Genomic DNA, 72,089 nt, shown 5'->3' with positions numbered 1-72,089 from the left:
GTCGGCTGTTATAAAAGACTACATTACCTGCCTAAAAACTCTGATATTTCAAAATTTATCTCTGGCTATACATCACAGCAAAACCTACCATCATCATCGCTGCATTCATTATCATATCAAAAAAAGAGAACTGGAATAAGTTTTGTACTGTATATTCATTACCAGCGTTATGTTGGTAAAACATTATAGTCTAGCATCACTAACTGACATCATGATAACAGTGATAAATTTGTTCGAGTTATACGCCAATACAACAATAACTCTCATTCCACATCAGTAAAATTTAACGTTAACATTATTGCTATAATTATTTTTACACAATCATCATTAGTCTTTAATACCTTTCTCTAAATACTGTAGCTTCCCCATGACACCGAATTGGAACTACTGGAAATATAGTATGGGCTCGCCTGTTCTACCTTGTGTGTTCATTCGTGTGTAAACAATAGCGAAACATTGTCCAAGGAAATTTAAAAAAAAGAAAAAAAGGCTCTAACTTACCTCCGACCAGCGCGGGATTAAAATTACAGCAGAGAAGTATACAGCTGCTTCAAGATATTCCTTCACCCGCTGCGTAGAGCTGGTTTACCGTACTGTACATATGGCAGCGTCTTAGTACTAAAATGAAATGTGAACGAATTGCTGTAGTCACGTTGTCGGTAAAACGTCCATCTACCATGTATTTATGTCATGTGAAGATTAATTTGTGCAGGATAAGTATTGTAATTTTGCGAAAGGACAAGGGAATAACGTGTTATGATTAATGAGCGCCACTGGATTCTTTGGTTTTAATAGCAATAAACATGTCAATATGAGCAGCGAGCCTCACCAATTCATACCTGACACGAAGATATCGTAATAGGACTTGTCAGGCAAGATCGTCGATTCTCAGACAGACAGTGAAATGATGTGGCCGCATGCAATACATACTCAGTATCACCAGTTAAAAATAAGAATAATAATTATAAGAAGATTATGTAAATGATTTTTGAACTTCAGTAATGTGTTATCATATATGCAGTCAATGAAAATAAATCAGTGTACACAGTGAGTGAAACAATCCAACATGATGCACGATGGCTACTGGAATACCCAATGATTTTTCCCCATATTGGCAACCTGCATTTATATCATATATCGCTAGGTTGTGATAGTTTCCAGTCGATATTGTTATCAAAGGCATATTCAGATAATAAATAAAATAATAATAATCTTTTCGGGACATCACAAGCTATATTTATAATTTTGTACATCATTGTATACCACCTGAGCGATCCTTTTTTTTTTTTTTTTTAACTAATTGTACATTGATATGAAACACAAACGACACCGTTAACGCCATGTTTATCTGGGTTAATGATATTTGGTGATTATAATAGCACGACATCCATCACCCGTGAGATAGCGAACACGCCAATGTGTGGGGATGAGGATAAGGTTACGCAAAGTCCTCTCTACGTTCACTTATTCACCTATCATCCATGTGTTCTTTTAATTTATATTATTCCTCTTACACCTTAGCAACGAAGAAGTCTCTTTTATTTCAATCTGGCTGTCACCTGCATCTCATCTGCATATATATCTCTGTAGCTGTCCATAAGAGGTTCACCGCAGAGCCGGACGTCATCTCATTAGTTCCCAGGGATCCAGTGTGTGCGATTTCGCTGGAAAAATTCATAGCGCACCGCCCTCCGCCTATCAGTTCATGGATGTAAAGTTCATAAGTCCCTATCCGGGGGTTTCCCCTTGTATTGGCTTTTGAAAATTCGTCAGTCAGTCCTTTTTAAAGGACCATGGGCACCAATAGCTGCTTTAAAATGAAGTGTGCATGTGAAAACGAAATGCACTGAAGAATAACAACAACAGTAGCAAAACTTATGATACTGAAACGGTTAACTTGTAATTCTTATTACTGTAATACGTATCATACACAAATCAACTACCACGTATCATCTGACTGTTGTGGGTTATGAAACGACCTTTTGGGGGGAGAGAGAGAGAGAGAGAGAGAGAGCAGCTCAGTGAAATATGCAACATACAATCCCAATTTCAATATATTCTAACGAATTTGGTTTCTTGCCCTCCATGCCAGCTGCAGTGCGCTTCAGTGACACTGGTGGCAAAAAGAAATTCCATCGTGCCATTCTTCAAGTCATGGTAAATTTAGCAACCTCAGTTTTGTCTCTGGAGTTGGTGGCGAAGAGAGAGACAGACAGACAGACAGACAGAGGGTTTGATTATTATAGGACAATATCCCAGGCTGAAGCAGGAAACATTTAGGGCTCTGGATTTGATTACAGCAGTCTTAATTAATCTTCCACAGAACCCACCAATATGTCATGAAATTACCGCTGCCAATACCATCACGCCGGCCCCGAGTAATGCAAACGTAGCATATATCCAGCATAAACGGTGGGTATTAACGCTCCCGTGGTTACATACGAAGGTGTGTGTGCGCCTTCTATTATGCACTGAAGGGCTGATGGGCTTCAGAAACTCGGAGTCATATTTAATAATATATATAATAGAAAAAGAGAAAAAGAAAAAATATGGGTAACTATGCTCAGATCATGTCAATGTAAATTCCCCTTTTCATAGACCTACAATTCGATTTATTATAAATCTATATTATCTGTTTACCATTGATTCCCTAGCACTCTGGGGAACGTTGTCGTTGAAGGCCATACAGGAATGGGTACAAGAAAGTAAATATGGAAGATATTTGCAAATACAAAATAAAAACAAAATTGCTGACATAACATAGCACTGAAACATATTCTCACCACGAAAACAGTCAGACATGAAAAATATCTGAGTTATACGAGTACCTACAAGGAAGAGGGTCCGGCACCACGATTTATGCCTGTCGCTGGTGGACCCAAAGTCACTTCCTGGGAGGCATTACTGAGGCATGAGAAGTACTGCGGCGGAGCTGAGTATACACAGCTTTGGGACTGTGTAACACCTTCCATGAAAAGTAGCCTTTGATATTCTACTGCACTCAGACTAGACTTCACGATTCCAGAATTATGTGTCACTTTTAGTGTGCGTGCTTAATAGAAATGAATAAAGAAAGTAAAATATGAAAAAAATCACTTAGTCGAGTCTCACTCAGAATCATTGTACCGTAATTAGATTACTGTGATAAGAAATCGGTATCCAAGTATCTGCAAAATACTGCGAATCATCACAACCAGTTAGCTGATTGCAATAGATGTATATAAGGACGATTTTTGACGAGGGTTCCTATGATGATGATGATGATGAAGATTTTCCCAATTCCAGCACTGCCGGCTTAGGGCAGTGATCCTATTTTACTCTTAACTGATGCGGATCAACTTGTGAGAAACGCAGGCGACACATAGACACTGATAATATTGTAAAATCAAGGCAGAAAAATGTACACTATAGTTGTACTTAAGCACTGTCATAAGGTTCACTTCAAAATGACAAAATGATGTTGTTCAGTTGTACAATCCTAAGTCAGTAGCCTAAAAACTGTTGTTTAGGTCTCTGCACTGAAATAAATGTTTTCCTCGGCGTCCCATCCCTCGGGGGTTGTCTCCCAGTCCCTCGTGCTGGGTCGGATCCACAAATAAATGAAGTTTTGTTTGCATGTATTGGGAGTGGAAGTAACACAGCTCGAATAAATGATATTCGCAATGAACTCTAAAACCAGAGTTTGCAACCTATAAAATCCAGTAAGAAAACTTTGAAAGAACCACTAGCGGTAACAGGGTGATGCTACACGAACACTTAAGGCTTCACCAAACTCAGGTAGGAATCAGTCAGCGTCGTATTCTTGGTGGCACAGAAGGCTTCTTAGCATGTACTCATCAGCGATTTATTCTACACAATATATTGTACCTCAGTATCCTCTCGTATGTTACTCGCGGAAACTGTCGATATTAAAACAATATGAATAACATACAAGAAAATGACAATGGTAGCTAATATACAAAATGAATCTCACGAAGAGATGCACGAAACCTGCAAAGCCATTAAGAATACGGCTTATATTCTAATGCTAATTTTCGGATCGTGTAGGTCGCGGCAGAAGTTGGAAGGAGAACACCCTATTAACTGAGGCCAGGATCTATGCATTCCGTTTTTCACTGTTCCACCCATTATGTGTGGCACTGATAATCGGAATGCCTAGAACGTGGCCCAGTGGAAAGGGGTGTTCTTCCAACTTTTTCCCTAACCTATACGATCGGACAGCGAGTCAAAATATGGACCGTATTCTACTTAGCACTAGGTTTCTTAGCACATCTTCCTTGGCGATCTGTTTTGCATATTGTACCTCAACATCTTTTGTCTGTTACATGTAAAGTATTGAAATCGGTATATAGTTTGCATTAGTAACATACAAGAGGATACTGACATGTGGCCAGAATGAATTGCTTACGAAGAGGAGTTACGAAATCTCCTAAGCAACTTATAAAACCAACCTATATCCGATTCCAACTTCATCGTAATGAGGTACTTAGTAAACATGAGCAATGGAGGAGAGTTAGTGCAGACGATTACAACATTCTTTAGAATCTTTGTCCTGCAACGCTGTTAGTTTAGAAAGTTCATGTTTATGCTTGTGGGTGGACACATGCAGGTGCTAATGTGTGTGTGTGTGTGTGTGTGTGTGTGTGTGTGTGTGTGTGTGTGTGTGTGTGTGTGTAATTCAGGCACTGTTAACATGGTGCTGGAGAGGGACGCCTTCACGTGGTGGTTGCAAAAACATTATCGACTTCGTAGAAGAGGTTGAGGAAGAAAACTTAGAATTCATGCATATTAACTACACTAGGGACATTAAGGCAGACAATAAATTTTCAGCAAATCACAATCTTCCCCAACAATACGACACGCAACAGTCGAATTTACATCAAGGTCCCTAATATACTACTGGATAAACGGAATAATAGTGGTAATAAAATCTGATACAGGCCTTGGAATCGAACACGAGTTTTGCCAGTTACGGGGTGAATGTGCTAACCACTACACCCCTGGGTCTATTATAGAAGGGGTTGGGAACATATCAGTCAGGGGTGGGAGGCGGTGTTGTGCGTGACGTCACTGAGGCCCACACGACATGACTAATACACTACTGAGCATGGAATCAATACCTCCTGGGAGACTCCACACTGTAGTATCAAGTTTATTTGATTGCCTCGCGGGATGGGCCCTGGTGCTGTGGCAGATACTTTCCGTCTGACCTTGACGTTTGTATTGATTGGGAACGTGGCTCGTGTTTTAAGTTGACGTCGCAGATTTCGTAATGCCTTTTCTTCGGTGATTTATTTCGCACATACTCGTTGGTAATTCTTTTGTATGTTACTGATGTGTTCATATCACACACAAAAATTCCAATATAAAGGAGAAAGTAAGGTGTAGGATGGAAATATAAATCGCCACGAAGACTCCTGCGACACGTAGATACGTGACACAGGAGGTTTCGTAGTACCTCTTACGTTGCAACTTCCGGGTATTTTACCCATTACATATCATTAATGTTTTGTTATATATATATATATATATATATATATATATGGTTTTTTTTATCTGCAAGTAAATAGCAAAGGTAACGGTAGCAGTCAATCCCATATTATCCCAGGCATGAGCTTGGCTATCGCCGTCATATATATATATATATATATATATATATATATATATATATATATATATATATATATATATATATATATATATATACTGTGTGTGTGTGTGTGTGTGTGTGTGTGTGTGTGTAGACAGCCGGAATAAAACAAAATTAAATCCTCGTCCAAAATGTATCCTGCCATCACATGCATCAGAAATTATAAAAAAGTGGGGCTTGTTCACACTTTCGCGGTCCTACTTTTAATATGAACCTCAGCACGATGATCCCGTGGTCAGTCCTGCAGTGGAACCCGAATTTCTCAGTTACAAGTCGAATATGTTACCGACAAAACCACCGCCACAGCCACTACCAGTTGTACCACCGCCACCCCCTTAATAATTACACCATCACCACCACCCTCCGCAACTATTACACCACCAGGCGCCTTAAACAATGATGGAAGATAAGAACCTGCACTTACGCTTTCTTCCTCAAGACACACACACACACACACACACACACACACGCGATATGTAACAACTTCCGAAGTAAAAACAAACAATTCTTAACAACTTTCAGAGTAAAATGCTTATTCTTTCAACATACCTCAGAAAGAATCATTTCACGAATTGCAAAAACAGAACAACTACAGGGGTTAAACGTAAGGGACGAAGTAAACCCCAGACTACTTTAATCCCAGTATAACCTTCATAGATCATTAAAGCACGTATGTTAATTCTGCTTCATATTCTGGAGTTTGGCTGAATAAAATAGTCATCGGTACCAGTAATATAGAAATGCTTGTGAAGATAGTAGCGTCATTCAGAGCAAGTGAATTAGGTTTAAATGCTGACCATCACGAAATTTTCTTTGAAGTTATCAGTAGTTTTTATTTATCTATTTATCTATTTACTTAACGAGATTGACAAAGAAGCATAACCCAGGATGAGCACAATCTCACAGCCTTCGAGGATGGAGATAATTGTACTGTATGCTCTTTAAACAGCAACAAATAATCGTCCTTCAGTACAATGTCTGTTTTATTGTTTTCCTTATGCTCGAATTCACTAGTCTATCGTTGAAAAAAAGAAATAAAAAAAAAAAACATCTACGCCTACATAGGAGTATTCGCTTCTCGAAAATTCCAGAATTTACAATGGGAATATTTGGTTTAGGAAAGGTTTGACGGCAAATAGACAGGCTACGTGACAAACAACGCCAGCTAACACAAGGAGATCAAAGGTGAAAGAGGTGATGGCCGGTGTGTGTGTGTGTGTGTGTGTGTGTGTTCTCGACGTGCACACTTTTATAGAGAACGCCTACACACACACACACACTGGTCTTTTCACGTCACACTACTCATACTGTAAACAAGAACCAATTAACCCTGTGAACTTAACTGATGCCAGAATAAGTACACACATTGACGCACCAGAGTCACGTACCCTACATAATGACAACACGCACGCTATTACATGGCCACAAAAAAACACATATATAATCTAAACATCCATAGACCTAAACACTAACACATACAAGACAAAATTAGTACATACACAAGGACAACCAAGAGTCGGGCAGAGAACGAAGGATACAAAACCCACCCCGTTCCGCCTTAGAAACTTATTGGCCTCTTCCAGTGCACTCCCATTAACCTTTTGAATCCGTAAATGTGTGTGTGTGTGTGTGTGTGTGTGTGTGTGTGTGTGTGTGTGTGTGTTCTCGCTACCTCCTGACAAATTATTCTATCAATGGAAATAACTATGATACACAAGGTTAACTAAGAAAATATCTAATCTCTCCAATTCGAAGTCTCTGAAGCTAAATATAACAGTTATGGATGAGCAAAATTAAATGAAGAAAAAAAGTCGTCGGATTCAAGGGATTTTTCGACAAATAGCGGGCCGGGATCGAAGGCTACATTCCACTGAAAGGAAATTCTGACACATGGAGGCTGCCATTAACACAAAATAGGAGGCCTTCCCATGCACTGAAGGCCCCTGCAATCATGGCTTTCCCTGGCCTTGAGAAAATTTTGGCTACATGCCTGCATATAAACACGTACACAAGCACAAACACACTGACATTTATATTTACACACACACACACACACACACACACACACACACACACACACACACACACACAAAAGGTCCAGTGACTGAAAACCTTCACAACTTGTTTCTTCCAAAGAAAAAGTCTGTGATACAAATAGACATATCTGTACGTGGACACACTCATACAAACACAAGCATTTATATATATATATAAAATCGATGAGTTAGTGAAGGTTTTTCAAAATTACGGACTTGATATTTGTGCTCTGACAGAAACTAGATTAACCGGAGTCGATAAGTTGGATTTGGAGGATGGTATACGTTTATTGATATCTGGCCGACAGGATGGAATGCATTATCAGGGAGTAGGATTGTTACTGGGTTGTAAGGCAAATAAGGCTTTATGTGAGTGGGATCCTATAGATGAGCGATTGTTATACGCATGGTTTAAATCAAATCATGGCAACATCAGTCTGTTTGTGTGTTATGCACCTACTAATGATGCACTCGATGAAAGGAAAGACACATTTTATGAAAAGTTGCAAGAAGGAGTAGGAAGGGTACCTAGACATGATGTTTTGATCTGCGTTGGAGACTTTAATGCAGTAATGGGCTGTTCAAATGAGGGATTTGAGGCATGTATGGGTAAGATGGGACTTGGTAGTAGGATGAGTGAAAACGGAGTGAGGTTTGGAAGCTTCTGTCTAGCAAATGACTTAGTCATCGGGGGCACACTCTTTCAGCATTGCAATATACACAAGACAACTTGGGTGTCGCCGTGTGGAAAATATAAAAAATCAGATTGATCACATCGCTATCAGTAGGAGGCATAGAAGTTCTCTGCTAGATGTTCATGTTAAACGGGGAGCGGATATTGGTAGTGACCATCAACTCAGCATTGCAAAAATAAGGTTTAAACTTAAAAATCAGAAGAAGGAAAAATCTGGTGTTGGTAGATACGATATTGTTAGGCTTAGAAGGGAAGGAGAAGAAAAGGAGGAATTCAGATTAGAATGCAGAAATAGGTTTTTGGTGTTGGAAACGTTGGAAGAGGGGGAGAGTAGTGTAGATGAGATGTGGGAGGATGTGAACAAAGTTTTGCATGAGACTGCTGAATGTACGATTGGAAGGAGACATAGATTCAGGAGAAAGAAATGGATATCAGAGGAAACGTAGGATATGATAAAAAAGAGAGGTGAGGCTAAATTGAGGAGTGAGATGCAATGCGTTGATGAACGAGAGATTGAATTAGCAAGAGCTGCGTACTGGAGTTTGAATTCAGAAGTAAGAAGGTTAGCTAGGAGAGATAAAAGAAGCTGTGTGGATGAAAAGGTTGCAGAGACTGAAATCTTAATAAACAAAAATGATGGACAGAGTCAAAGAATAGCATATGAATCGAATAGAGATCTGAGTGGTAATGCAGGTAAACGCAAGGAAATACCAGTTAGAGACAGGGAAGGAAATTTATTGACCAAAGATGGAGATATTAAAAATAGATGGAAAGAGCATTTTGAGACAGTTCTTAATAGACCAATACCACCAGAAGAGGATATACCGTCTGCTCAGGAAGATTTAAATATAGAAACAGGAGAGTTGAGGCATGCAGAAGTGGAGAAAGCAGTAAAACAGTTAAAGAATAATAAGGCACCAGGGGAGGATGGTTTATTTCCGGAAATGTTTGAAGTGGAGGGGGATAAATTAATAATGATCTTGACCAAGCTATTCAATAAGATATGGGTGACGGGGTTACTACCATCAGTTTGGATGAATGGTGTAATTGTTAAAGTTCCGAAGAAGGGAGACCTGAGTGAATGTGGTAATTGGAGGGGAATCTCTTTGTCACCGATAGCTTTGAAAGCTTTCAGTAGAGTGTTGTTAAATAGGTTGGAGCCGGTGGTTGAGGGTATTCTGAGGGATGAACAGGCTGGTTTTAGAAAGGGACGTGGTTGCAATGATCAGATCTTTATAGTTAGGCATTTGATGCAGCAAGTTAATGAAATGAGAGTACCGTTAAGTCTTTGTTTTGTTGATTTTGAAAAGGCTTTTGATAGTGTTTCGAGAGAGACTATGGGGAAGATCATGAGACATTATGGAATACCAGAGGAGTTTGTGAGGGTCATTATGAACATGCATGAGGACACATTTTGTAAAGTGATGGTTGATGGTTGTCTGAGTGATTCGTTTGAAGTCAAGTCCGGAGTAATTCAAGGTGGTGTTCTATCGCCTTTACTATTTATATTGGTCATTGATTACATTATGAAACGCGTTGGAACAGAAACCGGTGCAGGTATACTTTGGGGAGAGAACAGGAAACTTTTGGATTTAGATTATGCAGATAATATAGTTTTGATTTGTGATGGGCCAGAAGAGATGCAGAGAGTGTTGGACTGTTTGGTGAGTGAAGGTCGCAAGGTGGGTTTGGTTATTAATTGTGGAAAAACTGAAATAATCAATATGAATATGGAAAATGCGCAGGAATGTGTAATTGGAGGTATGGTTGTAAAGCAAGTTGATAGGTTTAAATATTTAGGTACTTATTTAGCCAAGGATGGTTCTTTGAACTTTGAATTCGAGGAAAGGTTAAAGAAGGCTAATCAGGCAATGGGAATGCTTAAAAATATTTGGAATAATAACAATTTTTCTGTGCATACAAAAATCAAACTTTATAAGGTAATGGTTAGGAGTATCTTAATTTATGGACACGAGTCTTGGTACAGCACAGTGACTATGGAAAATAAATCTTGGTGTTTGAAAACAAAGCACTTAGCAGAATATTAGGAGTTAAGTGGTGGGAAAGGATACCAAATAGTAGAATTAGAGAAATAACGGGAGTGCAGCCGGCCGATGAATATGTTAGGTTCTCACGATGGAAGTGGCTAGGCCATGTGTATAGGAGACAGGGAATAGTACGAGGTACACCAGGGTGGGTGGCACTTGGTAGGAGAGGTAGAGGAAGACCAAAAGAGACGTGGGTGAGGACAATGAGACGGGAAGCTGGAGATGAGTGTTGGGGAGATCTTAAGGAGTTAGCACAAGATAGGATGTGGTGGTGTGAGTTCATCGAGGCCCTATGCATCCCCGAGGGTGCCACAGGAAATAATATACTTCGTGTATATATATATATATATATATATATATATATATATATATATATATATATATATATATATATATATATATTGTACACACAAACAAACATTCAAACATGCATACAAGCACCCACGCACTCTACACGGTAGAGTTCAAAAGGTACAAATATACATACATACATACAAACAGACAGAAACACACAGATACACATGCAAACACAGACAAACAAACAGCCCTGTAAATAAATACATACAAGTTGACAGTTAAACAGACAGATGGAGACACATGCACATTCATAAACACACACACACATGGACATCTACACACACATTTTCGAGAAATAACACATGTATAATATTATAATACCATGTGACTCCCCCTCCCCACACATATCATCATCATCATCATCATCCCGATCGTAATTCCCATCAAGCATTAGGATGAGGAATAGTTATTAGTCCCTTCAGTGCGATTATCTCATTTTCAAATTATTCATGCCATCTCCTGACGATTTTATTCAGTTCAAGAGAGTTTTCGAACTAAGGGGTGGGGGTTAGTTTTAGCTTTCATTACTCACCATCAGAGTGCTTTCTTAAGTTGAATAAAATTGTCTGATACCAGCAAAAGTATGGAAGATTTTTTTTTTTTTTTATTCGATTTGCTTTTCCTTCCTCTGTTCATCTTCTGACAAAACTCACAGGCTCAAGGAATTAACCCTTCAATGTGATTTGTTTAAAAATTTTGTTCTTGCTTCCACTAGACGATTTTGTTCGGCTTTGGAAGGAGTTTTTGAGCTGGAGAAATTTTGATGTAGTCTTCACTTCACTACAAGAAGTTTCCCCTAAACTGAGTATAATGTGGCAGTGGCAAGCAGAGAATCAAACATCAAGGGAGTACTGGGGTTATGAAGTACGAGTATGCAGCTAGGAATCGATAGGTAGCCTAACCGTGACCTTGAAAGGAACGACCACGCAAAACTGCCACTTCGGTCCACTAGACACATTTCTGACATTCTATATTCACACACACACACACACACACACACGCACGTAATGCCAGTAATACCTTTCACTGCACCACAAACCATTTTCAAGAACATCAAAATTTTGCCCACGAATCGTTACTAATATGACTACAAATTAACTTCATACGCGATACAGTACCTTACAGTATCATCCCCCACGCCATCCTCTCTCTCTCTCTCTCTCTCTCTCTCTCTGCTAATAGATTTTTTTATTACTCTTGAATTCTTAATTCTTATATATATATATATATATATATATATATATATATATATATATATATATATATATATATATATATATATATATATATATATATATTATCGAACATCTGTTTAGCCCTTCTCCACGATAATGTTTTTGTGTATTTTATTCTTGGTAGCTATCTCCAGACAATTTCATTCAACTTAGGAGGCACTTCTCTAGATGGAACAAGTAAGCTATAGCCTGCTTCAACCCTCTAAATACAAGAGGGCTTTATTAACTATTTTTAAAAATATCTTCCTTCGATAGTAAAAATAAAATGAAAGGACGCTCTCGGGTTGAAGAGGCTAAGTATTAAGGTCAATCATGGCTTCATATTGACACTTTCAGAAGATGTATTTTCATTAGTTTGGATTCGAGCTAACGTTACCAACTTCTAACCTATATGAACTTCACAATGATGACGTGCATTGTTATGGTTTATTCCTGCTACAACCAGTCAATTTGTTTAGCTCTGGATAGACCTGTTTGTAGTGAAAGGGGTCTATTCAGGCTTCCATAACTTCTTCACGATTAGTCGCCTCCTCCCAAGCAAAAAGAAAATAAATGAATATGAAAACAAACATCTTTGAAGTAAAATGTAGAATTTCCAAACCATTTGTGTCAGATTTATTCGCAGATCAGAAAGTGTGTAACAATATCTTAACCTTTCCTCCTTATGCATCATTTCGTAGGTCTACAGCAGGACCAACCTTCTCCTCGGAGGGAGAGTGATAGCCAGAATTAACCCTTCCTTCCCAAGCTGGCTAAGTGCGAATTGGTAAGGGATGTCTGTAAAGTGAAAGTGCTGAAATGGCTATGACTGTGTGTCTCAGGGAAGGGAGAGGATACCTAGTGTAGGATGACCCTATAGAAAGAGGGTAGGGTAGGGCAGGGTCGCGTGTCAGAGCCTGGAACAGTTTCCCAGCTGCTGAATAATGTTGCTAGCGCCATCCAGCATTTCCTAGGTATCTCTCACTCACTGAAAGAGGTAATTGCAATGTACAGTAACTGGCTTTCAATGTAGGTAACAGACCTGAGATGATCCGGTATATTACTACTGCTAAAGGAAAATTTTTACCCCCAAATAAGCTAAAAAATGAATATGTAAATGCAAGCAAATTGGATCGTGATCTCAAGCAAAAGTTTGCGATGAATTCCCTCTCGTAACTCTGACTTATTTTTTCTTGGATGGACATTGATACAAGTGATTCTTCCAATGTCCCTTGTTCCTACTGCAAAAAGAAGCCACAGTGACTACATGGAATTCACCTTAAGTATGTATATATTAATGTGAATCAACGTCTTGGGTATTACGATTCCTCTCTGACGTTCCTTGGATTTCCTGCAAAAACAAATAACTAGGCTATTACGGGAGTTAGTTCATCGTAGATTCATGAACGATGACACGCAGCAATCTCAAAGGAAGAAAAACGGCCGACTCTTTATGAAATGATACACCAGTGAAGGTGAGGAGGGTGTGATAGGGAATTTCAAGGTGGACATAAGCAGACCCTGTTCCTAGTTGCAGGTCAGATGATCGCTACAGTTCTTGCATCTTAACTCTGTGATTTTCGTTCTTTTTGGCTCAGTGGCAGAATTTGACGATACGTTGACTCAACATCCTAAGCATAGCACTTCTTTATGACTAGCATAATGTTCTAGTGATTGATATTTTACCACACGGGCTCAGGTCTTCCAAATTTTCAACTCAGATGGGTCCTCGCAGATTTAATTATTAGGATAGATTAGGTTAGGTTAGGTTAGAAGTTTTGGTTTGATAGTAACTGGGGTTTTCCAACGTTAGGTCTAGTGACAATCTTAGGTGGTAAACATCATAGGAAGTCTGGGGGTTGAAGTTCCCCTAGTTAGGTCAAATTAGGTTAGGTTGGCAGGACTGTCAGTAGACATGCTGCCGAGCGAGTCCGGGCAGAGCCGTAGACAGTCCGGGCAGCTTCCTTAAATACTCGAAGATAAATAAAATTTGATTGTCCTATCTACGTTTTGTAGTCTAAAGTCAGCAAACAGGTATCTGTGTTGCATCTTGTACTAAAGTTTCTTTCCACGTCAGAATCAAAATGGTAGAACTGACGCGCCTGTGTGGTAAAGTTTTACATTCATTCATTCATCATCCAATCCTATGAAGCCCCATGAGGAGCATAGGAACCTTGGGCTAGGCAAATTGGTCCTGACATTTTAAGATGAGAGTGACCAGCCTCACTCATCCCTGAGTGACATTACATGAGTAATTCCTTGGATATAAACCTGCTCAGGCTCAATCCGATTGGAGCGCTTTACCTCCGCTGTTAATTTCTAGTTACAGCTCGGCACTCAGCCTGATTAAAGCCAAGGCATCCCTATAATGAACGTTCTCTTTCATCGCAACACCCGTTTTCTCTTACTATTGATGTAGCAGGGTCTCTTTCAGATAAATCGATGGCTCTGCATAATTTAGAATGATGATAAAAAAGTAGGCTACTGTGCTTTAACCTGTGTACTGTTAACCCCTCAATGCATCGAAGCCTTTTTTTATGGGTTCTTACTACTACCAGACTTTTTCTCGGATTATGAAATACCTCTTCGTTAGGGCCTTAATGGAAACTGTTTCTTAAAGTTAGCCCTTTCTTTACAAGATGTCTTTCACTGAGCTGTATAAAATAGTCTGACGATAACAAGAACATACATGACGTCATCGAACTGAAAGGGCATCTCTCATCCACAAACAGACCTCAGTAACGCACCGAAAACATAAGAAATGAATAAATTAGAACGCATGGGTCCCGTTTCACAGAATTACGAAGAATTCCCTGTCGTAACTAGATTAATTTTCGCAGGAAGGACAGGCAATGATGAGGGCAAGTTTTACTCACGACCAGGAAAGTCCTGTTCTTTTTTATTTTCTTTCTTTTTCCTAGGAAATGGGTTGATGGTATCCGTTAGTGAGTTTGGCCAAGACACTGACCTTAACCAAGAATATCACTAGGTCACTAGAATGGCAAGCAAGCTACACCAGACAAGCATTTGTGTGACTTTTTATTTAGGTATTGAGCAGATTTTTTTTCTCTCTCTCTCTTTTTTTTCTGAATATTTATTTTGCCTAGGAGGAAACACACACACACACACACACACACACACACACATCAGTATTTCTGGGAACACTTGAGCGTTACGTGTTTTCATAAGCAGGGTATACGCAGTTTGCCAACTCTTCCACTTCTTTTTTATTGTTTACTCACAATTTTCATAGTTTATTATTTTCTTGATGTTCTCTTCCACTGCAGTGCACTTGCCACTATCTCTTTCCTCTTGCATTTTGTTTATTTACAGTACGTCCGTCTTTTCCCAGAACCTTTTGTATTCAAGAATCACCTTTAGTGGAAGCAACTGATATGCATCCACTTGGATCCACTGGAGGACTGAACATAGGGAAAAAAAAAAAAATCACTTGGACTAGTGCAGAGACTTTATTTAGATTTTTGACATCCAGTGGCGTGGGTAGGATGGATAGGGTGACACTGACAATCCCTTTAATTGTCAGGCCACCGAAGTGGCCACGCCATAACTCTGGGGGAATAACCATGGTACGATATAAAGTTTCCATGGGCCACCGCAAATCGTGTCTACGCTCTGGTAGTATGGCGTTAGTACAGCATGTGGTGATAGTGTAGGCTATCAGTCTAGTCCCTCTGAGAACTTAAAAATAATAATAATAATAATAATAATTTTGCTCTAGCGTGCACAGTTTAAAGTGAAAATATGAATTGTTCACCAACAATTTTGCAAATTCAATTTAGCATTTTCATTAGAGTTGTTTGGCAACAGTGGTGGTGTATGTGGAAATTGGTGTTAGGTTATGCTGAAGGTCATTAGAAGGCCTTAGAGCCACCTACCTTCGTCTGGGAATTACGAACACTTTGTTATATTTGTATTTCTGTGTTGCGAAGCCGTAGGGTTGGCTGTGTTATTCCAGATTCCTCTCTAAAGAGGTGTTTTGGGGTCACCCATAATCATCTGCCCACCCCATCTTATAGATCTTGGCTACGTCCTCGTTCTAAACGATCATATTGAACTGAGGCATATTACAATCCACCAAAAGTTGGAAACTCTATTAACCCTGTTTTAGGGAGACTTGAACGTGCATTTCATTCTATCTAGCCCATGCTGATTTTATTCGGCTTGGGAAGATCTTATATGTAGCTGATGGATTGAATTTTTCAGTGAGAGAGGTCTCCCGTAAATGGAATAAAATCCTGACCGTAACAAGTATATAATGGATAAACAGTCATCTTCACTGACCATATCCTCAAATTTCTAGTATCTCTGCACTCTAATAATAATAATAATAATAATAATAATAATGAATTCACCATCACCTGATATTTCACGCAATTCATTTTAAAAAAGTAGCAAGTCATAGGACTGTTAATGCTAACCACATTTCTTAATGTCGTAAAATACGATATTTCAATCGATACAGCCAAGCCAAATGTACAGTAGCTGCAGAATATGGAACACGAGGGACTCAATGGATTTTGATATTATTTACTCAACCCCGTCAACCCGAGCACGGTACCGTAATTTTTTAAACAACTAGGCGATTGTAATTAATTTAGAAAGGATCTCAAGCAGGGAAGGGGTTTATGAAGACTAAATCTAATCTCTTCGGGTCAAATAGTCTCCCTAAGCTGACTGTAGACACTCTGAAAACAGAAAGAATGAGAGAGAGAGAGAGAGAGAGAGAGAGAGAGAGAGAGAGAGAGAGAGAGAGAGAGAAGGTCACTGCGTTGAAGAGGAGAAACTAGTAATATTCGCTGGCACTAACATATGTAAAAAGGATAATTCATGTGATCCAGTAACAAGTATCTGCAGGCATTTCAGATATGTATGGCATGTTTACTAGAGTGCTTTAGGGCATTTAGACATTCTTCAAGGATATATTTTTTCTTACATGAGTCATTCCATTGCAAATCATTACCGGATTCTCTCTCTCTCTCTCTCTCTCTCTCTGGTGTGTGTGTGTGTGTGTGTGTGTGTGTGTGTGTGTGTGTGTGTGTGTGTGTGTGTGTGTGTGTGCTACTAGTCTACCAACGGGAACAAATTATTATAGAATGGAATGTGCCGATGAGTTTGTTCAATGGTGATTTTCTTCATGTAGAGCCATCATAACATTTCTGTAGCTCAAGTAACTTAGCTATACCAGTTAAAGTAAAACTAAAGTATACGACGGAGCTGAAAAAATGTGCTGAATGAATCAACTAAAACCCCATTTGTGTGAGTGAGATGAAAAGCAAACTGTGAATGTCCACTGAAACTTTAACTGTATATGTTAACTGAAATGTCAGCTGTGGGCTACAAAGTTACCCGAAATTTTAGCCCTACATTTTAGCTGAGTGTACAGTATGTTTGACGGGATTCCCAAAAAATTAATCAAGTCGTCTGGGATTACCTGGAACAAAGGATAATATTCCCACTTCTACAGTAGATCAAAACGTCAAACATTTTTTTTCTCTCCCTCAGCGGTAGGTTTTTCTGAGTTGAACAGTATCGTGCGACGTAAACTGGAAAAGTGCAGTTAGTATTTCGCACTTAAAGTGTTAATAGAGTGTGGGCGTGAAATACTAAAACAGGTGTTAGGCTATCACTGTGCTGGGTCTGTGAGTCTCCCCTGGTGGTGCTTGTGCTAGTGGCCACCATTAGAGGGGGACACTGTAATGACTCCTACCTCTTCCAGTAACCTATATCATTGCACTTGATACACTTGGGGGCAGATCCAGGGAAAGGAGTAGGGGGGGGTGGGGAGGGGGCCCACGGACTCCAGACCCCCCTAACGCTCTTTTAACTATCCCATTTTCTCTACATGTTATAACACACACACACACACACACACACACATGCCTCTCTCTCTCTCTCTCTCTCTCTCTCTCTCTATATATATATATATATATATACTGTATATATATATATATATATATATATATATATATATATATATATATATATATATATATATATGATCTGCGTATGTCTTTTTCTGCTTTTACTCTGAATTTTTAATGCAAGATCGTTCTTAATAGGTAAAATAAAAAGTTCTAGACTCCTGTTTTAAGCAATTGTTGCATTCACCCCTGGGTGGCGCAGGACTTTCTGCCTGACGACTTCATTTATATTTTGTTCTTGCCAACACCAGATGATTTTTACTGTTTAGGGTAGGGTGAAACCTGTCCAGATGGAGGGTTTAGAGTTAAGACATAGCCATAATCAACTCCATCACTACTAAGGTTAACAGAATCAAAGAATAAAACTGTCTGATGACAGTCTGATTAAAATAAACACACACACACACACACACGCACGCACGCACGCACGCACGCGCGCGCGTCATAGGAGTGAAGAGGTTAGAGTGGAAGACCTAATGTACAGTACTGTAGGACAAGAGCAGCGGTATCATGTCTCGCGCCATCTTTGGTTATTTGGCCATTTCCTCTCAATAAGCATTAAAAGTAACCTTACTGGAATTGGAAAAATACATACGTATTTATATATAGGGGTAACAACCAGTTCCTTTGAGGTGTAGGGACCCCAGGCTTGACCAGTGTCGGTAACAATGCAGCCAATTATTTGGACTCCATGAAGAGATAATTTCCAACATGCTTTTAATCTTCTTCACTAACGTTTAGTGGCTAACTAAGCGATATTAAATAAAAAAGATATTGCCTCGTTTCTTCTAAAGAAAAACCAGACTACACATCGTCCCCCTTTTGTCCTCTAATATTAAAACATTCTACTCCGCTCCAAAATGCCTTAAACATTTTTCCCTCCTGATGCTTGGCGTCCCCCTTCCCTTTCCTCTCCGATTATTACAATAATGTCAGTATGTATGGTAAAGGCCGGAGGGACGGTCCCACGGCTCACGGCTGCACAGCCTACTTGAGTAAACCGGACTCAGTCGACCTGACTTGGCAATAGCCAATGCTGAATCGAGGCTCAGGTCTTACTTCATAAAGTCGGGCTCAAGTCGCAAACTTAGGGCAAACTTTCTGCTATTTTCAAGTCAGCTAATCACAGCATCGAGCTTTGAATATCAAATTCAGCAAATATGAAAAGATAAACCAAATAGGTGGGGAGAGAGACAGAGAGAGAGAGAGAGAGAGAGAGAGAGAGATTGCTGAAATCTAGTCAGTTGTCATATCTGCGAGGTTTTCCTTACCGAGGCTTGGTTAGGTCCAAACCTAGCTTTTAAATTTATAGAAGCTATACTGTAGATTATGTCATAATGTATACTTTATTTCTGGCCAATACAAGAGTTATAGCGACAGACATAAATTTACATGAATACATAGCTTTCAGTACATTTTGAGAAATGGAGAACAGACTATATGTTGATTTTCCATCAGTGTAAGCTAGTAGGCTGTAATTGCAAAGTATTGTGCACGAAATTCATGATAGACTACTTCGTTTTTCTTATTTCAGCGGTGACGGGCACTTGTTATAAGTATAACGTATATTGTACTATGCTTGATATCTCAACATAATAGAGAGGTCAAGTAAAGACCTGCCTAACAAAGCCTATGTCATCACTGTCAAAACAATAGACGCATAAAATGACCTATGCTCTTATTCCAGTAGTATGGCACAAATTTCAATAGTCATGGACAGTGTAGACAAAAATTGCCTAATAAAATTATAATTGCCTTGTAATACAAGTTAAAGTGGGCTGAATAAGAAATGCAAAACAGGACCTACACAGTAATGAGACGAATAAGCTATATTCGACTACCAGGGTGCTGTTCATTACGGGTACGCTCCAGAAAGCGAAACAATCATTAAAGAGTACTACCCGGGAGTTCTCGGTCGCCTGCGGAATGCAGTGCATTACAAGAGAAGAGAGCTGTGGGAGGCAGAGGACTGGCAGCTCCACCACGACAATGCTCTAGCCCACTCATCCCACATCATCCAGATTTTGGGCCCAACACAGGATCACACAGGACCAGCAGGTTCCCTACTCTCCTGACATGGCTCCCTGCGACTTTTGGATATTTCCTAAACTGAAGATACTGCAAAAGGGTTCGAAACTGTGGGCACAAATGAGATAAAGACAATAGCGACAAAGCTCGTGTTGACGATCCCAAAACCTTGACTTTACAAAGTCTTTCCAACAATGGGAAGTCCGCTGGGCTGTGTTGAGTCCTTAGGGGCATACTTTGATGGGGATTAAAGTTTGAACTTAGAACGTGTGTTTTTTTTGTTTTTTACACCAGCTAAAGGCCCAATCTTTTTTTTATTAGACCTCATATGTATATATATATATATATATATATATATATATATATATATATATATATCCCATTGGCACCCAGTGTCCCCAATATAGGACGAAACTGGGCATTTTCAAAATTTAATAAAGAAGGGACCCCCCGGGTAGGGTCTGTTCCTGAAGCCTGTTAGTTTAGGAGAGCCTGCCAGTCAAGGCAGAATTAATGAATACTGTATCCAACACCTTCAGTTCGAAATTTCACTTTCCAAGGTGAATAAAAACGTGCAGTGACAGGAAGAAGGACATTAAATAAAAGAAGTCATCGAACTGAAGGAATTAAGATTTCTAAGAAGTGTGTTTACAGAAAGAACAAAAGACAAGAGCATTCCACTGTTCCCGTCGTTCCTGCTCCTGGATGTTTTTATTCACTCTGAAAAGAAACTTTTTCGAACTAAAATGGTTATATACAGCTTTCAATAATTACACTAAAAGGTTATCCTAAACTGTTTACAATCGCACTGTATCCGCAAGAATGAACAGTCAATTTATGTTCTTGGTTTGAAGTGGCAATGGTGCAGCTTTACAGTGTAAATGCTTTATGGGTAATGTTACCAATACTCCGTTTTTTTATCGAGGCGAAGATGAACTTGACAGACTGGTGATTATTGCCTGAATGCAACAATACTTCATAATCTAGCATTATTAACTGACAACAAATATCTGAGGGGGAAATTTGGGTTAGTAAATATTTTTTGGACATATTGCATTCAGCCAGTTATCATCAACCTGTCAAGTGCATCTTCGCCTCAATAAAAAAAAAAGAAAATGGAGTATAGTTTGTGTTGGCTTGAGAGCAAGAATAATGTCTACTGGGTTGTCCGTAAGCCCCGGCTTGTTTTCATCTGATGGACCTTTATCACTTCCACAACTTGAATATAAAGTCGTGGTTGCAGGAAACTGGATGAGCCTTAGTCATGAGCTTGAGATATGTTTCCTTGATTTCTTGACGATGATCTAAATACAAAGGATGAAAGGGGTTAAGGGTTTTTGTCAAGTCTGAACAAACACGCTGTAGACAGTTTCATGTTGTCTGGCATTTCATTTATGTTTTCGAGTTGTCCGTGAGTGATCTTTACTCAGAATAGGAAGTTGGAACCGCATCAAGGCCAAGACTCACAGATGACTTCTGGAAGAGGCTAATGAACCTGTGACTCCAGCTCGAGATCACACACACTGTCTGTATGGTGGTCGGGGGATTCGTGCTGTTTACGGCTCTGTACGCAGATTTCTGTTCTTGCATTTTCCATGTTCCTCTCCTCTCATAGTCAAGGGCAGATGTAAAGTTTACGATTCCGGCTGGCATGCCAATTAGTTTTTTTTTTTTTTTTTTTTTTATGTGTCCGACTCTGGGCATAGGCTTCACAGCCTGCTATCAAGGCCCAGCAGTCCTCCTACATACCATACACCTCTACATGTCACCACTTCGGCGCTAACACCCACAGTCCATATTGAATACATGCTAGGGCTGTCTCATACAGGACTGGTGTATTGGTATTAGCGGGGGTATTTTTACGACATGTTGGCGGATCTTCCGGTAGATCAGTAAAGCCTGATTTAATGAAATTCAAATCCTTAAACTGTTCCCTGCCCCAGCCGGGATAGTTACAACCCTGTTACGGTAAGTGTCATTTTTTTTTCTTTTTCTTATATTGAGTACTGATCTCTAAAGATCTTTGTGTTCTCCCGTTGCGGGGACTGGGTATAGCTCTCGTTAACTCATTTGCTACCACAGGGCTTCGTCGGAATTAGCAAGAATAAACTATAAAAATATAATGGGACTGAAGCAGAGATGATGATGTTAATGACAGATTGTCGGTTATATTGACTTTTTTTTTTTTTTTTCACGTGTCCTACTCTGAGCAAAGGCTTCAGGGGCCTATTTCTCGGGGGCAGTGACCTATCCCAAGGCCCAGTAGTCCTCCTACACCTCCACATGGCACCACTTCGGCGCTAACACCCACCAGCCATATTGAAATACATGCTAGGGTTGTCTCACACAGATTGGTGTATTGGTATTAGCGGGGATATTTTTACGACATGTCGGCGGGTCATCTGGTAGATCAGGAAAGTCTGTTTTTTTTTTTTTTTTTTTTTCTTAAGGAAATTCAAATCCTTAAACTGATCCCTGCCCCAGCCGAGATTCTATCATGGGTCCATTCGGACTGCAGGCCGCCTCTTTACCGATTCAGCCACCGCCTCAATTTCAACACTAGCACTGTACATGCTGGTGTTGAAATGGAGATACAACTTTGGCAGGTTTTCATTTGTCAGTGCGTGCATATTGTGATATGGCTATTATGTGTATTACAGTGATGTGAAAATATGTGCTCCCTTACATTGTGGGTACTCTCTCTCTCTCTCTCTCTCTCTCTTTATCTATATCTATATATATATATATATATATATATATATATACACACAGTATATTTAAATGTGTGTGTGTGTGTGTGTGTGTGTACTCATAACTTGTATATGGTATGCCAGTATTGTTTACGCACATCCATTGATGATTAGGAAAATCCTATTCAGAAATGTATTGACACCAATGTTAAGTAGCAATCACAATAAGAAGCGTCACAATGTTGTTATGATCACTGCTAACTTCTTTATGTTACAAAGGCGGCTGGCGAACCTTGTGAACTAACCTCTTTCTTTTTGTGTTGCAGGGGCTGCCGGCAGCAGAAGATAGATAAATATCTCCATTTCGAACATCCATCCTGATACAGAAGCTGTCCTTTTCTGTTGCCCTGCCTTGCTTGTTAATGTTTTGTTCATCCCAGTTGTAAATATTATGCAGCTTAGCCAGCTGTAGAGCAGTAGTATGATGACAAGTGTCCTTATAACCTGTTGCAGTACAAGCCAGTCGACTTCACAAATGTAGACTATGTTGACCTCCTTGCAAGTGTATACTGTGTTAGAGCTCCTTTTTTTTAAATATATATAATACGGTGTTGGCGCGGTAGCAGTTGTAATAGACTACTGTACTGTATTAACAGCCTTTCATGTCGACGTTTACTCTGTATTAATGAGTAGCTAAATGCCAAAGATGCTCATCTAATTTTACTGTTGACAATCTTAACGTCTGCAGCACATCAGGACCTAGACTCACAAAGTTACCATCAATTTTATCGTGAGTTAGACTTGTTTTTGTAGGAAGAACAAGAATTATTGGAAGTTTTTTTTATTCTCATTTTTTAGTCACTCCTATAATAACAATCTGTAAATACGACAGGGAGCTGATCATAATTTTGTGAGTCTGCGTCCATACGTATATTGGCTGTATATAGCAAGACAATCATACTTCAGGGAACTACCTTTAAGTATGTCTGCACAAATATATGCCAACCTTGTCTGTGTGATAAAGTTAGGATAACAGTAGCCTAAATAAATATTGTGATATTGATAAGACTGTACCAGAAAAGTTTATATTAAATTTTAAAAAACGCAGCCTGGACTGAGCTTTCACAATAATCTTACGATTAATTCCCTGCAGTAAGTAAGATCCATTTTTGCAGGAGGGGCAAGGAAGAAGATTGCGGATCTTTCTATTTTCTGTCTTACGCTTTATGCAAAACAGAATCTTTTAGTCACAAGAGGAAAGTTTTCGTAAGTTGTATTGTGCATCGCAGACCTAAAATTATACTGCATCTACACTTAGTTTTGCATGATATTCTGACCGTTGGAAAGGACGCAGCATGGCAGCAAATATTCAAAATGTGTGTGTTTACATCTCATAGTATTTATACATGACCTTTGAAAATGGGCGTGTTAACTTGATGTAGTCATCAGTGAGGGCATTACTGAAATCATGCTTCTGGTACGTTTTTTTTTTTTTCTTCTTCTTTTTTAACTGGAGTTTGTTTTAGTTTTCAAACAACGTTTGCTTACCTGTCGTTGTATTTTTTTCTGCATCTCGGATATCCAGAACACAGTAACGTTTTACATTAAAGGTTTTATTTCCCATCCCCGACGCGGAGGGGCTCGGGGACGGCTATTGTTTTCACTCGATTTTTCTGTTTGTTTATTTGTCTGTCTGTCTGTTACCAACTTTACGCGAAAAGTACTGGTGCGATTTTGACTTAAATTACAGGGATGATGGGCTATGATCTTCTGATCATCTGATTAAATTTTAGGCCAAATTGTGCCAAGGTCTAGGCTGTAGGCCCCCCAAAACATTAAAAAAAAAAAAAAAAAAGTACGGGTAAAAGTCGTTTTTTCGCCATAACTCCTTTCAAATTCATCAAATCGACATGAAACCCAAACGTAAAGAGACGTCTTTCAAATCTGCATCCTATTACATGTCTCATTGCATCAGGGGGGTCACCTCCCAGTTGGCGGTAGGGGGTGTCAGTGTCAGGTGTGTCGGGCCTAAATTTCAAATGAGCATAAAATCGTCAATTTTCACCCGATTTACTCCAAATCTGATATGTGACATCTTTGACTACATGTTGTGTTTATACGTCAGCACTAAAATGACTGCCGGGGACGGGTTTGTTGTGCCTTGGCACCGCTTCTTGTTAATTTTGGCTTTTATGTAATGTGTCAACTTTTTGTAGGTTACTGATTTTTTTTCCGTCCGTCTCAGATTTCCATCATATTTTTATTTTCGAGATTTGAAGTTCAAGTAATGTTTATAGATATCTTTATTTAGTGTTATAGTAAGATATAGCATATATATATATATATATGTTTGAGAAGAAAGATATTTATAAGTATATATGGGTGAGACAGGAGGGTGGAAGGGTTGTTGAAAGAGCTTTGATGGACTATGTGGTTGTGTCTAGGAATGTAATAGGAAGATTGTTGGATGTGAGAGTTCTGAGAGGGGAGGGTGGAGGTATGTCTGACCACTACCTGGTGGAGGGAAAGTTAAGAGTAGGTATGAGATGGGTGAGAGCTAGGAGGGTTAGGTGTGGCAGAGGGGTTTTGAAAGTGAGTGAGTTGAATAAAAGAGAGAAAATGATAGAGTATCAGGAGAAATTGAAAGATGAGTGGAACGCAGTGAAAGATAAGGAAAATGGCAGTGTGGAGGAGGAATGGCAGTTGTTTAAGAGTGCTGTGGTGGGGCATGCAGAAGAGGTGTGTGGTGTGAGACGTGTGGGTGGTGGTGTAAGAAAAGGAAGTGAATGGTGGTGCGAGGAAGTAAGTATGGCCGTGGCAGAGAAGAGACGTACATATGAAGTGTGGCTGCAGAGGAAGGATGAGGTGTCATATGAGAGGTATAAGGAAAGGAGGAATAGGGCGAGAAGAGCTGTGCATGATGCTAAAGTGGCAGCAGATGAGAGGTGGGGTAGGCGGCTGACTGAGAATTTTCAACAGAATAAGAAAATGTTTTGGAAGGAGGTGAAAAGGGTGCGAAAGGGAGAGTCGGGGAAGGAAGAGCGAATAAAAGCAGAGGATGGAAGGATGTTAATTGAGACTGATGCAGTAAGGAAGAGATGGGCAGAGTATTTTGAAAGATTGTTAAATGTAGATGAGGAAAGGGTAACTGAGATTGTGGCAGATGGAAAGGTGCAAGGAATAAATGTGTTGGGAGAGTTGAATGATTCTTTGATCATGAAGGAGGAAGTGGAGAAGGCAGTAAAGGAGATGAAAACAGGGAAAGCTGCAGGTATGGATGGGTGTGCTGTTGAATGCCTGAAGAGTGGTGGAGTGACTATTGTTGACTGGTTAGTAAGATTGTTGAATGTGTGCTTTGTGAAAGGTATGGTGCCAATTGACTGGGCAAGTGCTTGTGTGGTCCCGTTGTATAAAGGCAAGAGTGATAAGTATGAATGTACTAGCTTCAGGGGTATAAGTCTGTTGAGTGTTGTAGGTAAGGTGTATGGTAGAGTGTTAATTATGAGAGTTAGAGAGGGTACAGAGGAAGTAACTGGTGATGAGCAGTGTGGCTTTAGGAGAGGGAGGGGATGCGTGGATCAGGTGTTTGCTGTGAGACAAGTGTGTGAAAAGTATTTAGCGAAAGGCAAGGATGTGTTATGGGCATTCATGGATTTAGAGAAAACGTATGACAGAACTGATAGGGAGGCTTTGTGGACTGTTTTAAGATTGTATGGACTTGATGGTAGGTTACTAAAAGGGGAAAAGTTTTTATCTAAATAGTAGAGCGTGTGTAAGAGTGGGAAATGCTGTGAGTGATTGGTTTCCCGTGAGAGTGGGGCTGCGACAGGGATGTGTGATGTCGCCTTGGTTGTTTAATATTTATATGGATGGTGTTGTAAGAGAGGTGAATGCAAGTGTTTTAGGCGGAGGTCTGAGTCTGGTCAATGTCGATGGTGGAGAGTGGAATCTTAAGCAGCTGCTGTTTGCAGATGATACTGCACTGGTGGCTGATTCAGAGGAGAGATTGAGACAGTTGGCAGAGGAGTTTGGAGGAGTTTGGAAGGGTGTGTGAAAGGAGGAAATTGAAAGTAAATGAAAATAAGAGTAAAATGATGAAGCGTACGAGGTTGGTAGATGGTAGGGGGATGAATATAGTTTTGAATGGTGAGTTGCTTGAGGAGGTGGAGTGTTTTAAATATTTAGGGTCGCATGTTGCTATGGATGGAAGAATAGATGCAAAAGTGAAGTTTAGAATAAATGAAGTAGGAAAGGTGCTGGGAGGAATGAAAAAAGTGTTTAGATGTCGTTCGCTTAGAATGGATGTAAAGAGAAGGCTGTATGAGGGTGTTGTGGTACCGACTGCGTTATATGGGGCTGAAACATGGAATATGGATGTAGCAGAGAGGAACAGTTTGAATGTAATGGAGATGAGGAGTATGTGTGGAGTGACGCGTATGGATCGAGTGCGAAGTGATGAAGTGCGAAGGAGAACTGGAGTTGTTCGGGAGATGGCTGGTAGAGTTGAGCAGAGAGTGTTGCGATGGTTTGGGCATATGGAGAGAATGGATAATGAGCGATTGGTGAAAAAGATAATTAGATCTGATGTGAGAGGTGTAAGGCTGAGAGGGAGACCACGAATAGGATGGATGGACAGTGTGAAGAGAGCGTTGGATGCGAGAGGGATGTCTGTTGAGCAAGGAAGAGTGGCTGTGCGTGACAGAAATAAATGGAGAGAAATTGTGAATGAATAAATGATGACGCAGCCCTGAGGGGATATTCTCCCGCATTTGGTCTGATTAGCTAGTCAGGTCAGGTGCGAGTAAGGGGATGGGTCTATTATGATGTGGCAGGGGTAAACCAGCTCTACTGTCGGGCCCTGCTGCGGATGTCACTGATTGCACTGCGCAGTTGACCCATGTGTGGTGTGGTGCGGTGAGGATCTGTCCCTTCTCCCCTTTGGGGCTAAGATGCGATTGACTGTGTTTGAATGGATGAGTAAATGGGGAGTGTGTCGTCCTGTCTCGGCTACCTCCCTCTCCATGAGGGAAGCAGCCTAGGTATATAGATAGATAGATAGATGTATATATATATATATATATATATATATATATATATATATATATATATATATATATATATATCCCATTGGCTCCCAGAGTTGCTGTGAGAGGGACTTCGCTGAAGGGGTGCTAGGCGTACCGCCCTCCGCCTGTCAGCTCATAGTCGCGAAGCTCATAGATCCCTACCCAGGGGTTCCCTTCTTCATTAATTTTGGAAATGCCCAGTTCCGTGCTATATTCATGACACTGGGGCCCAATGGGATATATATATCCATTTGTTATTTCTTTCACTGGTCCGATTTCCCAACAAGTTTAGGTTATCTTTATTTTGACCATAATTGTTTGGTTGTAAAATAAAGAAATATGTCTGTTTTTTGTGTGCGAGTGCTTGATTACTTACCGGTATTCATTTTATTTCTGTCCTACGTAACATGTTCAGATCCATATGTTTGGCACCAATGTAATGCCTCTTTTTTATGAGTGTTTCTTTCTTTTTCCTATACTTACTGATATTTATTATATTCTTTTCTATCCTACATAACATATTCAGACCGTCTTATTTCTGTGGCCACATCTTCGGTGCTAATGTAATACCTCCTTTGTGTATACTCTTTATTTAACTTACGTCTGCATTACATTTTCCTGACATATCCCAGTCTTATTATTTGTTCGTTTTTATTTAATGTTATGATGAAGAATTGTGTACATCGTTTTGTATATTAAAGTTTTCATCCTACGTTTCATATTTCAGAAATGTTCAGCTTGACTTGTATTTGTGTGTTTGTATAGTGTTAAGAAAAACGTGTCCACGTTTTAGTGTTGTTTATATCTATCATCGTGCGTTCATATTACTATTATTATTATTATTATTATTATTATCATTTTCTGTGCATATAGCCTACATGGTGTAAGGATAAAAGAAACACAAAGAGAGCCACATGAAGTAGTTTTACTGTAACACTTCTTTGTCATCCAGGTAATCCAGCCCCGTTATTTTGCATATAATAAAAGGATGAATGACAATCAGCCTCTCTCACTTGTCACTGGTATCACGAGAATGGAAAACTGCTGAAGTAAAACAATAAAGACAGCCGTGGCAAAAGAATCTGAGGAATATACTTCTTAGGCATAATATAGTGTTCACTCTTCTGCTCTGTAAATCATTCTGAGGACTTTGTTTAAAGTGCCTCGTTACTTAAGCGTGAGGTCAGTGCTTTGAAATATCCGTCCTGGGTTATATCTGACTAAAGCGATGAATATTTATAAATCCTTTCGAATTCTGTGAAGGCATTAATTTATTCCTGTTCTTGGAAAAAAAATAAATAAATAAACCATCATTTTATTTAGGCTGCCAATATGACCATTTTGCTTATCTGTGTGGAATCTTAGTTTTCGAAAGGATGAAAATATCTCGATTAACCTTTGGACTGCTAGAAATTCCCGTACTGGTCTGGATTTACCGTGGACAAAATGACCAAGTGCGTCCATGTCGGGGAAAGAGGTAAAAGTAGGAGTATTCTGAAACAAAAGTTGGTTTATTTGACGATGGTGGCAGTTTCTAAGGATATTGTTTTGTCATCATGGTTGTGGTCTACCGCAGTTATGTTCTGAAGGTTGTGATCTACCGTAGTTATGTTCTCAAGGTTGTGGTCTACCGTAGTTATATTCTCTTTATAGTCGTTTACCTTACATGACCTCACTAGCAATTCTACAACAGATGTGACGGCAGTAGGGAAAGAGGAGAATGAGGGCTGTGCAGGAGGGTGGTGGAAGGATGGGGGTGAGGAGAGCTGGAACTCTTAACCCAGGTACTCATCCTCCTGGCACTGGACCAGCTTCGCGGCCTCAGACTGAAATAAAGAAAGAGTATTGTTTTTAATAGTTTTGTATAAATGATAATGATGATGATGATGAGGAGGAGGAGGAGGAGTAGGATGCAGTTATACAGTCAAAACATAGAGGGAACAAAATAATACACTTTTCCAAGGTGCCCTAATCTGTATAAGCTTACTCGTACATGACTGTCAAGGTAAAGCAGCTGGCAAACACACCCCACACTACGACACACAGCAGTCCCTTTAAAATCCAGGTCCCCAATTCAGCTGCAAGAAGAACAATAATTAGCTCACCCTAATTAGCCTGTAGATGTGCTTGACGGCTGCGAAGGGGATGGAACCACAGTTATCTCCGGCAGGCGAGGAGGCTGGTGGAACGATGCCGGAGCCTCCTACTAACACGGCGGCAGGGTGGAGGGCGCCTGGGGGAGTTGTCATGAAGGATAGCAAACAACCTTTTGTGATCAATGGTGCATTGGGGTACTATATTCAGGCTAACAGGCGATATTGCTTGGATAATGAAGTTGCACCAAGCAGTGGGCTAAAACAGGGAAGTGGAACCAATTAATGAGCTAAAATTTCACCTTCTTTATTTTCTACCTTTTCCCATTTTTTTACACGCCATTAACACTTTAGCCACTAGAATTTCCCTCAGTAAGATGAAAATAGTATAATGTTAGCCTGAATTAATTGCCGATATCAAAGTGCGTCCAAAACAGTGAATGGTACCAATTTATACTTTAATAAGACGTCTTGGTAGATAAATATTTTCAGGAATAATATATTTTGTATTTATCACTGTCAAATTCTCCCTGCTTTAGTTGTGTGGTAGCTGCGTAACAGAATAAAGATATGACAAAGTTGCCTTATAGGCAGCTTAAGGCCGTATTCTGCTTGGCATAGGCTACTTCATAGAGACTTTTTCCATAACGATTTGCTTTCACTAATATATATATATATATATATATATATATATATATATATATATATATATATATATATATATATATATATATATATATATATATGTGTGTGATTAGCGAAAGCAACTCGTATGTGTGTGTGTATGTGTGTGTGTGTGTGTGTGTGTGATATCTACAAAGTTTGAGTCAGTTACAAACAACAGGATTATAAGGTGTAATGTGCAAAATAAATCACCGAGGAAAATGAGCTGAAATTTCCCAGACCAACTAGAACTACGTTCCCTTATTAGTAAAGCTTACGGTTACCTGACTCGGCACCGCTGGCCTCACCGGCGCCGCTGGTTCTGCCGCCCGCTGGCCCCCCTACCGACGCCCTCTTGCCCCACCCAGGAGAGAAGTTGAGTTGGCTGGAGACACAGGACACCAGGAGAAGGAACATCAACGCGTAGGCTGATCCTTTACTGCTGACCTGAGTGTGAGAAAAAAAAAAATCAAGATGAATGTTGTACAAGTAGAAATATGAAAATGTAGGCAGAGTGTGAGAAAAAGATAATTCATTCATTCATTCATTCATTGCCAGACGCCATGTATCCCAGACGGGGTGGCCAAGGGCTTAGAGTTAATTGTTTTACAGGGAGGGGCACTAATTCTCCACCAATAATGCTCAAGGTAAATGTTGCAGAAGTCTAGGTAAATGTTGCAGAAGTAGAAATATCAACATGTGGTCTGATCTTTTACATCTGACCAGAGGCTGAGGAAAATAAAAAGTGATCAAGGTGAGTGCTGTAGTGGCAGAAATATAGACATGTAGGCTGACTTTTTACTTCTGACCTGAGGTTTAGAAAAACTATCAAGGTGAGTGTTGTAGAAGTAAATTGATATCAACATGTAGGATGCTTGACTGCTGACCTGAGGATAAAATGAAAGGTGAACTGCGGAATTTAAAAAAAAAAAAAAAAAAAATGTAGGCTGGTAATTCATGGCAGACCTGCGAGTGTGAAAATGTTGCCAGGACCCTAGGAGGACCAGTTGTCAGGAAGGATGATGACCCGGGAGTGACGAAGTGGGAAAAGGTTGATACGATGGAACAAAACAGTACTAACCTACACCAGGCTCTCCACCTCTACTCAGACAGCTGTATCACCTCCAGGGAGCAACCTATTACAGATACGGTGTCCAACTTTTTAATGTCCAGCATTTTAGGAGACCATTTTTCACTTACGGCAGGAAATTATGTGATCCCCTGCCTCCTGTACACACACACACACACACACACACACACACACACACACACACACATTTCTGTTCGTGATGAGTAGTTTCATTCTTGATAGTTTTCATATTCTCATTGCTGAAATAACGCCATAGTAGAGATGTCGAGGATTAGAGACATTTAGCACTCAAAATGATCTGAGGAACGCGGCCATCTTTACCTTGACAATACAACCTCCTATCAGTATTTCACATGCTATTTGAAAATGTAAAATCCGACTCTAACTTTAACTTTTATGGAGATTGCGTTAGCGATTGACTGAAAAGAGAGGCACCCAGAATGTTAGGAGGATGGTCACTCAGTCGGAAGAAGAGGAGGGGGACAGAGGAAGCAAGAAGAAGGTTTAGAATCAATGTGTATCGGCTAAGTAAGAGTCACTAAGTCATACAGTCAGTGTTTTCTACTGCTCAGTCTTCCCCCAGAATGTAACACACAATTATCGCAATTACATCTTGGCCCTCAGTTATAGTGTTGTGTGAACAGGGTCGAGGAGGTGGGAAATGTAAATTGGACACTATAGGCGGGGTGAAGGATTAAGTCAAAGATTTCCCCAACAACCGCGCCAGACAACATGCAATAAACAACCCGTACACAGTGTATACAAACAGTCAAGTACTTCCAGCTCCCTCTATACAAGGCAACAATAACAGATCGCCCAGACATTCCACATCACCACACTGCTGCCAGACACAATGTTCAACCCTTCACCACCTCGTCTGGTACAATTTTCATACAGATATTCTCGAACGTATATATATATATATATATATATATATATATATATATATATATATATATATATATATATATATATATATATATATATATATATATATATAGGTCTATATATATATATATATATATATATGGGGGATCGGGTGTGGGGGGGTGTGCCCGTGTTTCCTAACGTCTGGAACTGTACACAGTGTGCAATAAATGGGACAATCTTATATAAGGTAACTTATGAGGATGGAGTATTCTCCGTTGTCTCCTGCTCTTCTCGCGTTTTCAAAGGGTGGCAGTCTCCAGCGGGGAAACTCCCATTATCCGTGGTCCCCGCTTGTGGGGCTCTAATTTTTACCCCATATACAGTAGAGGTGACTATGGGGTCGGGGCTGGGGAAATCACTCTGAGGGGAGTTGTAAAGAGCTTCATAATGGGAAGTGAAGGACAGTATTTCTCAATAACAATTTATACCTGTACAATATAAAACGTTAAAATGGGACCAAGGATAATTTTCACGGAAGTAGATTGTCTTTTCCCCAGTATTTTCCAATTTGAAAGTCACAGTCTCATAGTTCTGTGATCATGTTAACTTATCAGGGTCTATTATTCATTATTAAACAGACAGGTGCTCGTAACAAAGCTTAACTTTTTCCAGTCTCCTCTATTTACGGGTTTCTTTGGTGCCATAATGTTGCGCTGATGTGATTCTTTTACCCGTTTACGTAGTTCGTTAGGGCCGTTGTCTCCCATTACAGCAAAGTTTAGCGGTCAAAGGGCGGGAATTACAGGATGCTGCGCTCCTGAGCCAGACCAGCAAAACTGAGGCGACAAGTTTCGATATTCGTTCACACTCGAATACTTCAGGACGTCAAAGAAGTGTGTAATATAATCTCTTTAGCAAGTTATTATGGTTTAACACCAATTTGTAATTTTAAACAGAGATTTTAATAGGAATCTACATTTCCTGTACATTTAATAGCTATATTTACGTAAACAGTAGAAGATTAGGCTGCATTATGGTGTCAGTAGTGTAAGCGACGGCGTAGTGTAAACAAAGCTCCGTGAATAACGTGATCACCCCGTCAACTTTTTTTCCGACATCAGAAACAGAAAGAACGCGAGCTCTTGTGGGATTATGAAAGTCTGGAAAAGCCACGAACCACATGGAGAAGACATGGCAAAACTGGGAGAACAAGCATCCAGCTAGTGAATATTTAGGCCCGTCCCCGTGGGCGAGACTCAGGAATTTGATTAAGGTCTGATGCTCTGGCCTCCATTACGGCAAAGAGCAGCACCGAGAGGGGAAAAATACGTCAAAGTTTGTAATGAAGGCGCTGTATTGCAAAAGTCAAGTGAAGTACGAGTGATAATTTGCTCTTTTGAAAGAAGAAATTTGCTGAAATGGTGTTTTATTTTATTTACGAATATACCGGTTAATAATCAGCTTGAATAATCGCCGGACGAAGACGACAAATTGTTATATATATATTTTTGTGTAATGAAGTTTCAGCTACTGCTCGAAATATCGAAATAAAGTATAGTAATACAGTAAATACAAGAAACGTTATTGGTGTCGCTTTGGTAAATAATCTGAGATGCTGTGGCCATTGCAGAATCTTCGATAAGCTACTTCATTGAGGTAGGCTCAAGAAACATTTTTTATTGCAGATTCTCTCTCTCTCTCTCTCTCTCTCTCTCTCTCTCTCTCTCTCTCTCTCTCTCAAACATGAACATGATCGTATTTACAATGTAACGTAGAAGTTGTAGGGTTGAATTAATTGATGGTATATTACTGGGACTGGGATAATAGTGTAATGATGGTGAGTATGCAGTGGTGATTACACTTGGTGGTGTTGGTAGTGCAAGTGTTGATGCGTGTGGTGGAGTAAAAATGAGTATACTGGGCTTTGTCATGGCAACTAGGCTAAGTAGGGATAGCAACGATCATGGAAGGAATATACCGATAGCCTGCAAGTTTTCGTAGGGACAGATATGCTGAGATTAGCGCTACATTACCACTATAATATGGTGCTAGTCACGAACAAGTGCTGCGGAAAGGATGTAGAGCAGTATTGTTTTATCTTGCCTCTGAGCTACCGAAAATAAGCTGCAGAAGAGACGAAAATCTGGTTTAGTTAAAGCAGCTTAGCGACTTCATTTGCGCCATTAAGGAAAAGACCAAAGAGATGTGAGTATGCAACCACTTCGCCTCACTGATAACAGATACGATGAGAATACGTGATATTGTGTAAAAGAGATACAGACAAGAAACTAACTCAGATGTTCATTTCATTCTTCTAACGAGTATGACAATCCAACACAGGTTTGTGATTTTGAGAGTGAGTTATTATGAGAAGTCCAAATACCCGGTACCATTATTGTTTCATGATCATGGAACTCATTTGTAACGTTCAAGGATAAAGTACCAAAATAAGTAAGTAAATAAATAAATTATGAGAATAACAGCATCACCACCACCACCACCACCACCAACAACAATAATAATAATAATAATAATAATAATAATCATAATGTAGGCCACGATCTCAGGTTACCATGCCAGCAACATTGTAGGCTAATGATATGTTGAATTATTTTTGGTCTTTGATTTTTTATAATAGGTTCACTTTGAATAAATTAACTGGAAATAGAACTGTGGCACTGTAAAATGGAATGCATATCAAAACATCGATGATAAGTGGATGAAAATGTGTTAAATGAACTGATATAAAAACTGATGAATGTTTCTAGAGAGATACACATAAAATAGTTGTATGAATATTTAAAACAATCCACCAGCAACAGCAAAACAAGTTAATCCACTAACGGCGCCAAAATCCATGGTAGGTGGAATGACATATTGTGTGGTAGATATGTAGACTATTCATTAGCTAGGATGGTGGTGTGTGTGTGTGTGTGTGTGTGTGTGTGTGTGTGTGTGTGTGTGAGAGAGAGAGAGAGAGAGAGAGAGAGACAGGCGTTTAGGTAAGTAGGTTTGAGTGTACGTGAATGTGCAGTATGTGCAATAGTAGGTGTGAAGGTTATATGATACCAAGGAAACAGGCTGTGGTGTATTATGTAAAAGAATTATCACCACGAGTATGTTGTTTACATTATCTTACCCTTGGAATACGTTAGATAATTCATTCCCAGAGGCCCGGAAGTCCTCCTACTCAATACAGATGGTGACGCACACCTTTATATGTTTCATTCAGGATTGGAACGATGATATTACCATGGGTGTTTTTATTATTATGTGCCATTGTGTCTCTTGGAAGATTTGAGAAGAATGTTTTTATCGAAATCCTCACACTGTTGTCCTTTGGTGTGTATTCTAGCTGGCATAGGAGGCTTCGTTATCTGAAACCATTTTTTATATGAAAGTATGATGTATGTTGATGCAAGTATGATTAAGCTGCTATAGTTAATGAGGCTTAGTGTGGTAAGTAAATATTATCATGGTAGGTGTAATGGTGATGGTGAATATGTACCGGTAAGTTTTAACAGAGTAAGACTTCTCGTATTAATGATGAAAACAGTGATAGGTATAATTATGCTGTGATGATGATGATGATGATGATGATGATGATGGTGGTGGTGGTGGTGGTGGTGGTGATTTCAGTAGTACTGATTATTATAAGGATGTTAAAACCTGGTATGATGAAAGATAATGACCAGTGTGATGAGAATTGTGATGATGTACATACCGGGTAGCATTTATGATATTCGTGAGATTACAGCAAGGTTGTTATTGACTGCTGTACTGATATATAAAATAATGCTACCGGTGGGTGTGATGATGATGATGATGATGATAATGATAGTATGATAAGAGTAGGTAGACAAGGTTAAGAAGAGTAGGTAGACAAGGTTAAGTAGATGGAAGGCCTTATATGATAGCTGTATGATGATAATGGTACTGTTGAGGACGTTGCCTAATGGGATGGTGATGGTGTGTGGAAAAGGAAAGTTACAAGGAAAGGAGTATATAACGCTGACAGACAGAGAGAAGGGGGGAGGGAAGGGGGCTAAAAATAGAAGAGGTCTAGAAACAAAAGAAACAGCAACAAAGTAGAGAGAGAGAGAGAGGAGGGGGGGGGAAAGGGAGTGAGAGGGAGGGAAGAGACCTTTGCGTGTGTTGTGACGGTGGAGAATATTAGGTAGGTAAGCCTCTTAATATTGCATGACATCCTTAGCCTCTCCTTCCTCCCCTACCATACCTCATCTACGCCCACCTTTCCTCCTTTCACTGTCTTCACTCTTCTTTCATACTCTAGTCTAGACTGTCTCTCACTACCCTACACTGATTCTTCACCCACAAATTCACCCTTCACCCTGCTGTGGCCTCTTCCCCCCGCTATCTGTTCACAGTGCTCTCACTCAAGATTGTCCCTTCACTGTTTTCACTGTCCCTTAAAATTTTCAGTTCACTGTCTCTGGACTCCTTCACTGTTCACTGTCTTCAGTTTCCCCTCCAATTATCACTTCACTGCCGCTCGCGCTCCCTTCACTACGGTACTGTATTTAATCACCGTCCGTACACTTTACTGTCACTTCCTAATCTCCCTTTACATTCCGGTGTCCTGTACTGTCTTCACCGTTCCTTCACCCTTTAAATTATCCCTTCATTGCCGTTGTCTTCCCTTCACTCTCACTTGTTTCCCCCCACTCCGGTCACTGCCCTATCTGTCCTCCACACTTTGTTACACGCTCACATTCCCACCACCATCACCACCACACATTTACACAGCCCTATCGCTTCCACCTTAATATTTAATGGTATAATTTCAGTACCTCTTCACATGTATAATTAAAGCTCCCCCCCCCCATTCTCTCTCTCTCTCTCTCTCTCTCTCTCTCTCTCTCTCTCTCTCTCTCTCTCTCTCTCTCACCACTTCTTCCTCACACCCACGACAGCGTATCACTTCGACTTTACCTTACCAGTGTCGATTCAGTACCTCCTCACATTAGATCATTCACGTCTCGTCCTGCAGTAAATGCCTTAATGTGAACTGTGTGGGTAATGAAGATAAGCATTGATATAGTCACTCACTCCAGCCACTTTGAAATTAAGGACGGTAATCTGAAATATTTAACTCCTTGGCAGACAGAATTTCTCTTAGAACAAAATCGTCTGGTGTTAATCTGAGTAAAGCACAGTGCCCAGTGAGTCCATGGCAGATAAAAATGAGTTAATGTGCTTGTACCTTTGACTGCTGGTAGAATTTCCCTTACATAGTCCAAACAAATCATCTGGAGTCATAATAAAATAACTAATTCCATGGTAACAAAGAGGTTAGCTAATGATCTAGAGAGGATAATGTCAGACCTTTGATTATCTGTTAATTATTCTGTATCGGTAAGGATAATGTGTTGACTTGCGGCAGTAACTTAGATAATTGTGACCAGATTTTATTACGAATCGAGAATTTCAGAGGCATTAAATATGAAGGAATGACGGGTGGCCAATTTTTACTTGGCACTGGTGGTAGCTTTGCAGGGTTTGTCATTTTACTTCTTCCTGCTTCTTTATCTTAACCCACCCCATAATTGATAATGGAAATAATAATAATATGATGGTGATGATTGTTATTATTATTGTTATTATTATTATTATTATTAGTAGTAGTATAGTAGTAGTAGTAGTAGTAGTGGATAGTTGCTTGATAGCCAAGAATATTACCGTAAATACCTCATGTTAAAGGGAGTGTAGGATTTCCATTTATATGCACTAAGAATGCAAACTGGAACATGCATTGCTGGTAGTATTTTGCTGTTCAGTCTGTTTTTCTGTAACCTGACGCGCGTTTAATTCCCGCAGGCAATGCATACCATTGTCTCTCTGCTCTAGAACAGGACATATACTCTTGCACCGTATATACTGGGTATATTATATACCGTACTGTATACCGGTATATAAAAGAGATACAAGGTAGGGCAGTGGATGTTGGAGCGACCCTAATGAGAGAGGGCAGTGTTTGGAAACTCCTTGCAGGCTAGCCTACTGTTGTTTGCAGGTGATACTGTGTTGTTATGTGAAGACGAAGGGGAGCTGCAAGGTTTGGTGAATGAGTTTGAGAGAGTGTCTATGAAACGGAATCTAAAGGTGAATGTAGGGAAGAGAAAAAGTTATAGTCTTCGAGAGATCTGAAGTCAGTGAATGTACAGTGGGGTTGGATGAGGAGGAAATGGAAAATGTGAGTGCGTTTAAGTACTTGTGATGAATCCGGATGGAGGTTTAGGGGGTGGAGTGCTTGAAAGGGAACAGCAAGGAAGAAAAGTTGCTGGTTCCCTGAAAGCAGTGATAAGAAACAGGGAAGTGAGCATGGAAGTTAAAAGTTACTACATGACAGTATTGTGATACCAACTCTAACGTATGGAGGTGAAGCTTGGATCATGTTGGAGGGACACTAGTCAAGAATGAGAGCAGTGGAAATGAGTTATTTGACAGGAGCATGTGGAGCCACATGGAGAGAGACTGACAAATGAGGAAATGAAGGAGCGTTGTGGTATGGATGTGGATGTGATAGGAAGCGTTAGGTGAAACACATTGAGGTGGTTTGGCCATGTGGAGAGGATGAAGAGTGAGAGACTGACGAGGAGAGTGCATGTGAGTGAGGTGGAGGGGGGAGAGGGAGGGGGAAGCCAAGGATGAGATGGAGGGATAGAGTGGAGAGGCATATGAAAGAGTGGGGTGTGAGCTGGGAGCAGAGCAGTGAAATGGCGGGGGACAGGGCGACATGGAGGCGATTTGATTGTGCCACCACTTACGGGATTAAGGCGTCTGGCAATAGATAGATAGATAGATATACCGATATATAGTAGGCTAGCTGTTGCATTTTTTTTTTTTTTTTTTTTTTTTTTTTAGTTATCAGTATTTGGCCGTTCCTTCCGAAAATGTGATAATTAGTTGTTGTATTTGGTAAGGCCTTCACTACGATGACGTATTTGTAATTTATACTTGTTTATACTTACTTTTTCCATACAATTCTTTTAATCATCGGAGAACAGGATCATTGTGATGGTGTTAATGAAGAATATAATTTGATCCCTCCAGTTCGAAAAGGCTGTTCCTACACAGAATACAATCATCTAGTGTCATAAAAAGACTTTGTAGTTACTTGTAGAGAAGTTATATATATATTAGACTTGTGGACGAGCGGTTGTTATACACTAGTAGTTATAGCAAAAGATTTTAAAAATGCATCTTTGGGCTGAAGCAGTTAAAGGCATTATGGGTGATACGTCAGTTAAAAAAAAAAAAAAAAAAAAGTGGAAACAGCCGGGTGCGTTGTATCTCCGAGTGAGCATTATTGGTCTGGTTTGTGTCATCTCTGAGTACGGTAGGTGGTACCGTATGCATGGTTCCTGATTATACTGTAGGTACGGACAGAGATATGGATTCAGTTCATGTCGATAAACAACTAGACAGTGAGCAATGACTTGAAATCCAGTAATGAGATCTTAGGAACCCAGTAAACTTTTCAAAGAAGCTACTGTGTAAGAGTTTGATAATTGGTCAACTTAAAGGTGGAGCTTTTCAGAATTATACCGTACATCTGTGTATAATTACACCCGTTCTAGCGAGCCGAGATACATCTGTGGCATCATGCTACTCAATAATAATAATAATAATAAAAATAATAATAATAATAATAATAATAATAATAATAATAATAATAACAATAGTAATAATACTTAATCAAACCAAACCTCAACTGGAAAACTTCTGCCTTTCTTTTCATCACTTACCTGACTACATCTGTTCCTTTCTCTGTCTGTTTAATGAATTTCCTTTGTTGATGACCTGTGTAAATTTTTTAAAGAATGCAACATTAGGAGAGAAGCAGGAGGTGCGTGCAATTGTATTGTGGCGTTGCGTGCTGTGCCTTACAGTGCAATAGCTTCTGCTGTACTGCCAGGGTTTTATGAGGAGTAGGTAGAATATAATAGAATGTTGTGACAGGTGGGTTTAACCCCTTCTGCACAAGGATGCATTTTGTATTTAAGCTTGGCAAGCCCCAGACGATGTTTTCACCTCAGGAGAAACCTCTCGGGTGAAGAGGTTAGAAATAATCTCCATTAACCCTTTCAGCACTAGGACACATATTATACGGTATTTTATTCTGACGCGAGTTGATTTTGTTCAGCTTAATAGAGAATCCTTGGTGTGATGAAGTTAATGGATGGAGATTGGGCCAAGCACCTTAATGATGGAGTGTCTCTCAGAGGTAAATCAGTTCGTCCTGTAGTTGCAACATATATAGTCAGTAGTGGTGTAGCCTGGTCATATCTTTTCTCTGAGGTAAATCTATTTCCGGTTGTTGTGTTCTTCACATATAATCACACAGGTACACACCACCAAACAATTTGCCAGCGTGTAAAATTTAGTGTGATGCAGTGACGTCATTTTGTGGTGGCATAATTTACCACAGCGAAAAGATCATCACTTTTGTTCCCTCTTTTTTTTTTTTTTTTTTTTTATCAGCACGGTAAATGAGACAGATAAACCTACTCTTGTTTACCCACACCACCACCAGAGTGCAGTCGGTGTAAGAGTGCCTGGTGAAACAGTCTTTACGTTTTGCTAAATGTGTCAAATATGTCTTGCATTATGCAAATCCTAGCTACGATTAAGCCAGAAAAAAGGCTGTTGATATATATATATGAAAAACTATTACCGGGTAGCCTGTTGTTGTTGTTGTTGTTCTTGTATACGAATCTGTATTTTGTCGCTTTCATTGCCATAAGTCTCTCCTAATTGAATAAAATTGCCTGGAGGTAGCAGGAATGAAGTATACAAGACGTCATGGTACTGAAGAGGTAACTGGAGATTGTTTTCGTCTCATAAAAGAATCGTCAGAGGTAGAAAGAGCTTGTGGACGATGATGTGGAACTGAATGCTTACCAGAGATCGCATCAAACCCCCTTCACTGCCAGAGGTCTCGTAAGCTGAGTAAAATAATTCGGAGGTAGCAGGAGAAAAAAATATAAATGACTAGCGTCTTCTTTATTTTTTTTTTTCAGCAAACACCTGATGATTTTATTCAGCTGAAAATGAGTCGTAGAAGCCTGAGAGTGTCAGTACTATCACCATTAGCCCAGTCATGTTCGGGAAAACTCGAGTATTCTATTCCAGCTAACGCCAGACGATTATATTCAGCTGAGAGTGGGTCATAGGAGCCTGAGAGTGCTAATATTGTGTGATTAAAAGACAGACAAATGAGTACATACTGAACCTTGAATAATTTTGCAGATATCTCCCGTGTGACTGCGACTGAGGAATCATACATGGCAGTCGTGTTGGTAAGTACTGCACGTTTTCCTAGATACATGCATGGACCATGTAAAACTTACTCGTACTAGATCGAAGACATTACATTCACAACGTATTATATAACGTGAGTGTCAACACTATATTTAATGGCAGGGCTGGTGACGGAGGTAGTTGTATTTTAATAATGGAGGAGAAAATAGTGTATGGATATAGATGATAGGTATGACCATTTTAAGGTCGTTAGATACGCACACCACTTAGACATTAATACGCAGAGAACATGAGATAAGTGTGGGCATTGAATTTTCAGAGGTGGTGTTGCGGACAGTGGTAAGAGTGGGGAAGTTTTGGGCATAGGTGTTGCGATGAGAAATTCATGCGCAGATTTTCTGTAGGTTTTTATTGTATAAATTTAATTAACATTTATAGTTATGATGGAACACTGATTAGCTTTGCATTCGATGTTACGAATATTCTAAGGCTGTTACTGTGAAAACGTTTATGCGTTTTGAATATATATATATATATATATATATATATATATATATATATATATATATATATATACATATATATATATATATATAAGCCGTGGCTCAGTTGGTTAAAGCGCTCCGCTCTGACCGAAGGGTCGGAGGATCGAATCCACCCAAGAGTCATTGGTAGACATCAGGAAGGGCATCCGGTCATAAAATGCTACACGCTCCAAACCAAAGTCCTCTACCCAGGGGCAACGCCTTAGCCCTTATCCAAAAAAGGGGGACGGCGTAAAGCTCATATATATATATATATATATATATATATATATATATATATATATATATATATATATAATATGCTCATAAAACATTAGTGAATACTTAAAAAAGCTAAGTTAGAATGAAAACATGCAAATGGTCAGCGATGTAATTGTAATCAGAGTGAGAACATAAAAGCTCATCAGGGGCCGCAGAACCCGAACAGAGATGGCTACTACCGCTTTGACATATTTTCAAACATTAGCACATTACACACAGCAATACATTTCATATTACTACGGTATAACATTACGTAGCATTAACTGGGGGTGTAGGTAGCAGAGGACAGTGTGGCTTGAATATTCATAACCCTGATACATTAGCGAATTATCATGCGCACAAAAAGGCCAACAGTGTGACCAAAAACCCTAATGGGCAGAGTAACGTTTCAGCCTCCTAAACTCTGAAACATAAGCGGCGCCAGGTGAACTTTTGTGCCTTGGTTTTATTCTTTTTCTGATTTTTCGTAATGAAGATGTGTGCTGCTCTCCTCGTTTGAGAGAGAGACAGACATAGATAGATAGATAGATAGATAGATAGAGAGTGGGGTGGGGACAGACAGACATGCAGGCGGATGGACAGACAGGCAAACAAACAGAAACAAAGAAATACAGAGACAAGCAGAGAGGGGTGACCAAAAATCCTAATGAAGAGAGAGAAGCTTTTCTCGGTCCCAGAGTTTAAACATAGACGGCGCGAGATAAACGTTTTTGCCTTGGTTTTATTCCAGATATTTTTGTGTAATTTAGGTGTGCATGATGCACTCCTCGTTTAGTTAGTGTGTGTGTGTGTGTGTGTGTGTGTGTGTGTGTGTGAGAGAGAGAGAGAGAGAGATGAAATCGGCCTTTGCTTATGTCGATAGTAGATATATATATATATATATACACACACACACACACACACACACACACACACACACACACACACACACACACACACACACACACACACACACACACACACACAAGAGACTATCAAGATACAATTTTCCAAACGAATAAGTAAGGAAAAGGGGAAATGAAATTGTCATTTCAGCGATAATACTGGCCTGGTTATCATCCAGACGATTTTCCCACCTAAGGATACGGTGAACCAAGATTCTGATACAAGGAAAAGGAAGGCGCTAAAGTGGACAACTATCAACAACATGCCCGGTGAAATGGTTACACAATCATTCACACATCATTCAAGCCACCGGAATCCTTGTTCCACCTCACACGCCCAACCATCTGCACCTTTTTATTATAGTTGCTAAAAGAGAAGAAGGCTGAGATTAATGCCTGTCGGCAACACGAGGGTCATTAAGGCTGAGAATTAATTTGTTAAGTCCTAATCTTTCCATTGAATACTGTTCATAACTGTTGGTACGGTATTATATCCAGGTCCCTGTTGCACTGCTGGGTGAACAGGGAGAAGGTGAACAAAATCTGTCCAAGAATTAGGCCAGTCTGAGAATTAAACTCCAGTTCTTTCACCTGCGAGCTGGACATGAGCCACCAGCTCCCCATTATACATGGGGTTCGCATGTGCTTCATAGACTTCCCTGCTTTATATCTGGCTTCTTTATTCACCCCTCAGTACAAGCCCGAACACTTTAGGAAACATTACCATGGAAGGCCAGACAGAATTAAGTACAATAGCAGAAATTTATATTGGCAGAAATGGCATGAAATGATTATCGTTGACATTTTGGGGCAATGATACTTGTTCTTCACCTTGAAAATAACTGGAGGACGAAAAGAAAACAATGTGTACAATACAGTCTAAATCAACAGAGCAGATCAATATCCATAACTAAATCGGCGACCTGTTAATGTCCGTCACGCCGCCTCCAGTTTCTGTCTTGCCGCGTCATGTTTTGCAATGGGACGCTCAGTCGGTGCAGCGGGACGGAAAATGAAAATATAAAAAATGTGGGAGTTTATTTTAGAGGAACAGGTGACCACGCACTCCCATTTATCAATTATAACATGAAATCTAATACAAGGCCCCGGTTGGTGAGCCGTTCTGAAAAATGCCGCTGCTCTCTCGGTGAAATTTATACATTGGTGAGTTTTTAAAACCCACGGTAAGCCTCAATAAATAATTGGTCGTATATATATATATATTTTTAGTGTTGCACAGTTTTTATATTCGACTCTGGAGATCGTGCTTTTAACACTGTGAATGTCTTCCCTGCACAATATCACCTTCGCATAATTAATAATGAATCTAAATATTATAGAATCATGTTACTAAGACATATGTATATGATAGAGAGTATTGCTACTGTATACTCAACTTTTTTAGCATTTTTCTTGGTCTGATTATACATCCTAATTATTATCACTGAAGTTACATGTTCAGCTCGGTATTGGTTACTTTCTTTTTCGTTCCAAGTAAATTTTCACAGATATTAAAAGAGGGCGGGACATCACTTATGTTTTTTGGCCACCCCCGCCTGATTTTTCTTAATGACAGAGAGCAATTAAACTACCCGATGGAGACATTCTTTCTCTGATTCTTTCTCCCTTTTATGTACACTTCTTTATTAGCGACTCTGCTTATATGTATGTTTGTATGTACTCGTATGTATATATGTTTGTATGTATGTATGTTTCAAAAAAATCTCATGAATGTTTGATCCGATCTTGGTCAGAAGTGGCACAATTGGGGTGGGGGATGGAAAGTAATGATGTGTGTACAGTGCAGATCGTTCACAGGTCAGGGTCGCGGTTCTGGGTCAGAGTTCATACGCGGCGTAGCTTTACTCACTCAACGCACTTTATTTACCATATGTATTTAATTATTTTATCAGTTTATTTACTTTGTAGCCACTATTTCCATTTTTCCTTTCGTCAGTGACAAGATATTCGTAGTTTTTAAATAATCATTCTAGAAATGTCATTACATATAACAGTGGTGTTTGCTTGCCCGTGTCCCCCACGCCTGTCTGTCTGTCTGTCTGTGTGTGCTTGGCGCGTGACGTGATACCTCTGTGTGACTGAGGAAAGGCAGCTTCTCGTCTTGCAAGAACCCTCCACACCGAATACCGCATGAATCCGGGCCGCGTCTTTGACTCCCTTGCGGATTCTGCTTTGGGGCGTTCGGATGATTTTTAAACTTAATTCCGAATGGGTAAAACGAAGTGTGAGTGTATTTATAAAGGGACCGTGTTTTCCTGCAGTATAAAATATATTAATGATCATGGGGCAATCTAGTGCTTTAATAAATATAGGTTGGCTTCGAACTTTGCTAATATCCCCGCGTTTTTTGGTGTCCCTCCCGGGTCATAAACTTGAGTGTCACTACTTCGTGCCTGTGTTCCTCCGCGTAGAGAGAGAGAGAGAGAGAGAGAGAGAGAGAGAGTCAGCATTTAAAACCTTCATTACCTTGATATTTAATAGTTACTGTGTGGGGAGAGGGGTCTATTTAAATCCATCATTAACTGGACATTTTCTGGTTTATTTGTGTGTGTGTGTGTGTGTGTGTGTGTGTGTGTGTGTGTGTGTGTGTGTGTGTGTGTGTGAGCGAGAGATAGAGAGGGGGGGAGGGAGAGAGAGAGAGAGGTGAATCTGTACGTCCAATATCCAATACTTTTCTTTATTTTATCCTTTATTCCCACTCATTGTGTTCCATTTTTCTTAACTCCTGCAATGCGAGGACAATCCTTGGTGTTTATTCTTCCTACATCCAGACGATTTTTTTTTTTCAGTGGCACACCTTTTTCAGTTAGGGGGGTTAATAAAGACTCTTTCATTTCTTTATTTCAAAAAGTCTCTCCCAAGCTGGATAAAATCGTCTGGTGATAACAGGAATTAAAGTGTAGCTAATAGACATCGACGTATTGAAACTTGAAACTAAATAAATTCATTGGTTGAATAACGCCTTTACGTCGATAGCGTCTGTTTCATTTCGGTCTTGTTACCACCGGATGGTTTTATTCCGCCTAAGAGTGTCCCCTGATGATGATGGTGACGAAGGCTGCATCTAACCCCTCCAGTTCAAAAGATTATCCTTAGCTTAGTGAATAATGAGAAGTCTCAGCTTACTTGTATTGCCTGTCGATTACAAATGGGTTATTACTGTCGTTGTTTTGACCTTAAGCTCGTTTGGAACGTGAACCCGGTGGACTGCGGGCTAAGATGTGTCCTTCCAGCATTACACCCTTGACCAACCTACCTTTGGAGGATAGGGAAGGAGTTGAGGGATGTTTGTACAACCGGGCTATGAAGTTCCGCAATCATATCGGTGTCACCACGTAAAGGCGTCCATATTAGGCACACGGTGGTCATTAAGGCAGACAGTCAACTTTCTGCTAAGTCCCAGTCTTCCCCCAAAATACTACACGCAACAAACGTCTCTACAACCAGGTCCCCAAATTATTGTATGTACTGTTGGCAACTGAATGAAATCGTCTGGAGACAGCAATAATTAAGTGAAAAATGACGTACTCTGGCTGGTTGTGATAAGGAGACGTGACTGAGTCAGCCTTGATGGTTCACAGACAGGGAATTTACCTTCGTTTATCGTCATCAGTATCATCATCATCATCATCATCATCATCGTCATCGTCACCATTATGTATCTTTCAAATTCCAGTCTGAAAGAGGTGGGTGTGTTAGGATTCAGCCAGAAAATACAAAAATCAATCACGAACCGTACTTGATGTTCCGTTCATACAATCAGTTATAATATTCTACAACTTATTGCTCTTGCACTGTGCTATTATGAAAAAATCTTAGAAGTTGATGCGAAATTGAGTCACAGAAAAACTAAATATACCGAAATGTAACTAAAAAATGAAAAAAAATATATACCTTTACCTCTTCTGCAGATAAATCAAAACTCGACTGTGAGAGGGAAGGGAATCTGCGCCAGGAAGCTTTAAATTTTATATGGGTTTGTAGTGTATGGAAGCATCGATCGTACTATTCAGATCAAAAGTTTACCAACACTTCCCAGCCTACTATAGCGACTTAACGTGCTGCATAAAATATATTTGTTTTAATGAGATGGATAGCAATATGAAGTAAAGGTAGGAAATTATTTGAAGGAAGAAAGGATGCTCTGTGACGTACGGGGAAGAAAGAGAAATATTTGCTTACATTTGCTTGTGATAGTACGGTCATTCCTATTTTACCGCTTAATCCATTCTGACGACCCCTTTCAAACTTTTCTCCTTCCTTTTTCGTGTGCTAAATTGGATTTATTCTTTACGAGACTCGACACAACAAAAGTGTAGGAATTTTAGGGAACGTTTGTTAAGGTGGCGTGGTGTTGGCCAATCTCGCACAAGGAGGGGCCGAAGCTCACTCCTTATCCCTCATTTGCCCCCAACCGCTCCCCCTGACTGACTTGTAGGTGTTTTCTGTGCTCTCCGGTGGGTCCGGCTGAGAGAGAGAGAGAGAGAGAGAGAGAGAGAGAGAGAGAGAGAGAAACTCAGTATCATTCCCATTGAAAGAACTAATAAAACACACACACACACACACACACACACCGGCATCGTGGCTCCTCACAGGCTAACTACGTAAAATTGCAGGTTTTTCGGAGTGTTGTTGACGAAAAATGCGTGGATGACCATCGTTAGCCACGGTACTGTGTTGACTGGGTTGATTGTCAGCGCTGGTGGAAGAAATGGAGAGCCGTATTTTAGGTGCCATGGCAGAATTCTTGACGCCTCCTCCTTTGCGTTTTATTCTACATATTACTTCTTCTTATCCTCTTGAATGTTATCGATGCAAACTATGTCGATCGTAGAATGCTAAAATGCAGTGTGATAAATCGCTAAGGCTTAGGTGCTACGAAGGCCGTATGACAATACGGATCACAGGTTCATCATACAAAAGACATAATCGTGTTGAAGGGGTTGATATGCAGTGGTTCATAGTAGTTATCAGTAACCTGCACACACACACACACACACACACACACACACACACACACACACACACACACACACACACGGTCACGTTTTGCTGGCCTAGTGAGCCGGGTGGAGGTGTAACGAGAGCGGCAAAAGGAGTGAGAACACGAGTTCGTTACAGGTTTAATCTGGTTACACATGGAGAGATTTTTCTCGCATACGTATTTTTTGTCCAGTGTGTCGCTTTCATATCATGTAATGCAAGAAAAAAAAAGAAGAAGAAGAAGAAGAAAATGAAGAGAAACGCCAATAAGATTTATCTGTTTGGTGACTGGTATGTGAGATTATATTGCATTGCATAAACTATATGGATTTTAAAGAGGTATGAGACCCTTGTTGTGGGTCTCTTCGTTCCACATCATTATTGGAAATGTGTTATGATGGTGACGTAATTTTTTATTTACCGGTATGTTAAAGTGAAGGAAGATCACGTTCAATGGAATGCAAGGAAAATCAACATTTATTGCTGTAGTCAGTATATCCTAAACTATGTGCTTGGTAAGGATTTTCCTTCGTTTAATTCAGTCATCTCCTGATTGCCAGCAAGTGCTAACTTTTTTTCTCTTTCGTCACAGAGGGATTTTGTTCTCGGTACCGTTTTTTTTTTTTTTTTTTTTTTTTTTTTTAATAACTTTCAGGATCAGTGTGTCTCGGTTTCCATTGTAGTCTGTTAAGCTGTAAACGTCAGCAGCTGCAGAGATGGCTTAATCTCTTATCAAGACTGCACCAGCATGCTTGAAATTATTTGTTCTTTATGAAACTTTTGTGTTCATGACAGGCTTTATCTGCAACACCAACTCTTTTGTTGGTGATGTGAATTCGCAATATAACAACTTGTTCACGCCCATCCCTGCCTGAACCCGTGTCGGCATTCGCACCGGAGCCCACACTGGCGCCAGCTGACATGGGGGCTGGGACTCAGAAACAGACTTATGATCAGTTCCCTGTCATAGTAAGATTTGTGAGTGAATAAGAGACATGGGAACAGTTTTCCTGTCTCCTTTCCATGTCTGTCGCAAAAACAAATTACAGTTACGACAGGGTATTGCCTAGTTCATATTGCCTTGTTCATATTAATATTTGTGAACTGTACAGAGGTTGGAAGTGTTTCCGGAGTAGACTGATATCATATGACAGCACCAGTATTCCACACCACACCACACCACATCCAAGGCCGTGACACGAGGGGGGAGGGGGTTGGGTGGTTTAACCCCCCCACCCCATTTGGAAAGATTGAAAAATTCGAATGAAAATATTACTAAAAACGCAACTCATTAAACTAAATCCTGTTAAAAATGTTACGAGATAGAAAAATAATAGAAAAAGAGTTTAAAAGTTCTACAAAATATATGAAAACGACTTATAAAGTTTCATGAAGGTCCTAGAAAGTTTTGTTACCAAAGAGAATAAATGGAATGTCATGGAGGGCAATTGAAAAAAATGGAAGTTTGTAGAACGTGATGTAAATTTCTAGAATGTTTCATAATGGTATATAAACGGTGCTTTTGTGCAGTTAGTTTACGGTCAGAAATCAGCGAGTGAAGAAGTGTTTTCTCTTGTTTTTCCTGTGGTTTTTAGTGAAGTTGTCAAGTAAACGACCGAATTCTTTGTTTCGCCTCCAAAGTTCTGTAGAGTTCATTATGTAAATTACCCTGAGTTTGTACCCTTTCAGTACTTTAGGCAGTTACAGGACCTAAGTTTACCGTATTGCGTTAGCCCACTTAGTTTAGTGAGTAATTAAGGCGTTCCAATCGGATTGAGCCTGTGCAGGTTTACATCCAGTGCGTGGTTGGGGTTATTGCTCATGTAATGCCACTCACGGATGAGTGAGGCTGGTCACTCTCATCTTAAATGTTAGGACCAACTTGCCTAGCCCCAGGCTCCTACGCTTCTCATGGGACAACACAGTAGATGATGAATTAATGAAATAAAGCCAATAGACTATGTTATGAAAAAATGGCGTTATATTTTTCAAACCCTCCCATTCAAAAATCATGCGCACGTCCCTGACCACACCACACCACACCACACCACACCACACCACACCACACCCCAACACAACACAACACAACACAACACACCACATAACCTTCACCTTGTCTTACCCCTCTAATATCCCTCTCCTCCCTTCACTCTCCACCTAGCCCCCCCCTTCCCCTCCCCCTTCCCGTCTCCCTCCTACCTGCCCGCAGTCTGAACGTGTATCGGACTGTTAAAGAGATCAAAGTTATCTGGGAACAGGCAAAAAGGTGAAAGAACGTGCCGGTGAGAGGGAAGGCTTTTAATGTGAGATGATGGAGAGAGAGAGAGAGAGAGGGGGGGGGTAGGCTATGTGAAGTATATGTGTAAACGCGGTGTGTGTGTGTGTGTGTGTGTGTGTGTGTGTGTGTGTGTGTGTAGACCTATACAGGTGCATACTAAGAAAAAAAAAAATCGTTCTGTCAGAGTAAGTATTAAAGAAGACGCCATTATACTGAAGAAGATTAATATTCTCCCATTTTATTTTTGCAAGGGCTGTCGACGTTAGATGTGATAAGCAAACGAGACAGGATAACCCCTTTAGTCCGATGACGCATTTTATTCTAATTCTCGCCACCACCAGACGGTTCATTGGGCTAAAGAAATGGGCTGAGGAAAAGGCCCCTAATAATGAAAGGGTTACTGAAGGCTGTGTTTAACCTCACCAAATGAAATGTCTCCGAAGTTGAATAAAAACCTTCTGAATACAGCAACCAAAGAAAGACATCATCGGATTGAAGGCACTAAGGCATTCAAGTATCCCTTCAGTACGATGGCGTATATCATATAAAATCCCTTCTAATACCAAACGATTCTGTTCAGCTTTTGGGGACATCTCTGGTAGAGCAATGAAGAGGTTTAGGAACACTTGTTAACTTGCTAACCTTTTCAGTGCAGTTAACATTTATTGCATTTTATTCTTAATGTCACCGTATTGTTAGGGCGTGTCCACACTTGTGCTGAAACAAATGCTGGCAGCGTGTAAGCAACACAGTAACTAACAAGCTGCAAACTTGATCTGAAGAGCAGCGTCCAGATCATGTTGGCAACAGGAGGATGAAGTCTCAGCTGCCTTGTATCGACACACTCGTTGCATCACCTTTGTTGCCACTAAGTTCGAAGCTGCACTGAAACAAGTTTGCATACATTTGTCCAAATATTGCTGCATACATGTGTCTAAACCTGTTGCTACCTGTGTTGTCAGCACACGTTCGGGGGCACGTGTGGACGCGCACTTAGATTCACTGAGGAACAGATGCTGAGGAACCTCTTAAGTCTTCGAAAACTGTCTCATTGTGTACGTAAGATGTATGTGTGTATCTAAATGTAACGCATGTATATGTTCGGTATGCATATATATGCTTGTAGCTATTTATTTACGGTATAATTATGTATGTATCCATATATGTGCCGTTGTGTACAATATAGATGTATGTACCGTATGTATGTCTGTATGGATGTATCATAATGCAGTTGTATTATGTATGTACGGTAAGTATCTTGCAAAGAACATATGAACTGTGCGTACGTAGGTGTGTGTGTGTGTGTGTGTGTGTGTGTGTGTGTGTGTGTGTGTGTGTGTGTGTGTGTGTGTGTGTGTGTGTGTGTGTGTGTGTGTGTAATAAGGTGGCAAGGTATGCAAATCAGAGTAAGGTGACACATTTACCAACAGCATCAAACTCCCTGCAGCGTTATTATTGGCTTCGTTACCTTCCTGCCAGAGTAACCGCATCTGCCTCCCTCCCTCTCTTTGTTTCGCCTGGATTCACACAGCGATTTTAATGACCCCACCAGCAGTTTGCGGTGTAGGTGTGTCAGGCGTTGGCAAGTGTGGCGCGTTATTATACTGATGTTCAGATGATGCCATGCATATTTTCTTGGGAGATTGATACCATGCAGATTTTCTTGAGATATGTGTATTTGGAAGATGATGGTTTTCGAGACGAATTTGAAACTGTGTAGGTGTTACGCCTTTAGACTGAGATTATTATTATAACTGATGCACAGATGGCGGGATATCGTGCACTGGGAGATATAAGTTTTTACAAGTTTATCATTTAACCCTTTGGCTGAGGAGAGTTTCTGGGAACTGGACGAAATCGGCCGTCACAGACTGGAATAGAATAGAAACGTCTTCATTCACAGCCAGAGCGATAAGTGTCGTAGTTTTTAAATTTTGGGGTGTCCTGGGTAAAACCGTCTGGGATTGTTCAAAATTGGATGCAAAGTGGAAAATTCGCGGTCAGAGTGTTAGAGGACAGATTTTTACAGACTAAAGCAATATACTACAGAAAGAGCGCATATGGAAATGTTATCGATTCACTTTATCGGTTAATCAGTGATAGCTGTATTTGTCAGCAGCACATTGGAGGTGCACTTGAGACCATAACCTCGGCTCCTACAGTACACTGTGCAACTTTAGGTCGGGATGAATGTAGAGACTTGCAGTGTTAACACCTTCAGTCAGATGACGTGCAGGTGCCAGAGAAAGGTGCATCGATATAATGAGGAGGCTCCATTGTCCGGCCATGCAAGTACCTCTCAACTCCAGTCCAGTCCCCCGAATAAGGTTGGACTGTGGGTGATGGGCAACTTCATCCCGTAGCCTACAGTCGACCTGGTTCGCATCCAAATGAGCCTAGGATTTTAACAGCTACTGCCATCACACTGACGTCTTTCTTTCCTTCTTGTTGCTACCAGACGATTATTTTCAGTTTATAGGACATCCCGTTGGTGAGGTGGTAAATAAAAGATGTATCTAATCCTTCCATTTCGAATAAAAATCAGTAAATTGTCTGGAGATGGCAAGAGTAAAATATATCCACACGACGTATTGGGGCTGAAGGGGTTAAGCTGAGTATTTCGAAGGGTCTAATTTCGTTTTCACCTGGGACTCGGATGGTAGTTTCTCCTATGTTGCGTTTTTCGTGCCCGACTTTTGGATCCTACTCACCCCATGTAGGCTACCCCTAAGATGGTGATGATGATGATGATGATGATGATGATGATGATAATGACGACGACGACGACGACGACGACGACGATGATGATAATGATAATGATGGGGTAATGCGCACAGTTTTAATAGCTAATGATGATTTTCACATGTAAATGAAGAAGTTGAACGGGTATTGTAAACATGAAACTAACAATACCGTATTTTGCCACAGCTGTACAGGTCTTTCCTCAGCTGAATGAAATCGCCTGGCTGAGTTGAGGCATTTGGAAGAAACAGGATTATAGATGTGGCACTGAATCCCATTAGTTTGTTAACGGCTTGATCACTTATTCTTGTCACCGCCGGGCAAATGAAGACTGCATCTAATCCCTCCAGTTCAGAAAGTCTCTCCTAAGTTATTCAATCGTCTGGTGGTAGAAAGAATATGACAGAAAAATATCATTGTAGTGAGTTTTTTTTTTTTTTTTTTTTAAGGGGGGTCATTATTAATATGGTTTACCCTTCTGTTCCCATAAAACTGATCGTATTATAGTCGTATGCAGGTAGAAAAATGAAATAGAAAAAGCGTCGTCGTTGTTTTTTTTTTCTCTCTTGACTCCTGTTACTTTCTCAGAATAATAAGATCTGGCATTAGCTGGAATAGCATAAGTTACCAGAGCAGTTCCGACCATTAGAGGGTTGATGGTGATGGTACAGTAGTAACACTGAGACTCTTATGACTCACAATAATAAAATCGTCTGGCATTTGCTGGAATAGAAGACTAAACTACTGTTGAATTTCCCATCCATGAGAGGGTAGGTAGTGAAGATATTAACGGTCAGGCTCCTATGACTCACTCAGATGAAAAAACTTATTTGGCGTCAGCTGGAAAGGAAGACCAGAGTTGCTGCAACCATGAAAGAGTTACGTTGGGATTTTTTTTTTTTTTTTTTTTTTTTTTTTTTTTTTTACGGGTCCTGTCCCTGTGTTTCCCGTAACTGCATCCCCGATGTTAACGGTGTGTGGGAGCAGGTCCGACACACTAGATATATGAATTGGACCCATAAACTTTTTGTCAAATAAGGGCCATTGTTTGTGTGTGCCTACATCTTGTGTTACCCTTCACCCATTTCAGTCCGACGAATTTATTTAGTTGGCGAGAGACCGCTAGGAGAGAAGAGGTATATGAAGGATTTATATAACCCATTCAACTCGGAAAGTCTATCATAAAGTAAACAGTATCGTCTGAAGATAGCAGGGATGGAACGAAATTGGGGGAACCATTTGCGAGCAAATGCGAACGTTTTCTGGAGTTTGCTTCTTATATGTAAATATACGCACAATTACGTGCTTGTATTTACAGTTCTTTTGAAACAACGTTCACAGAACAAACAGACAAGAGGTTCCGTTCGAATCGCACTTACTCCGTACTGTCACTGCATTTGTAGCCGAATATATCATGTGATGTGTACTGAGATGGTTACTGTGGTGTATGGTGCTTTGCGCTCGTCTTTAAGTGGTTAATCTTTTTTTTTTTTTTTTTTCAATTTCCGGGATACCCAATGATTTTAAAGGCCGTAGTTGAGAGGAGAGTCTTGAGATACCTAACCCAGATACAAATATAGAAATTTCAGGCCAGGCGGCCCGAAAAAAAAAAAAAAAAAAAAAAAAAACGCGCGACAACGAGAGCTGGTTACAGAAACGAGAACACCGCCAACACCAAGAAACAAAGACGAAATAAAAATTTCCCCGGTAAATGTACAGTACAAGTACGTCCTTGGCCTGAATGGTTTAAGTGAGGGTGGGTGATGGGGATGGTGATGGTGATGGTGTAGGAGATATATATCGTCACCGAAAGACTGATAGCGTCATCCATCTCCGATAATTGTTGACACGGGGCCTGGCTACAAGACATAACCAGCCCTGTCCACCCCACCCCATCCCCCTTATCCTTCCCCTCTCTAATGCCATGTATTCCTGTATTAAACCTCTCAGTGTACTGCAGTGTTCGAGCTTGATGAAGTTCCATGTAATTTCTCATCAAAACATCATTCAAGACGTTGACCCCTGGTAGTGTAGTGGTCTACTGCGTCAGTCGTGGCGGTGGTCAGATGTTGTAGTATCAGTTACTAAGGAATGTCAGGATTTTTGATCACGTAATGGCGCCATGGCTGTAGACTGCGTACCTTCCTTTAATGAGGTGCCGGTTAGAGGTCTCTCTCTACTGAGTAAAAGTGTCCGACGATAACCAGAATAAAAACAAGTTATATACGTCGTTTTCTACAGATGATAAGCAGAAATAGCTTTACAAACGTTGTGAATTGCAGCAGCATAGCCTCGGGTTGCTCCACCTCGCAAGAAGTGAAATGACACTGGATGCTGCTGTTTGTTTTAGGAATGATATATCTCTGTGATCTGAGTCACAGGCTTTTAACTAGATGATCTAAGATTCAGATCCTGGAATTGTTAGTTACGATTTCTGTGAGATTTAATAGTCACTGTAAATTATATCAAGCCTTATGGTGTCATCAGCAAGTCATTGTTTTAAACGTCCTCCTGAAACCCAATTGAAGAGCCGTATTAGTGAAATAGTAAGTAGGTGTGGGCAGATAAGTGTGGCCTTCCTGTATTGTTGCTGCCTACACGTGTAGTGTGGCATACAAGCTGATCACGTCTAGCAATTACAGTTTTTTCATAATGCCCGTCAGAAATTGGAGACTTCCACCTTCGCGGACTCAGTGTCGTAATATTAGGGCCATATTCTTGGTGGCATAGGAGGCTTTGTAACAGTAAAAATAATGGTGGGATATTGTTCAACCTAAGAGGGGATCAGTTGGCCTTTTGACTCTCCCTTCGTAAGGAGATGGCTAACAATGACGCAGCGAAAACCTAGTTTCAGTGGTGATATCACTAGGCATTGAAAACCTAGTTTCAATGGTGATATCACTAGGCACTGCAATTGTATGATATGTTTCTGAGCACTGTACATAACAGCGTGACTAGCATTCCTTTCCTCAAGTCGGGTATGTGTGTGAAGTAGGCATAACAATGATTGGCAGTGTGTAACGAGGCAATTATAGGCGTGTAGAGCGTGTGAAGGTGCGAGTTAGTGGTGGGTGGGTGTGGGTGTTGAGGACCAGGTAGCGGCGCTGTGATGCCCGCCAGATAATGAACCTTCCCACCGCCCTTTGTTTCTTCACAGGAGAATGGCAGCCCGCTCCATCTCCCTCCTGCCTACAGACCCTTCACTCGCTCACTCATACAACCACTCACTCATTCGTATTACTCCTGTGATGTTCTTCTCTCCTTTTTCCAACTTGTAGGCACATGCAATCTCTTCACTTCTTGTAACCTTTCCATTGCATGTTTCACGTATTCACTCACACACTCTCCTACTCACTCACATACTCACCTAGTCACTCACAGCTTCACTCGTATTCCTCCCCCTTCTTCTTCTCCTGTGTACCATGTCATACACACTGTCTCTTTATTTCTGTATTCTTATCTTTCGTAGTATGTCTCTCTCATCCACTCACACACTCATTCATTCACTTAGTCATTCACGCATCCTCTAATATTTTCCTCTCCTCCCCTTCCTCCTCTTCCTCCTCTCTTACACACTGACTGCGTCCTGCTACCTCTCATGTTATGGAGTCTTCTTGTCCTCCACTCACTCACTGACTCACTCACTCTCCCCTTCTACCATATTATGAACTCTCATCTTCACCCATTTCTTTATTGCAATCTTTTCTTCTTATGTCATCTCACTTAATCTTTCCTTCCTGCGCGTATTCATCCAACCTTCGTCACTCACTCACTCACTCCATAATCATCTTTCTTTACTGGCTGCTCAACCTTCTTTCTCCTTCCATCTCATAAACATACCTGTTACCTCGCTTGCAATCTTTCGACCCATCTTAATCACTTGTATCGTGTTATACATAGTGTCTGTTAACCCTCTCGTGGTCGGTACAGCTCACGTCTTCTACTCCAGCTAACAGCTGAGGATTAAATTCATCTAAGAGTGATTCACAGGAGTCTAATATTGTTTATACAGGGTACCATTAATCTTCTCAAGGCCAGGAGAATTCAGGTACTATATACCAGATATATAACTCCCAGATGGTTTTATGCAACTAAGAGTGAGTCATGCGAGCCTGAGAGTGTAAGTCCCAATCCATCTCAGCGAAGTTATGGAAGGAAGCTGGCCACCCCGCCGGTACAATTCCATTGTGCCATTTCACACATTGCCGTAGTATCGCTTCCTGCCTCCTACCCGCCCATAGCCTACTCTCCCTTTGTTCCCTCCTTGCATCTGTAACACTGCCTCCGCTACCCCCCCCCCTCCCTACCCATCCGGTCTCTCCTGTGATGATGGTTTGCTGTGTTCTTCCTCCCCCCCCCCCCAGCCTTCCTCTCACGGTAATGAGCTTCCTTCATTACTGGCCCGATGGGTTGGCTGATCTCATGCCGTAGCTGTGGCTTCAAACGGTGAGCCTCCACTGTTTCAGCTCCTGGTTCACTTAACCTAGCTGTGAAGGACAGTTATATATATATATATATATATATATATATATATATATATATATATATATATATATATATATATATATACCGAAAAGCGTCGGAAAGCAAATTCCCCATAATACATATTTTGGAAAGTTCTACAAGGAGGATGGGATTTTCAGTTCGCTGTTCCCCAAGGATATCCTTTTTTCTCAGGATTTTCTTCCGCACCTTTGCATGTTTCCATATATGTCATGTAGGTCAGTTTTATAGAGAGAAATTTAATTAGTTTTTATTCCCTTCTCTTGTCTATTACTGGTGGAGAATCTTTTTGGCGTTCATTTTGTCCTGTCAACAGGTCCTATTGATATCTTAGGTGGCAGTTGGAGAGAGAGTGATCTGAATGTAAAGCGAGTTAAAAGTACTGAACGAGAATGTGTTGAGGTGAAAAAGTGTTGGCAGAACAGTTAGAAGAGATAATGGTAGATGAGTAGATATGTAAGGGTAATAAGAAAGAATACCAGTAAGTAGACGGTATCTGTTATACCCTGCACAATTAAAAAGTACCCATTCCCCAGAATGATTAAATAGAACAGAACTGTGTTTGTTTTAATCACTGCGGTAAGGTACAAATTACTGTAGTGTGCTGCAGTACGATTTCTTTAAGTGGATGAATGTGTTTCTGTCATGTATTGTACAATGTTGCCAGGGACATATGATGGTCTCCGTCTTTTAATTTGTCTGAATTGCGGCAACCGTCTCAGGCTCTCTTACGCCGTGGGGTTCCCTAGGGACAGAAAAGGGTAACAGGGGACTAACCATTACTTTTTATTCTATATTTTAAAACATCTCGATACTGGCTGAGTACAAATTGAACCATTGCCTAGACGAAGGCCAAATAAGATAAGTCCGTCTTGATTTAAAAATAAATATATAAATAACGGTAATAATTAAAGGCTGGTATGATAGAAGCTCAAAGGAACATGGTTACTCAGTCAGTAGAAAGTAGTCTCGGTTGATATGAAAATTTGAGCAAATCTTCTTCTCTTGCAGGGCAAGTAGTCCATGTGCTGGAGCTTACGTCATACCAATCATTATTCATTTTGAAAAGACAGAGGGCCATGTACATTGCCTTTCCCCCCCTCCCCCCGCCTTTTTTTTCGTGGGGTTGGTCTTTTTTGGATCCAGCCTGAGAGTTGTAAGATAAACCAAGAACCAGTAGAGGCGGAGATACTGAGATAATTCCCTACCTCGACTTAGGCCACTTCTTGATTACCAAGTGAGGAGGCTGAGGGTATAGTTGATGAGGTGCAGGCTCATCAGCGGTGTGTGTGTGTGTGTGTGTGTGTGTGTGTGGTCTCTCACTCTCTCTCTCTCTCTCTCTCTCTCTCTCTCTCTCTCTCTCTCTCTCTCTCTCTCTCTCTCTCTCTCACACACACACACACACACACACACACACACACACACACACACGTAATGACGCCAAGTTACCTCCATTATACCCTGCTATGCCTGATTAGCCCCGTTGCCCCTTGCCATGCTCCCGCCTGGCTTGTGCTAATGACTGATGCTTTTTTACCAGGGGCGTTTATCTGTTACTTGACATTCATGGACCCCTTGTTCTTTTGGAAGTTGCTCTCGAATTTAGCTTGTTTGAGGCTGGGCAACTTTGTCTGAAATTCCTGTAATGGTTTAATGCCGCATTTAGTGTAAAAGGAATTTGCACGAAGTACGGTAATCTTAGAATTTACGCATCATCATCATCATCATGATCATCATCATCATCACCATCATCATGAATTCCATCTCCCACTTAAGGATGGATGAGATAGGGTCCAGGTGTCATACATATCCATCCGGTACTCGTAGCCACTAGTGTTATCAGTCCACATGAGGTCCTTGGCAGGGCCGGACCTTCTCCTCGGAGGATGAGTGATATCCGGAATTTGTTTAGCTTAAGAGAGCCATTCAGAGTGAAGAGGTTAACGCAAACTGTTTTAACCACCCTAGTTAGATAAGTCTCCTGACATAAATAATAACGTATGGAGATTTCACCCCGCCAGTTAGTAAGTCTCCTAACGTAGATATATCGTCGGGAGGAAGCATAAGAACCAAATATAAAAGGCCTAATGGTAGATATACAGTTGAAGCTACAGGTGTTATTGCCAGTAACCAGCATTGCATCTTAATGGGAGGAACTCTTGCAATTCATTTAAGTTAGGCTGTTCTTAATGCCAACTTTGGTTTAACTTGAAATCCCATTACACTAAGGAGCTTAATAACTGTGCATGTTACTGGCTTGTTTGCTGCTGATTATCAACGCTGCGTAGAGATAATAAGGCTAATTTTTCCATAATCTTACCTGGCCTCTCATGTTTGTTTTCTTTTCTTGAATATAGAGGAAGAAACTAAATATGAAAGCTAACACACAATCATTCCTTTTGATTAAAGTGAAACAAAGAAGCAGCGTACAGATGCATTCATTTCGAAATGCCTAAACACATCACATTTGAAAGGGAAAGTTTTAGGTTAGGCAGAGAGCGAAGACCGTCCAGAGTTGGCTGGATATGATGGACATTTTTGATCAACTCGGAGAGGCTTGGACAGAAAAGAGAGGGGAATGTGTGAGTAGACGGGTGCTGCGTTCCCACCTCGAAGTAAATGTGTTGCAGGTAAAGAGTCCACAGTAAAAATATCCAGTGTACAGTAATAGCCATGGTAAAGACAAAGCTATTCAACACTCCATTGAATAGATGGACACTTTAGAGTTAATTATAGGAAGGGAGCTGATGAGACGGTAAAACATTAACCATGGGATACCAGGGAATTTATTTTAATTTTGTTCTTGTCATTTCCTAATAAAATTATTCAGCATATCATAGACTTTTCAAACAACGGGGTGTACGTATAGATTTAATAAATCCCCCGCCAGTACGAGAGGCCCCTTTTAAGGTGAATTATATCGTATGATAGAAGCAAAAGTAAATTAAAAAGGACGCGATCCAGATTCACGGGGTTTAAATTAATTCACTCTGTTTAGAAGCACCGCACGCGTCGAGCTCACCACACTTGTGAATTGCCTTCTACACAGGGATGAATATATATGGATCGCAGGGTTAAAAAAAAGTTCAGAATCGGTTGAGCACACCCAACCTCTGAGAAGTTGAGCTCGATATAGAGGTTGTGTGATCTATTAATGCAAGACAGTGAGAAAAAGAGATACCGAGAAAGTGAAGAGACACTGAAAAAGCTTAAGATTAGTACTACTAAGGACGAAGGAAATTTATAATATTGAAGTCTGCTGTGACCAGAAAGACGGAGACTTTGAATTTTTGAAGCATTAAAAACAAAGGCATTCATTGGTCATAAATAATAGACAAGTCAGAAGTTAAGTGAGCCATAGCCACAATAGTCGGTAATTACCTATGGCTTTATCCCTTTGACTGTGCACCATAGTGACTTTTGTGATGGACGGGAAAGTGAAGGATGCAGTCATTATTTATAGGTGTAATATTCGGATCGCTGATAAGTAGTAAGAAGAGAGGTGGTGAGGGGAGAGAACCATAAGGAACACCACTGTTGATAATTATATGGATAGAGTTTCTCTCTCTCTCTCTCTCTCTCTCTCTCTCTCTCTCTCTCTCTCTCTCTCTCTCTCTCTCTCTCTCTCTCTCTCTCTCACACACACACACACACACACACACAATCCTAATATAGAGAACAGTGTAACGTATTCGTTTTGCGGACTACGATAATGAGACGCCTTATTCCATTAGTTTACTGTATATCATGATTATGGATACCAGGTATTTTATTACCGTATCCTTCATGAATGAGACGAGAATATTTGTTGTTATGACCGTGGCCACTGATGGCTAAACCATTACTCGATACAGCATGTGCAGGTGTAGTGTGTGTGTATATATATATATATATATATATATATATATATATATATATATATATATATATATATATATATATATATATATATATATATATATATGTATATATAAATATATATATATATATATATATATATATATATATATTGGATCCTTTTTACCTGTTATGTTTAGGCCTAGTGGAATCATTCACCATCGTTAATTTTGTCAATCGGATCATAAATTTGGCAACTTAATACTTTAGTCTTTGTCGTATTTTTTAAGCATTCCATTTACTTTGCCTCAAATAATGTTGTTCTAACCAAATACTGAATTACATTTACGTATAATACCACCACTGCAACTGTTGATTATCTACGTGCAAGCCCTTGTTATTTGTTTCTAAGCTATATCAGGAATGAAGCTGTGTGGGGTTATATTGAGTCCCATGAAAGCACATCTTGTTTACAACAGTGCTGAAGCTAGCACTGGGATGTGCGTCTTTACTGCGACTGTGTCAATACTTGTGATTGCTTCACACCCGGGCCAGACGACAGTGATGTGTGCCACCAACTTATTATCTCAGGTCTGCCACCAACACTCATCACATTTTCATGCACTACAAGAATATCCTCCTCCAATAGTTCCCCACTCCTGTCCACTATTGTACGAACGCTTATGTCACTGCAAATGCAGTTAGTGGAGTGAATACTTACTGTATACACGTTGTGGTGACGGCGACACCTCCCAGCATCCACCCTCCATCGCATTACACACACACACACACACACACACACACACACACACACACACACACACACACACACACACACACACAGGAGACAGCAAGAATAAAATAAAAATGACTGCAGTGTACAAAATAAGCCAAGGCAAAACCTGGGCGATCTGGTCTGTGTTTCTATGCAAAACAGCAATTTTTCTTCACCGCAGTCCCATGCTTTTCATTGTATTCTTGCTGCCATCGGATGATTTTATTCAGCTTAGGATACATTTCGAAATGAAAGAGTAAGATACAGCTTTCATCAACTCCTTATCTATTAGGGTAGCACGTCATGTGAATACAATCGTTTGACAGTACTAAGAATAGACTACAATGACATCCTCGGGGTGCGTTGCTCCGCCAGGCAGTACGGTAAGAAGCACGATTTTAAAAAAGCGTCAGGTGGTTGCAAACTAAACTTTAAATCGTACTAAAACGGATTAATAGAGAATTCTTGTTACCCTTTCAGTATGAGAATTTTCTTAGTCTCTTAAAATAGTTTGCAGGTTGTAAAAATAAAAAAAACGCATCCTAGAACCGAACGAGTTACAAGGCGCTAAGGTAAAATATGAAAGTGCATGCATGCAGGTGGAATTTTGGGTCATGGGAAACGACTGATCTGCTCTTCGTGCAAAGTGAATAGAAACAAGAGAAAAAAAAAGAAAGAAAGAAAGAAAGCTCCCACCGTTTTTGACATAACGCAACACAGCGTCTTATATGGACACTTAATTTAGGTCACAGTACCCCAACAACAGCAGTATCTCGCGTGAAAGTGCGGAGGGAGTGTGTGGAGTGCCTTTTGATGTTGTCATTCAGAGCCCGAGCGGTGGAGTGTGTGTAGTGCCTTTTGATATTGTCATTCAGAGCATGGATTCCCTTAGCATCATCCTGTGTGTCTGTATTATCATGGGTCTGGGAGGCTTTCTAGTAGCCCTTCATTTAGCCATTTTTCTCTTACTTTGTAACACTCAGGCTCCTATGGCTTACTCAGGTGGATCAAAATGTGTGCCTTTAGCAAGAATAGAATACTAGAACTGTCCCGACCATGTGAGGATGAATATTCTCATGTACGGTATGTTGTACAGATATTAAATATCAACGTAGCTTGGGATTACAGTGGATGACTTTTGAATTAAGACCAACTCAGACCAGGACTTAAGAAATGTTGAGAAATGAAGGAATATTTGAAAGAGGAGAACGTAAGAAAATGAACAGAATACAGGGAAATAAGAATAATGACAAGAGAATAGTGACAGTGTAATGAAAAGAAAGTAAGATTGAAGGCAAAACTGTGACAGAAAAGCTAATTAAAAAGTATGGTAAGTGATAAAACAGGTATCCAGAACAGGAAGAAGGGAAACATATCGAAGAAACAGGTATACTGTAAAGAAAGACAGCCAGATCGAATGCAAAATGAGACAGAAAGACTAAATAAAATGACGGAAGTGACGAAATAGACGGCCAGGACAACAGAATAGCATAAGGAAAGAGATGTGAAACAGATTCTGAGTGAATATAGGACAGGGACAGTTAAACAAGAGAAGCCAGATAAAATGAAAACAGGCTGAGAGAGAGAGAGAGAGAGAGAGAGAGAGAGAGAGAGAGAGAGAGAGAGAGAGAGAGACCGACCTAATAACAGCAAGGGATGAACACAAGAATAAAAAACATGAAGCTAAAAGAGCATTAAAAGGGAAGGACAGTGAACTAGCACGAAAGTATGTTAGAACAGAGTGAGAAAGGAAAGAATGTAAGCATGAAATGAAAGTGAAAGCAATAAAGAAAGAATTCGTATAACAAAACCGCAGAATGAAAGCAAGAAGAGGGAGAGGAAAAGAGAGCAGGAAAGTGATAGAATTACGAATAACACAACGAGGGATGAAAGCCAGAACAACACTAGATGCAGGTAAGAGGGTAAAGTGATTGCTGAGAACCCCCTCCCCCTCCCGGCAATCAGGAGGAGTGCGATTATAGAGTTGCCCCCCTCAATGCACCGACATCCTTTCTCTGATTATATTAACCGCACACTATATTATTAACCTTATTATAACCCCCTTACTCCTTTACTAACCTTCTTATTTCCCCCACACGCCCTTACTAACCTTATTATTACCTTCACTCTCATCATTAGCCCCGCACATCGTATAATTAACCGCATATAAGCTGCACCTTCCTCGCTTGTTCCCCGCTCTTCTGCTGTGGTTCATTTCGTGGCCTTGCAGTTAATTGTGTCCTAAGCTGAATACAGTCTTCAGCCAGCAACAGGAATTGAATGTATTACGCGTCATAGCGCTAGGATGAGACTATAGTTTAAATTTAGTTTCGTTGCTACTTCCTGACGATTTTATTTACCCTCGGAAAGACCTCGTACTGATGGGATTAATGGCCAATATATAACCAATTCACTTCGAGAAATCTGTCTTTCATAATATGAATAAAATTCTTGGAGACAGCAGAAATATAATACGTCACCGACTTGAAGGGACTGATGGCGATTGTTTCTAGTACCGGACAAAGTTTAGGCCCTGTTCACACGATGCGTTGTATGGCGGTGACAAGAATAAAATATAATGAGATCTCGTGCTACTAAAAGCGTATTGCAGGCTGCCTCTGATGCCCTCCCTACGAGCTGTCTCAAGAGCTGACCGGTAATAAAATAGTCCTAAGGCAGCAGTAATGAAATTAATGTAAAATGCTTATTTCAAAGTCAAGTGCGACAAAACACGCACATCGAAAGTGAACCCTCTGTGGAAACTTGCTTTATTACTTTCACATAGTATCCCCCCACCCCTTCATCTTCCATGTTTTATTATCGTAAATCAGTATCGATGGAAAGACTCCACCATGCAATGCTTTCGTAATTTCCAAACACACGTTTCTGCCACTTGTTACTACCTCCTGTACATCTGCACTTCCAATCATCATCATTTACCACCTAGTGTACCAAACACGCATTACTACCATCAGTTACAACTTCCTCAACTACACTGTGTTCTCTTCAGTTCATTTACTACCATCATTTACTACCTCCTCTACCATTCAGTCACATCACTTATTTTACTACCATCACTTACTACCTGCTGTGTGGAACTCTTTCCCCACGTCATTCGTCCAGCCGCGTATTCTTATTACACTGAAAAGGGTCGGACGATTCCCTGTCACTTAATGAAATCGTCAGGCATTAATCTAGCTGGAGCAGAAATTTGTTCCAGCCATGAAAGGTTTAGTTGTGACACAATTACCTCTCAGGCTCATGTGACTTACCCTCAGCTGAAATAAATCGATTGGCATTACTTGGAATAGCTATAATACTAGAGTTGCCCTGACCATGAGAGGGTTAAGAGCAATTATAGTCAGTTTCCAAGTCACTCGCACTTGCCTAACACGTTTCTTGTCTGTATCCTGCTCAGAAACTGCCATTCCGTTTTACTCAGTCGCTTTCCACCCAGTTGCGCCGATCACACGCTTACCAAACTCACTCGCTAATTCGTGTAAGTTCCCCCGTCATCCCTGAGCTAAACTGTCCCAACTGCAAACAGGAGTGCTGGCAACTCCGACACCCCTCCTTGCAGCACTCTACAAGGTCCCCGCCCACCCATCTCCCTCCACCCAGCTTACCTTCACCTCCCTCAGGAATCCATCCATGTCCACGTTAAAGAGTTAAGTACGTGTGTGTGTGTGTGTGTGTGTGTGTGTGTGTGTGTGTGTGTGTGTGTGTGTGTGTGTGTGTGTGTGTGTGTGTGTGTGTGTGTGTGTGTGTGTGTGTGTGTGTGTGTGTGTGTGTGTGTGTGTGTGTGTGTGTGTGTGTGAGAGAGAGAGAGAGAGAGAGATAGGGAGATGTGTTCGTGTGTGTGTGTGTGTGAGAGAGAGAGAGAGAGAAAGAGAGAGAGAGAGAGAGCATCTAAGAGATTCATAGCGAGGCAGTTTGAAAAGAGGAATGATGAAATTTCATTTAAAACAAAATATCTGATATGTAGGCATGGTGACATGATTTGAATATAATTCACCGAACATTATTACACTATCCCATTTTTTTTTTTTCCAATATTTGTTTGTGTTATTCGTTGCATTGCAGTCGACACAAACACACGTTCTCGAAGCAATGAACTTGAGAACCAGCCCTCCACCCACTACTCCTCCTCACCTCCTCATGCCAGCGTCTCCTACTTCCTGACTCCGCCCCTCTCCCCAATAAAACAAAAGCGTCATCTGTTCACACGAGGCCTCGTGTGAACAGGGCCTTATTCTGAGAACTTAAGTTTTAGACCCGTACTTAAAAATTGATTCTGAAAAGCAGGTATCAGAGGTCATGCCAAATAATAATAATAATAATAATAATAATAATAATAATAATAACGGCCAGTCCTATTCACCCCCTTCGTGGTGTAAGGCTCGAGACCAGACTGCCGTAGTTCAGTACATTTAAAGGGAGATGACCAGCAAGCTTCCCTTGATGGCATTATATGCCTGAAAAGCCTCCAGTCACCGCCTAGGGATAGAACCAATGCAAGGCCATCACTCCGACTGGGCATTATAACAACTAGACCACCAGACGTTCATGTTGTACACACTATAAAATAATGAAGTACCTGTACTGTATATTATAAACAGATTATATTTTGATATGATTCAGATGCAGTCAACCACCACAGGCACTTTCTTTTCTTTCTTTCTTTCTTTTTTTTACCCTTTAGCTGCGAATTATCCTCTTTGTATTTACCTCGTTTGACATCAGACAGTTATACAGTGCTGAGGAGAAACAATGAGCACCAGAAGTATTGAAACGTATTGTGATCAGCATTTTGGCCGAGAATAAAGCATTTCGTACTGATTCCATGTTACGACGAATTATTTTGTTGGGATTCGGTCGACTCCTTGCCCACCATAATCTGGGTAAAGTTTCCATTTCTCTTACGTGAGGGGTGAGGTAATCATTTTACATACATATACTGTATACATACATACATACATACATACATACATACATATATATATATATATACATATATATATATATATATATATATATATATATATATATATATATATATATATATATATATATACACACACACACACACACACACACACACACACATACTGTACAATCCTTGGAGTTGATCTACCATTTTGAAAATGTACATGTAAGTAGTAGAGGCCATGACAAATCGATTCGAGCAGAGTCGAACCAATGCGAGCGTATCGAGCCTTATCAAACGCTTTAAAAATTTTTAGACTGGCATTGAAGAAAAAGATTATGATGACCAAGATAATTCGGATTAAACCAGACTGAACAGACTCGAGCCACTTTGAGCCATGTTAAACATTTTTATTCATAATGTATAAGATCACTCAAATGTCGCCTGTTTAAGCCTGTTCCACCCGATTCGAGCAGTTTCTTTAAGTAAAGTACATCGTGAGAAGCGCGACGTCTCAGGTTCCGACCTTCCGGGTGGGCGACTTCATATCGTCCAGCTTGCAAACTCCCCTCAGCCAGAGGGTTGAAATAAAAAGCTAGAAGATATAAAGCTAAAATGGTTACAAACGTTTGCACCACCTGCCGCCCATACTACGCCTTCCTGCGTTACCCCAGCTAACAGTACATTAACCCTGTGAGCCTCGGGACATCATTTCTTTATTCTTGACGCCTCCAGACGATTTTATTCAACTTGAGTAATACTACTCGAACAGAAGGGGTTTATAGATGCTGTACCCCACCAGTTCGGAAAGTATCTCTGTAGGTGGATAGAAGTGTCTGGAAGTAAGGATGAACAAAGGAGACTTCACGACACCGATTTCAAGAGCTTAGCCACTTCAACCCAAGGATGTAATCGATTTTTTTTTACTCTTGCTGCTACCAGACGATTTTATTCGCATTAGGAAAGCCCGAAATCTAACCTATCCAGTTCGAAACATGTCTCCTAAGCTTAAGAAAGTCGCCCTGAGAGAGCAAGAATGCATTAAAAATACGTCATTGGAGTGAAGGGGTTAAGTTTACAAAAGGCAGTAGGTCCTGTTTTACAAATTTGAGTCAGTATATTGCACCCCTAGCTTGCGTGTTGCGGGCACAGCTCAGTCTGCTGATGTGACAAGCATAGACATTTTGGTTATTTCATGAAACTAGTGATCAACGATACAATTACTGGACGTAAGAGGCATACAGTATGAAGCGTGAAAGGGGTTATGGGGAGCAGAAAATGATGCAGGGTGGGCGCTGGTAACGCTGACGGAGCCGTCCCCGCAGCACAAGAAGATTCTCCAGCTAGCGGCTAGAGATGGTCATTTGTACAATATAAGGAGGGGAAATGAAGTTCAGCTGAGAGAACACACACTCCAAAGAACTGAACGTCTTGTGTGTTTTCGCGCGGGCCTCGACAGTTCACTACATGAGCGTAATATTTTAGTTGTCCATTCGATAATATTAAGCATAGGAAGGTGTCTTGTATTGAACAAGTTAATGAAGGCTGGATGTAACCTCTCATGTTGGAAAAGACTTATAAGCAAAACAAAACCGTGTGAAGGTAGCAAGAATAAGACAGAGAGTACATCATCGTTCCCGATGGGAATATAAAAGATCGGGTAATGGATAGATAGGCAGATGCCACCAGACTGTTTCACGTATCTCAAGAAAGACCTTCCTTAAATGAATGGGTTAAGCTGTTTAAGCCATTTGGCACACCTATAATATATATATATATATATATATATATATATATATATATATATATATATATATATATATATATATATATATATATGTATATATATATATATATATATATATATATATATATATATATATATATATATATATATATAAACAAAATAGAAGAGAATAGCTGCTGAGGGCTTGTTATGCAATATAAATCGCATCAGAAGAGTTGAAAGTCTCCTAATCCTGTAAAGGTTCTTAGTCGGCATACGGTGAGGTATCTGCGGGATGGTAAACTATAGTAGCCTAAGTATATAAGTTTCCATGTAAAAATATATTTTCCCTTTTGCAGTTGCAGTTGATTGGTATATATATATATATATATATATATATATATATATATATATATATATATATATATATATATATATATATATATATATATATATATAAAACTACGGAAAAGGTAATACGATACCTCTTCCCAGTTTGAATTACATTTCATTATATTTAACCTTTTATGTTGATTTCACACTGTGTAGAATTAATCGTTATTCTCATCGTGCAATAAAACGAACAGAAATGGAAGATAACCTTCGTGAATACAAGTATACTTTGCCTGTACACCATCAAGGTTGTCAGTCACATCTTAGAATTAAATGATGCGTGTGCGTGATGTAGTTTGGCCACATTATACAATATGAATGGAGTGTAGTACGAGTACATGTAATTACAAGAAGCAGGCTTAGATTTATACCTTTCGACTTTCGAGGGTCACTACGGTAGGTATTAATTATTTTGCAGCGATCTTCCTGTAGAACGCGACCTGCAAGTTTATCTGTATTTCGTATCAGTATCAGTCTATATGAGGTTTACTTCACTATACCTACCCTGTTGATACGCGGGAGGGTGATAGTCGCTATTAAGCCTTCCCCATGCTGGTGAAATGCTAATGGGGAAGAGATGGCCATAGGAAAAGTGTTGCATGTGAAAGTCAACGTGTTTTAGTGGCTCTGTTTTTGTGTGTGAGTCTGTATATGCCATCGGTAGAATTACAGGGTGCAAACATATGAAAGGGCATACCACCGGCATCCACTTTAAATGTCCGATTGTCCGGCATAGCTGGGGTTTGAGCTCCAGACTTAATGCATACGCATCGCGAGACGAGTGCCCCACCGATCGAGCCACCGTAGCTCTGTGACCTGCAAGAGTCATTGTTAAATCCGTTCCATTTGTGCTGCTGGGTGAGTAGGGATGAGGGGATACAAACTGCCCCCAGTGGTCTGATGTGCTTGAAATCTAATTCTGGTTTCTCCAGTTGGGTGCTAGATAGGCTAACTAATGCACTACCGACTCCCAGTTAAACTGTAAACACCGAAGAAAGAGACTGTAAACATTGACCTTGGGGAGATGTAGACAGGGGCCTTGTGGAGATAATGGAAAATGAGAGATTGACAAGGAGAGTGTACATGAATGAGGTGCAGAGGGAGGGAGGGGAAGCCAGAGGACAAGGTGCAAGAATGGGGTGGAGGAATGCATATGCATAAGGGTGATGTGAGCTGGAGAACTGGAAGGAGGGGATCTTAATGGCGAAGGACAGGGTGACGTGGTAGCGATTTGTTCGTGACCATCCCTTCAGGATTATGACTTCTGACTATGTGTGGATAAGCAGATCGACATAAATAGAAAGTGAAAGAATTATGCCCATATATGGAACAGCTGTTTATTCAAGAGATGAAACGGTATCACCCCAGCTTGAACTTCTTCAGGTACATACTGGAAAGGGTCCTTGTTGGGCCCAAGCTGTCATATCTTGTGAATAAACAACCTCCTCATTTGTTGGTACAGTTCTTTCACCTGAAGCGTTCACAGCACTGTGAAATCAAAACAGCACTTTAAACTACAGTGACTTACCATGGCTGCCGCGGTGGTGTGGCTGTGGTGGTGGTGTGGCTAAGGCTGTGGCTTTGGCTGGGATGGCCGGCGTCTATGTGGTGCAGTGGCGGAGTGGACTCGTGGCCTAGCACACACTCCTTATATATCCCACTGGCCCACTCACACCTGCGCTACCCCTCTGCCCTAGCCTCACCTCTCTCCCCTCACCTTACTCCTCTTCCCTTCCTTCCCTCTCACCCCACACCCGTCTGTCCTTCCTCACGCCCCACTTCGTCTCTTCTCTTTCCCCTCTCCCCTCACCCCTCACTTGACCCTCTCCCCTTAGTCTTCTCTTTACGCCCTCGCCTTCCCTCACCCTTCACTCCTCTCTCGCTCCTTACTACCTCTCTTCCCTCCCTGCTCTCCCTTACCCATCCTTCCTCACGTCTCACCACCGCTCTCTTCATTCCTCACCCCCTTCTTCACCCACCCACAATCACTCACTCATCCTTTTTCTCTTAGTCGTCCCAAAACGCCCCCGCATTCCCTCACCCCCGTCCCTCTGTCTTCCTCACGCTCCTACTGCTTCTCTCCCTTCACCCCTTCTTCCTCACTCCTCCACAACCCCTCATCCCTCAGTCCTTTACCACCACCACCCTCCCCTAATTATTCTTTCCATTTTTCTCATGCCCCCACTCACTTCTCAACTCCTTCCCTCTCCTCATCCCTCATCCTCACCGACACCCTCCCACCCACCACTCCTCTCTCTCCCTTCAGTCTTCTTCTATTTACACCCAATCTACCCTCACCCCTGCCATCCCTCACACCTCCTCTCTCCTCTACCATCCTTCTCCGAGCTTCTTTTCTTTACGTCCTCGCCTACCCCTACATCTCATCCTTCCTCACATCCCAAACCCCTAACTTCTCTCACCCTTTCCCTGACACCCTTACCACCCTTCACCCCTCCGTCATACCCTCACCACCCCAAACCCCTCCCTC

The 72,089-nt window shown here is 40.5% G+C and overlaps 1 protein-coding gene across 2 annotated transcripts; it reads right to left on the bottom strand.

Moving 5' to 3' along the window:
* Positions 1-29,420: 29,420 nt before the first annotated feature.
* Akh (Adipokinetic hormone) lies at positions 29,421-71,215 on the bottom strand. 2 transcript variants are annotated; one of them, XM_080277461.1, is made up of 4 exons: positions 71,130-71,215; positions 30,760-30,928; positions 29,831-29,958; positions 29,421-29,551 (listed from the first exon to the last, which is right to left on the bottom strand). In XM_080277461.1, the coding sequence occupies exons 1-4, from the start codon at positions 71,130-71,132 to the stop codon at positions 29,501-29,503; spliced, it is 351 nt and encodes a 116-aa protein (XP_080133587.1). In that variant the 5' UTR covers positions 71,133-71,215; the 3' UTR covers positions 29,421-29,500. The 2 variants fall into 2 exon arrangements, with proteins under 2 accessions (XP_080133587.1, XP_080133588.1); XM_080277462.1 differs by having other exon boundaries at positions 30,766-30,928.
* Positions 71,216-72,089: the final 874 nt, after the last annotated feature.

This window comes from Coenobita brevimanus, chromosome 70 (genome assembly GCF_032717465.1).
Source record: "Coenobita brevimanus isolate Jiangsu-jjx chromosome 70, ASM3271746v2, whole genome shotgun sequence".
NCBI lineage: Eukaryota > Metazoa > Arthropoda > Malacostraca > Decapoda > Coenobitidae > Coenobita > Coenobita brevimanus.
The sequence above is the reverse complement of the archived record's forward strand: the minus strand, read 5'-3'. Positions and strand labels throughout refer to the sequence as shown.

Coding starts and splice junctions, on each gene's coding strand:
- Akh (XM_080277461.1), bottom strand. Junction 29,959..30,759: donor CGGTGCCGAGTCAGGTAACC/GTAAGCTTTACT, acceptor CAACTCCCCCAG/GCGCCCTCCACCCTGCCGCC. Junction 29,552..29,830: donor ACATCTACAGGCTAATTAGG/GTGAGCTAATTA, acceptor TCTTTATTTCAG/TCTGAGGCCGCGAAGCTGGT.